General features: G+C 42.9%; 1 long non-coding RNA gene across 1 annotated transcript; it reads right to left on the bottom strand.

Moving 5' to 3' along the window:
- Positions 1 to 24,968: 24,968 nt before the first annotated feature.
- LOC117346903 lies at positions 24,969 to 69,868 on the bottom strand. The gene is made up of 2 exons (XR_004536679.1): positions 69,607 to 69,868; positions 24,969 to 25,117 (listed from the first exon to the last, which is right to left on the bottom strand). It is a non-coding gene; the product is annotated as an uncharacterized LOC117346903 (long non-coding RNA).
- Positions 69,869 to 72,089: the final 2,221 nt, after the last annotated feature.

Below are 72,089 nucleotides of genomic sequence, written 5' to 3'. Positions count from 1 at the left end.
TAAATTATGTTTTTTTTGTACTCTAATAGCCTCTTTCACTTCACCTTTTAACCACACTGGTTCTCGTTTCCTCTTCTTTCCACCTTTGCCGATACATAGATTACATCTGGTCTGGGCTTCCATGATGATAATTTTAAATAACATCCACTCCTGGTTTATAGTCCTAACCTTTGCAACTGATCCTTTTAGCTTCTTTTTAACCATTTTCCTCATTATATCATAGTCGCCCTATCGAAAATTAAATGCCTCTACAGTAGATTTCTTTTGCAATAACACTCCTGGTTTCAGTTCAAATATGATCATGTTATGATCACTGTTTTCCAGCGGACCCAACACAGTTAATTCCTGTACCATCCATGCCTTGCATTCCACTAAGGACCAAATCTAAAATAGCTTCCCCTCTTGTCAGTTCCCGGACCAGTTGCTCCAAGAAGCAGTCATTTATGACGTCTATGAATTATACCTCCCTAGCACTCCTCGATGTAACATTTAACCAGTCAATGTCAGGGTAATTGAAATCACCCATTATTATACCATTGCCCAGTTCTTCAGTTTTCCTAATCTCTGAAAACATTTCTTCATCTGTCTGCTCATTTTGTCCTGGGGGATGGTAGTATAACCCTACTAGATGTTGGTCTTGAGCTATGTTTAAAGGTAAATAATAAAGGAGGTATAGTGTATTCAGGTACTAATAGACAAACTCAGCAATGGAGACCTACTGATCCGAGGCTGTTGGGGAGGAACTCTCTTATTAGGGCTCAGAGTCATATCGAGCTCATGGAGGCCTGCCATGCCTCCACTCTGTGCCAGGGTTTCCAGCGAGCAATCTTCAGAAACCAACTACATTCTCGGTCTCCTCAAAAAAAATGTCCATGGGACTGACAGCATTCGACTCCATACGCTGCGAGGCTCCTGCAGCACTTTTTCCCCACTGCTTCAGCATAAGGAAAATTAATTCTGCAGCAAATCAAGATGATACACTAAGGGGCTAACTCTATAAACGGCGTTCTGATTTTAGGTGGCAGTAGGCGCCCTACCGCTGTCTAACCAGCCAATCAGGACACATGTTTTTTTTTTTAAAAACCACACTCCGCGGTAGGCTGCCTATATTGTAGGCATTTTCGCAGGCTTAGGGAGGCATGTAAGGCTGGCTAAACTCATCCAAGGCTAGGTATGGGTGTGGTTTCACCCAGAAGTGGCCTTAGGTGAGCTTAAGTGGCCCTAGGCTGGCCTACATTTCAAATAGACACGGCCGCTGAACTGATTGCAGCAAAGGAATCTCCCTGCTGTGATCAGTTTAGTGGACACAACAGGGAACCTGTCCGTTCCCCCCGTGAAAATGACCAGCAGGAGGGATGCCCACTCCCTCCTGCCAGAACCCCTGAAGAACCCCCCACCACCACCACCACATGTTCACGGCAGAAGGAGTGCCGAATTCCTCCTGCTGCTACCACCCTGATACATCCTCCTGAGGAGGGATGCCCAATCCCTCCTGCCGCCACCCCCTGAAATATCCCCTGGAGGAGGGATGTCCAATCCTTCCTGCTGCCACCTCCTGAAACTTCCCCTGGAGGAAGGATGCCCAATTCCTCCTACCGCCACCCCCTGAAACTTCCCCTGGCAGGAGGGATGCACAGTCCCTCCTACCAGGGACGTCTGGGGGTGGGTGAGGGTTTCCAGAAGGAGGGAATGGGCATCCCTCCTGCCGGGGGATGTATCGGGGTAGTGGTGGAAGGAGGAATTGGGCACATTACCGCAGACATTCAGGAAGAAGGAGTGGGCATCCCTCCTGTTGGTCATCTTCGCGGGGGGGACAGATGGGTTCCCTGCCGTGGCTGCTAAACCAATCACGGTAGGGAGATTCCCTTGCCGTGATCAGCTCAGCAACAACTCGATTCTCTAACCTGCGCGTGTGACATGGAATTCAGCAGGTAGCAAGTAGCTGGCAATCCGCATTGGAACATTAGCAATGCCGTGGTTACAGAGGAAGGGGGTTTTTATCCACCCAAAACGGAGCCCTGTTGAAATGAAAATTGAGCATGATTTCAAGTTGCATTTATCAAGATAAGTACTGTGCTTCCTTTTTTTTGATTTTGGTTCCAGCTTTGCCGTCAAGAATAGTTTCCAGGCATTTGACTTTGGACACTTATATATAAGTGATTTAAGAACTGACTTTGTGGCTTTATTTATAGTCTCCACCTTCACTGGCACATATTTCACATACTTTCACTACAAGAGAGTTCCGAGGATGTATCACAAACATTACCCGTTTCGAATTTAACTTGTGTCAACTCTATTTATAGGTTGGTTCCCCATATTAGAGTTTTGATAACTGAGGACTCTCTTTTACTTATTATTACCTTTGATATTAGTTTTTGCCACTTGTCTCTTCTTAACTCTCTTATACTGTATATACTTTTGACTCAATCGCAGCTAAAGGCATAGTGAGTTTTGAGCATATGGGCTTCTGTTAAGTAGTTGGAGGTATTGCCTGTCAGAATCTTAAAGGCAGTGCTGCCTAATTTGATCATGATCCTTGCAGTTATGAACAGCTAAAGCAGCTTCATATACAGTAGTAGGGTTGCAGTGTACTGCTTCATTTTTGAAACACAGTAGTCTCTCAGTTAACCGGCACCTATGGGGATTGATAGATACCAGTTAAATGTCGTTTCTGGTTATTTGAGAGTAACTATTAAAAATAGGCTTAACTAATACTACACCCCATACTATGCCATACCATAAACCACAGGTGTCAAAGTTGGTCCTCAAGGGCCACAATCCAGATGGGTTTTCAGGATTTCCCCAATGAATATGCATGAGATCTATTAGCATACAATGAAAGCAGTGCATGCAAATAGATCTCATGCATATTCATTGGGGAAATCCTGAAAACCCGACTGGATTGCAGCCCTCGAGGACCAACTTTGACACCCCTGCGAAAACTGTTCCAGACAAACTACTGGACATGTGGTAGGCAAAGTGTGGGCAAGTTTACACTTACATTTCCACCAGAAATTGATTTTATTTTCAGTTTTATTTAAAGTATTACAGTATTTCTTTGATTTTTTTTCTGGTTGCTTGAAAGTTCTGGTTAATTGAGTTCCGGTTAACAGTTTACTGTAGCTGTAGAAGTGATAGCAACATTTAAGTTTCACCAGCTCAAACCTGTATGTGTATATCTAACCTGTTACACTGGTATTCTCTAAAGCAGGGGTGTCCAATGTCGGTCCTCGAGGGCCGCAGTCCAGTCGGATTTTCAGGATTTCCCCAATGAATATACATGAGGTCTATTTGCATGCACTGCTTTCATTGTAAGCTAATAGATCTCATGCATATTCATTGGGGAAATCCTGAAAACCCGACTGGATTGCGCCCCTCGAGGACCGACATTGGACACCCCTGCTCTAAAGGAAAGTAAGCACCTACTTTTATTTATAGAATATACGCTAAGAGTGTCTATGTTTAGGCACACTGAAATGATTGTGCTCCACAGGGGTAAAAACCATGACTGAATTTTGTAACACAAAATTCAGTCATGGTTTTTACACATGAATTGGCTCTTGCAAAGATCCATTGATAATATCAAGCTGGTCACAATATTTTTCTTAAATCTCAAATATGGTGCAGCATGCAGTTTAGTTGGGTTTGTAAAACGTGAAGAGACTACAAAGTCAAAGAATTACTTTTAAGTCTTTCAAATAGAAATGTAGCCCAACTTTTCCTTTTAGTATGCTGCTCAATCATAGTCTATGCTGAGAAGTTATCTGTTCCATTTTGGAAAGACAGGTAGAATTGTCACTTAGAGCTTGGAGCCATTAAAATTGTTTTTAAAAGTATCATCTCTTCGATTCCATAACACTAGCACTCTAGATAATTTCCCATTGCATTCTCAATAGAGGAAGTCTGGCTAAAATTGCACTATCTGACCTTTGGATTAATAGCCCTGCCTTTTGCCTGTCATACTAATAGAGAGTTTGGGGAATAGTAAGAACTCATTTGGTAGCGATAGAATTTCTGCCTTTGCCTTTCTTCTCTGGACACTAATGGCTTTTTGTCAGAACCCTTCACAGAATGTGTGACATGCAGCCATTCCATTTTAGTTGTCCATTAAGTTCTAGCATTATGACAAGAACAAAGAAGCTGAGTTCAAGAAAGTAGATTACATTGCAGCACATCCTCTGCTTATAAGGTGTAATCCAGAACTGTCAGTGATGTTTCTCAGTGAGAAAAGTATCAATTACCAATTAAAATGTAGCAATTAAATTCTTATGCCCCCTTTGTACTGATGCCTTGCATCTTATACCTGTCTTCAAACCATTTACTTTCAAGCAATAAACCTAGGGCATAATATCCATGTGAGCAGACCTGTAAAGTCCACTACTGGTCTGACCATTTATAAAGGATTTTCATGGGGTCTGTGTATACGTATTCCTAGGGTTATAGTTTGGATAGAGCTGGAGCTGGATTCTATATTGGTCACCCTACTTTGGGTGCAAATCTGCCTGCAAATTAATTAGTTAATGAGCCATTAACAATCATTAATTGGTAGTCATTTGGGTTTACTTGCGGATCTGCCCTGTGCTCTGTTCTATAAAATATGGCCCAGATTCTCTAACCGGTGCCAATATCAATGGCTGCCTTAAAAGTGGCCGCCAATTGCGTATCAGTCATATGACAAAGCTGGTTAACGAATTGTGCCTATGGCACATAAGAACATAAGAATTGCCATCTCCGGATCAGTCCATCAGGTCCGGTGATCCCTGGCATAGTTTTAGTCCCCATATCACTGTATGCTTCTCAAGGGAGATGTGTATCTAATTCACCCTTACCTGTATCACTCTATGCCACTCTTAAGGAGATGTGCATCTAGTTTACCCTTAAATCCAAGAACAGTGGATTCTGCAATTACTTCCTCTGGGAGAACATTCCAGGTGTCCATCACTCGCTGCATGAAACAGAACTTCCTGATATTCATCCTGGACCTGTCCCCCCTCAGCTTCAGTCTATGTCCTCTTGTCCGTGTCACACTGGACGTTATAAATAACTACTTTCCCTGCCCATTTTGTTGAATCCTTTTAGTATTTTGAAAGTCTCGATCAGATCTCCTCGCAGTCTCCTCTTCTCAAGGGAGAACAACCCCAGTCTTCTAAGTCGTTCCTCGTAGTCCAGGTTCTCCATACCTTTCACTAGCTTCGTTGCTCGTCTCTGCACTCTCTCTAGCAGTTTTATATCCTTCTTTAGGTATGGAGACCAATGCTGGACGCAGTATTCCAGGTGCGGTCTGACCATGGCTCTGTAGAACAGTATTATAACTTTCTCTGATCTACTTGTAATTCCCTTCTTTATCATGCCTAGCATTCTATTTGCTTTCTTCGCTGCTGCCGCAAATTGCACCGACGGTTTTAGGGTCCTATCTATCAGTACACCCAGGTCCTTTTTCTGTTCGGTCTTTCCCAGAGTTACATCTGACATACTATACCTGTGATCTTTATTTTTTCTGCCTAAATGCATCACTTTGCATTTTTCCACATTAAAAATTCATCTGCCATTTATCTGCCCACTTCTCCAATTGATTCAAGTCGCTCTGGAGTTCCTCGCTGTCCTTCTGCGATCTGATTGCCCGGCATAGCTTTGTGTCATCTGCAAACTTGATGATTTCACTGGATGTTCCTGCTTCCAGGTCATTTATGAAAATATTAAATAAGATGGGTCCAAGTACTGAGCCCTGGGGTACACCGCTAGTCACTTTTTCCCATTCTGAGAACTTCCCATTTATGCCCATTCCCATTTATGCCCACTCTCTGTTTTCTGTTCTCTAGCCATTTGCCTATCCATCTTAGTATCTCTCCCTCTATTCTACGACAATTGGTAGGATCTTCCTACCAATTGTCATACCCAATTGTCGTATATCTACCAATTGTCCTACCCTTTCAGAAATGTCAAAATTAAAAATCTAAATACAGTAGTCCATAGCTTGCCATCCGCTGATCACAGCAGGGGAGTCCTGCTGGCTCAGTTGATTGAGGATTTCCCTGTCATGATCAGCTGAATCAGCAGGGAGGTCCCTGATGCCTCTTTCCCTCCCTGCAATCCCTCCCCAGCCCCACTCCAAAAGAGCCCCTTCCCGCTGAGCCCAACACCCCTCCACACATATCCTGACATCCCCACACACCCCTCCACCTCCCCCTGTACCTTTCATCTTGGAATGTGCTGGAGGTACCTAAAGTCCTGATTGGCTCAGGGCATTAGACCCCTCCCAGTACATCGCAGGGCCATAGGCCCCTTCCAAGGCCCCCAACACCCCTCCATACCCACATACCCATCCACACCCTGCTCTACCTTTGTATGAAAAATCAGCAGGAGAGATGCTCACTCCCTCCTGCCGATAGAGCTGCCTCTTCAACATGGTGGCCCTTTCCCCTCCCAGTGCATCCCAAGGGACTATTACAAAAAAATTCCTGATTTTCTGAAAAATAGCTTGCAGGTGGAAAATTATATTTTGCGCCACATATGTAATGTCTGCACTGGTTTTACAAAGATTGATCATTAACATGACAGCCAAAATCCTTTGACAGTTCATCATTATTTATAACTAGAACATAACTTTCTCTTGTATCCATCATATCCTATTTTTACAATGCTTTCTTTAATCTCAAAATAAATTCATTGCATTGCTACTATTTGGGTTCCTGCCAGGTGCTTGTGACCTGTATTGGCCACTGTTGGAAACATGATACTGGACTAGATGGACCATTGGTCTGACCCATTATGGCTATTCTTATGTCCTAATGTAACAAGTATTTGAAAAAGAAAACACTAAAGACCCAAAGCAGAAAGTTACTGTGGGCCTAACTCCAAAATTGTATCCTATCTATGAGGCGAAAAAAAACATAAGAATATAAGAATAGCCTTATTGGGTCAGACCAATGGTCCATCAAGCCCAGTAGCCTGTTCTCACGGTGGCCAATCCAGGTCACTAGTACCTGGCCAAAACCCAAGGAGTAGCAATATTCCATGCTACTGATTCAGGGCAAATTTGCTGAAATACTTTCAGGGATATGAAATTTATAGACTCAAAGCCAGAAAAAGCTATGAATATTCACCAAAAGACTGGCCTTGTGAATAATAAACCAGTGAAGGGTGATCGAAACAAAATTATAAGAAAGCTCAGAGATTTGAAACTCTGAAGGGAAGGTTTTGAGGCCTCCCTTGGGGAAAGAGTTTACCTTCCAGTCATAGTCCTCTTATGAAAAATGTTTAATCACTCCTCCAAAGGTGTTATATGAAAAACCACTTCAAAATACTTCAAAAAATGTCCAAACAAGGTACTGGTTTAAAACTTGCAATTGTCACTGCACTTGTGGCAAGTTCTAACAGGTTTACTTAACTTATAAGCAGGTTTAGGGGGGGTCCCAACGCGGCCCCGTTTCGATACCCTGCTTCAGGGGACCCGATTGCTGATTCTCTAAACAGGTTCCATTACTTTCATGCTGGTAAAATTTGCTGTGGTGACATGCAGCTGGCATGTTTCAAGATTTGGAAGGCACTTTGTTCCAGCAGCAGTTTTCTTCAGCTGCTTGTCACCACAGCAAATTTTACCAGCATGAAAGTAATGGAACCTGGAGTATCTCCTTGCCAGTCAGGTTTTCAGGATATCCACAATGAATATGCATGAAATTGAATTGCATGCATTATTTCCTTTACGTACAAATCTTTCTCATGCATATTCAGTGTGTATATCCTGAAAACCTGAATATCAAGGGGATGCTCCAGGACTGACCTGGGAAACACTACTTTAGACTACATTTTAATGAGATGCAAATTATGCAAAACATTTTCTGCCTGATATTCAGCCAGCAGCAGGCAGCGCTTTGACTGCCCACCGCTGGCCATTTCCAATGACCAGCACTGAATGTCCAGGTTTTTCAGTGGCTGGTTTAAGGTGATATTCAGACTAAACCAGCCATGGCTTAACAAGAAAAAAAAAGTCTTTCTTACGTTCCAAATATCCCTTAAGCCTTTAAAATGCTCCCAACATTACCAGGATTGTGTGTTTTTTGGTTTTTTTTTTTTTTTTTTTTTGCTAAATACTGCTGAAAAGCCCTGTTAGCCAATGAGACCTGAGTTATGTGGTTGGTGGCCTTTTCTGGCTGATTAACTCATGCTGAATATCAGCCAGTTTGTTATAATGTGAACCCAATAATGCGGCTTATGTTGTAATTTTCAAGCTGCATTATTCCAGGAAAAATATTTCTTCTGCCCAATGCTCCCAGGTGCCATCTTAAAGGAGCCAGTGCTTCAGGGTTTTTTTTTCCCCCTCCCCTCAGCAAAGACACAACGTCCACCCGTGAGGATACCCCAGTCAGCAGTGGTCATTAGCCAGCGGTAACACAGTACAGCAGGTTAGTGGCTCCCATAGTAAAGCAATAATGCAACTAAAGATCAGCCTTGCAAGCTGCATTATTCTGCCCGAAGGAGTCTATTTTAAAGGGGCCAGAGCTGTACAAAATAGAAGGTATGTTCCAGGGTCCCCCTTCCTCTTAGCAAAGATACTTCCCCCTCCCCCCAGGATATTCTTAACCCCCTTAGAACCCTTCCTTCAGAAGACACAGAAGTGGACAAGTGATTAAATCCCATGCCTGCCCCCCCCCCCCTTGTTGTTTCCCCAGTTCCCACTCATTTCCCAATAGGCTTCCCTGGGCCTATATTTGATAACGGTTATCCAGGAGTCATAGGACAGAAGCAATTTCCAATCACCTATCAGCACTATGTTCAAAAGAGTACCAAAATCCCTAGTGGTGGTCTTTGACACGGTTCCTCATAGGAGGCCCTTGAACAAACTTGGCGGGCTGAAATTAGGAACCAAATTGTCGTACTGGATCAGAAACTGGTTGACGGACAGACGCCAGAGGGTGGTGGTTAATGGAATCTGCTGAGTAAGGGAAGGTGAGTAGTGGAGTCCCTCAAGGATTCCTACCCCCCCCCCCCCCCAGAACTCTCTTCTACTTGTGGAATACCAGCTCCTTTAGGAGAGGAGCCCCCAAGAGAGAATAACATTATTTGTAAGTTTGATCTCAAGATGCATTATTCTTGTATCACAGGAGTCACTAACTTCCAGCACTGGTTAGTGAGTTTTGTTCTAATGTAAGCTGTGGAAAAATACCATATTTTACTGCAGCTTAGCAACCCCACCTATAACACATCTTTCAGAGCTTTCTTTTAATTGAATTGTCTGATATTCGGCTAACATGGTGGCACTTCGATGTTTTCAAATTTGTTTAATAAATTAGCTCAGACGGCAATCAACCGATTTAGATATTAAAGAAAGAGGCAATGCTATTTCAATAACTCCACAATATATGGTCTATTTACCATATACCTTCACACCTCAATCATTCCAATATTTTTTGAAGGCATTTGATCCTCAGCAAGGCCACCTCCCCACTCAGTATACACTCATAGTGGGCGGCTTTATATCTCAAATCGTCAATGGATCCTTTGTACTTCTATGAATTTATACACTTTCCGTTTTCTTATTTTCTTAAGTAGTTTAAACATATTAGTTAAACATAATTTTACTTAGCTTTAGGTTATTTAACTTCTGATCTTAGTTCACAGAAAGGGGGAGATAATTTGTTAAAGCATACATAATTGAGCATTAGAAATAATAAAGTAGAAATTCTAACTTCAATCAATGGTCAGGGCTAGTTACAGACTCTTTCAACAACTATTACAAAAAAGAAAAAAAAAATGCTACTGTTAAGGATGATTCATTAGGGGGGGGGGTGATGCGGAACTCTCTTTTGTCTACTCAAATTGTTCCCATTATAAGGATATATTGGCCAATCTTAACAGCTTGTTGGTTTACAGATAAGAAATTAAATAGTGACTGATCATCAAGACGGGAATTTAAAGGAAAAGCTCTGTCCAGCTGAATTAAAGCAGAGTCTATATGGTGGGAGAACTTTATAATTGGACACTTCAAATGAGCAGATGTGAGATTTGATAGCCAGCAGCAGAGTTAGGCAATGCACACATTAAGGTAAGAGGCTCTTGTGAAAACCTTATTTGCCAATATGAATTTGAACTTTATGAGTAAGCCAAACGCCAAATGAAATCTTTTTTTTGCATCTTTGCAGTTTTCCCCGTCCTTGATAAAGTTTAAGCGAAACGCGTCGGCAAGGGGATAAACCGCATATTAAGCTAAGTTATTAAATTCTATTCATGCTGCATATTTAAAGCAAATAATTATGATAAGACTTACATGTTAAATCGGGATTAATGAGGATCTCCACCACCACGAAGTTATACTACTCGGGTGGTAATCTGAAAATCCCTAAATGAACTCATATCAATGTATATTATAGTTGCTATGCACAACGCTATCTGAAGTTGGTGAATGGTAATATCAAAAACATTTCTAAGCATTAGATATTATAAAGAAGATGGCACAGATTTGTGACATCACACTACTTGCAAATATTGTTAAAAATCCTCAAGATAGAAAGGGGAAGGGATAAGAATTTATGAAATATATCAATGATTGTTTGTAAGTGATGTATTTATTGTTAATATGAATGAATATATTTAACACTTAATGTATTTTTGAAAATGAATAAAGAATTAATTTAAAAAAAAAAAAGACTGAGTGCTGCTTTTCCTATGTGGTTTACTTGCTTCATTCTCCATGTGCTCAACGGCTTGTTGGAAAACCTACCAGACCATTAAGAACTTATTCAACTAAGCATGAATGTTGTTTAAATAAGGGGAAACTGGAGTTACAATACACTATAACTGATCAGGTGCAAGAAAGCATATGCAGAAGTGTCTATAGTAAAGCTCTGTTTGGATCAAAATGGATTTTTCCTTTGAAATATGATCGAACCACATGACCTTAATAGTTACGTGGACTGGAATGTATTCTTTTCATAAAATGGCTTTTTAATATGCATGAACTTTTTATTGAGATCTTTTGAAATAATTCAGTTTGAGCAGCAAAATGATAGATTGGATGTTGCTTATTTAAAAGTCCTAATCTCCCCTGGAGAATGAAAGCAATTTCCCATCTCTCTCCAAGTGCCTTTGGGAAAGGGACATAGTTTCTCTCCTACCACAACTCTGACAAATTCTAAAGTTTGTCAAGAGAGCATTTTCACATTATCAAATAATATCCCTCCCAGTGGAACTGGACCATGGTAATGAGCTCCACCTCCAACAAAAAGATTTCATTCATAGAAGCTCTGAAACATAAGTTCTCATTTTATAAGTTTCATGGATAATATCCATATATAAATTATTCATCTGCAACAAAAGAGTAAAAATTCTGGGCCCGATATTCATCCAGTGGCAGGCGGCACTTTGACTGTTCTTCTGGCAACCAGCATTGAATATCCAATTTAATTTTTGACTATGACAAATTAACTGGTTAAGCCATTTAGCACTTAGGGGCAAATTCTATAAATGGCGTCCTGATTGTAGGAAGCGGTAGGCATCCTACCGCTGTCTAGCCAGCCAATCGGAACGCGCATTTTTAAAAAAAAATCTTCTTGTTGGGTCGCCTACATTGTAGGCATTTTCGTTAGCCTAGGGAGTCGCATAGGGCCACCTAAGCTCACCTAAGGCTAGGCGTGGGAATGGTTTCACCTGGAAGTGGCCTTAGGCAAGCTTAGGCAGCCCTAGAGCCATGATAGCTGCCTGAAATGTTGGGATACTTACTCCCTCTGGCCGGCAGGTCCGCCTCCACTGAATGTCGGGCCTTCCCCATGGGAGTGGCCTAAGGGATCTGACCAATTGGAATGTTAGGCCACTCCCAGTGCATCCCAGAATTCACTGCAAGAGAGGCCTGATTCTGGTTGGTCCAAGTGCCTGGGCCAATCAGAACCTTAGGTCCCTCCCCAGTGTATTCCATAATGCACCGGGAAGGAGAAGGCCCGCCATTCAGTGGAGGTGAGCCTGCTGGCTAGAGGGAGTAGGCAGCCCTCTTGCTGGCCAACTCAATAAGGTACTTGGGGGGGTCCGGGTGGCCTTAGGGGGACTTAGCTCCTGAACTGGGTGGGGAGAAAGGAAGGGAATCCCGGCCCATGGGGGTCCCCTGGGGCAGCTGATTTTAAAATGAAGGGAGGGATGCTGAATGGGAATGCATTAGTTGGTGGGGAGATTGGAAGAAGAGTTAAGGAGGAGAGGAAGTGGGGGGGACCCCTCCTTAATTTCTGCTCTGGGCCCCAGCATATCTAACACGGCCCTGCACATTGGCAATCAACACACACTGATACACTCAGAAGCACTGACTGTGAGACACTTAGGAAGTCACAGACATACCCTCTCCCCCTCCCCCATATACATACTGTTACCCGATAGTCTGCGGGCTTTATGGCGGACACTCCATCGGGCAGCACAAACTAGGACTGGTGCACTTCCTGACTGTGGATAGCTCTACAAATAGATTCTGACAAATAGGCAACCGCCAAACACTGCTTTTAAAGTTCAGCCCCAGGACATAGCATTCACTCCAAAAGAGTCCTTCAATTCAGCTTCATATAGTGCATTTTATTCCACAAAGCAAACAAGATCATATAGCACTATAGCAAGGCAAAAAAAACATCAGCAATATCAAGAAGTCAAAAATAAAGCAAAAACACAGCACATAAAAAAGCTTTAGTGTGACTGGATGTCACAAAGCATGAACTTTCCTTGGAATACTCCTGTACAGTTCCCTTCAGTTGGCTGGATGCCACGCCCGGTTCCCAGCTTTAGCTCAGGCTTTCTTTACCTGAGCTTTCTTCCAAAACCAAAAATAAACTCAATTCATAAATGTACAATAAAGTTCATTTCACTCTCTCCATCTCCAGCCAAGTTGGGCCTCCAGCTCCTGGAAGCTGAGCAGGAAGAACTGTTGAATCCGAAAACAATTGCTTATATAAGCATCCACAAAGTCCGGCCCTTTGTTGTACAGTGAATTCTCCCCCATACAATTCCCATCTCAACTATGAGCAATAGCAAAGCAAACAGAAAGAAAAAACTTTATATTTCTAAAAAAACAGGTTCAAAGAGTTTCCCTTTGAGCACAGCTCTGAGGCTCTTCAACAACTGGTATAGTCTCTACAAACTCTGCTTCTTTAAGAAAAAACAAAACTCAAAAATAGTCCCTCCTGACTTCAGGCTTGGATAAATGCAATATAGTTTTTTTAAGTTTCAGCCCACTCTCTTTAAGCTTTAAAGTCACTTTAGCATTCAGGCAGTACCTTTTCCCAAAGGCAAAAATACACATTAGCACCTTCAAGGTTCAACTCACGCCCATGGCCTCACTCAGCCTACTTTCCACAGGCAGCTGTTCTGGGACCTCCATTAGCTCCTCCTGGAGACTCTGCCTTGTTGAAGTGGTCAGGTTCTTCAACCTCAACCTTGTCCAGCTTTAGGTTCACTCTATGGTGGATCTTCCTGCTTTGCCTCCTCTAGTGTGTGAGTCACCTGCTTTTGCCTGAGCCCCGCCCAAATCTACGTGGAACAGGTATGGAATTTTGCTCTCTATGGCTCCCCCTCTGGTCATCCTGCAAGTCCCTATAGGCTTTAATTACATGTAATTGTTTCTGCTTTCTGGCCAAGATTTGAGTTTCTGCTTGGCAGGAGCTTTAAAGTTTATAGTTTCCTGCCAGGACTCCTGCTCTGGGGCAACTGTGTCAAGATAGGCAGCCAAATCTCTCATTGCCGTACAATGAGAGATTGAAGAAACTGAGCCTCTTCTCCTTTGGAAAGAGGAGACTGAGAGGGGACTTGATCGAAACATTCAAAATACTGAAGGGAATAGACTTAGTAGATAAAGACAGACTGTTCACCCTATCCAAGGTAGGGAGAATGAGAGGGCACTCTCTGAAGTTGAAAGGGGATAGATTCCACACAAACATAAGGAAATTCTTCTTCACCCAGAGAGTGGTGGAAAACTGGAACGCTCTTCCAGAATCTGTTATAGGGGAAAACACACTTCAGGGTTTCAAAACAAAGTTGGACAAGCTCCTGCTAAACTGGAATGTACGCAGGTGAAGCTGGACTCATTTAGAGCACTGGTCTTTGGCCTGAGGGCCACCGCATGAGCAGACTACTGGGCAGGATAGACCACTGGTCTGACCCAGCAGCGGCAATTCTTATGTTCTTATCTGTCAGTAAGGCTGAACTGTAATTTCTGTCAGTTTTTCTCATCCTGGGAACTGTTCTCTTTTGGCCAGATTTGTCACAATACAGATGGAGGGGCATAATCGAAAGGGATGTCTAAGTCCGTTTGCGTCCACCTCGCAAGTCGTCCAAAGTTAAAAACAGCCTAGGACACATTTTGGAAAAATACGTCCAAAATTTTTTTTATTTCAAAAATCGTCTAATTATACGTCCTGCCGATCTGATCGTCCAAGCCACTAAATCATTCATCTTTATACCACATTTCCATCCAACTTTTCATCCAAGTCAAAAACGCCTAAAAGAAGCCCTGTTGGATGTGGGAGGGATCTGCTAAGTGCTGGACTGAACACCCAGACATGTCACCTAAATAGTGGGGTACCTTACAGGGCACTGCTGTGAACTTCCCAAAAAGGGTGCCATGGCTGCTCCTCACTACGGCTCCCTTATAGGTCACAGTGAGCTCCCCCCTAACCACCTCCAGAATACCCTAGACCCACTTATCTACCACCCCAATAGCCCTTATGGCTGCAGGAGCCACTTATATGCCAGTAAAAAAGGGTTGTGGAGGTGTATTGGGCAGTGCACATGTTTCAATATCAATGCAGTGATTACAGGGGCTTATGGGCATGAGTCCTCCTCTCTATGGGTCCCTAACCCACCCCCAAGATGACTTAAGCTGCCTCTGTGCTGGACAACTAGGCTTTCCTATGCCAGGCGGCCAGGTGATGATGGTCTGGAGGCTGAATTTTAAAGGTGTGATTAATATTTTTATGGGGGTGGGGGGGTCGGTGATCACTGGGGTAGTGTGTGTGGGTCTGTTTTATGTGTTTTCAGTGCTTATCTGGTGACTTTAGGTGTTTTTTTGTGATTTAGACCATGTTTTACATGTTTTACATGGTCTAAGTCACAACGTCCAAGTTCTGTCGATCGTGGGCTGTATAACTTTCGGTTATACATGCTGTACCACTAAATCTAAGCCGGCCCACGTCCCGCCCAACTCCCCCCCTCGACACTCCTCCCGAAACACCCCATTTAGCTTTGATCGTTCAGCGGCACTATGAAGGCCTAGGTCGTCTAGAAATACATCCAAAACCCGGTTTTATTATCAGCACTTGGACGTATTTGGGAAATGTTCATCCAAGTGCCAACTTAGGATGGTTTTTGGACGTTTTTCTCTTTTGATTATAGCCCCATAGTCAGTGTTTCTGCTAAAAACTTATGTTACTGTAGGTCAAAACTTCTGTTGTGGAAACCTTGAGTGGTTACTTTTCATGGAGACACCTCCACGTTTTTCATTAAATGACCAAGGCTTGAGTTTGAATAAGGTAGAGATTCCCCAAGAGGCATATGCATACACAGAGCCATTCACTTAAGAGGGAAGAAATCTTCTTTAGCTACAGAGGGGAAGTTATCCCCTGTCCAGCAAAATTAATTCATCCAGAAATCCTCTGAGCCTTGTCCACTGAACCATCTGTTCAACCACGTTAGAGGAGCAATAATCCAACACAGAATACTAAAAAAAATAATTACTAGATAATATTACAGGAGATTGAAACCAATATTGAAAAGCACTTTAACACCCTGGAAAAAAGATACAAGTCATCAATTAACTGGCAAATCCTATACTCTCATACAGCTTTGGAATTGTAGTGTGGCTGCATTAAGATATGGAAAAGCTAGATAAACACACAAGAAAATTCTTCCATCCCCAGAAGGAAATTTAGAGGGTTCTGTGTATGCCAAAACTGTTCATTTCAAAAGTCAAAGGATGTATTTATTTATTTATTTTTAAACTTTATAGACCGCTTATGTCTAAGCGGTTTCCATACAAAACATACATAATATTCAGTCATACGACACATTATACATGTTATCATCAATACAGCAAATTTCAACTACATTTACATAAAATATATTCAAAATATATTCAACATAAATTCAAGATATGGCTATGGATCTTATAGTAATAGAGTATGAACATCATATAAGAAGCTTTACAATATGTAAATAGCTGCTTTTAAGCACACAGATCACCTACACAATCAGCAATTATAGAAGGCTGCTATTTATATGTGATGATCTACACCACATGCAGATTTCTAGGGGCAGCGTTAGGGCATGGAGAAGGAGTAGTTTGAGCAGGTCTAAAATTGGTATGTATTCCCCATTTTACAAGGAAATACAAATAGATATGAAAAAAAATCTGGAGAGGCAAGCGTTAAGTGCCTTCTTGAAGTGGAAAGTACATATAAAGTCTAAAACCTTACCAGACACACGCAGCACTGTACATTAAAAATGCATCAACCCCTCTCTTCTACTATTTGATCCCTCCCCAGACACCCATGAGAATATCCATCCCTCATACACCATTCTCCCAATATCTAGGTATTGATCCCCTAGACATCCAATCCCCCCACCGTAGACCCCTTCTTTGAGAATAAAAATCCAGAATGCCCCCATCGTTCATTCGCCCCCAACTCTTAGCAAGTTCCCTGGTAGTCTAGTGGGAGCAGGAGCGATCCCCAGTCTCTCCTGCTCATGTTGACTCCAGGGTTCAAAATAATATAATTTTGGCTTTGCAACCTATATGTCTCAATTCTCCTCTCCATGTATAAAAGCTAACATCACTGACCTCCAGGCACACTTTAACAAATCCACAGACAAAGCATCAACAGATCCAAATATGTAAAACAAGTTGAAAGAATAAAGGAAAACATCCAGAATCAATCTCTATCCTTCATCATAGACAAGCATCCAGATGGAGTGATCTAGAGGTCTCAAACTCAAACCCTTTGCAGGGCCACATTTTGCATTTGTAGGTACTTGGAGGGCCTCAGAAAAAAATAGTTAATGTCTTATTAAAGAAATGACAATTTTGAATGAGGTAAAACTCTTTATAGTTTATAAATCTTTCCTTTTGGCTAAGTCTTAATAATAATATTGTCATATATAGCTAAAGAGACATGATCAAGAAACTGTTTTATTTTACTTTTGTGATTATGATAAACATACCGAGGGCCTCAAAACAGTACCTGGTGGACCACATGTGGCCCCCGGGCCACCTGTTTGAGACCACTGGTCTAGTGGTTACAGCACCTGTCTCAGCACCCTGAAGTTGCAACTCCTTGTGGCTCTGGGCAAGTCACTTAACGCTTCATTGCTCCAAGTACAAAATAAGTACCTGTCTAAAATATGTAAACTGCTTTTATTGTAACCACACAGTAAAAAAGGTATATCAAGTTCCATCCTATCCTCTATAAGTAAGAATCCCTAATAGATTTAGGGAAGAAAGCAACAAAATTTGTAAAGTAAAAAAGAATAATCAGCAATCAAGGAGAAATAATGGCAGCTATACAGTCCTGGCTACATCAGGGGAAGTTGTTGATCTGACACAGCCAGGACTACTGGCGAAACAAGAGTCTTGTTGGGAGATTTGTGAAAACTTGAGCTGAAGAATTTAAATGGCTGTAAAAAATATGACGCTGAGAAGCATGGGCGTTGCAGCACTGATCTTCAGGGAATTCTTGAAGAACTCAATGGACAGCTAAGTTTTGGGGTTTTTTTATTTTTGATAGTGTGCACACTAGTGCTGCCCAATTCAGGGAAAAATATTTCAATTTGATTCAATTCGCCCTGTTGAATCGATTTTTCGTTTCAATTCGATTTCAATGACACAGCTTTTTAAGTTTAAACATTTTATGTAACCAAGGCAACGTCATGTCAGAAATAGGAACATCCAATCTATAGCATTGCTTTAAAATTAGTTAGAAACATGGGGTGGTGCCAGCAGTGAAGAGGGACGGAGAAAAGGAGAGATGCCAGTTCCGATTGATTCCCTACATGACGTGCCTCTCACTGCAAGAGGCATGTCCTGTAGGCAAGTCAGCTGGTGCCTCTCCTCCTCCCTAGTGTGAGGAGACACACAGTTTGCGATACACTGCCCTAATCCCTTGAATTGCTAAATGTTGTGGCTTGATATGAATTCAAGTGTCAGCAGACTGCCTTCAGCTGTTGGGTCCCTTCGCTATCTCCCCTCTGCTATCTCTGGGTTGCTCATCTCTCCCTCTCCCCATTTTGCCCTCCTCCCCCAATCCATCTCTCCCTCTCCACAAAGGCCATCTCCCCTCTCCATCATCTCGCCCCAAGTCCATCTATCCCTCTCCCCTCTCCATCATCTCCCCCAAGACCATCTCCTCCTTCTTTCTCCCCCCTCCCCCCCGATCTACCTTTATTTTGTTGTAAAATTTGTTGCTGGTGGCGGTTGTGAATCTAGCAATCCACAGAGCTCTCCTGCCGCCGCTCCTAGTGTCTTCTCTCCACTGCAGCCCACCCTCAGTGACAACTTCCTGTTTCCACAGGGGGGGCCGCAATGGAGAGAAGATGCCCGGACTAGAGACAGGGTAATTCTGTGAATTGCATTCACTACTGCCGCTTAGCAACAACTTTTACATCAAATTAAAAGTAGATGCGGGGGGGGGGGGATTAGATAAAGGCTGTTGGGGGAGGGGAAAGGGTGACAGGATTGATTCCAGGAAGGAGTGCACTGAAAGAGCTAACTAGTAAAAAATAATAAAGAGAAAATGAAGGGGGATAGGCGGTGAGGGCATTTTGAGTAGAGAGTTTAGTGTGGTAAAGAGACGACGAAGGTTAGAGCTGAGAGAGTTAGTTACATGGGCATAGTATTCTTGTTTGGCATGCGAGAGGGCAGCCTGGAAGGATGTTAGCAGGAATCTGAAGAGTAAGAAGTCAGCAAGTGTGTAGGATTTAAGCCAAAGACGTTCAGCAGATTAAGAACGTAAGCATTGCCGCTGCTGGGTCAGACCGGTGGTCCATCTTGCCCAGCAGTCCGCTCACACGGCGGCCCTCTGGTCAAAGACCAGCGCCCTAACTGAGATAGTCCTACCAGCGTACGTCCTTGTTCATTATGAACTTGTGTAACTTTGTCTTGAATCCCTGGAGGGTGTTTTCCCCTATGACAGACATGAGTATAGGTTGCAGATGTTGGGGTTAGCCAGGGCTGGGGTTTGACATGCCTTACAGGACATGAGATAATAATAATAATAATAACAGCTTATATACCGCAATACCGTGAAGTTCTATGTGGTTTACAAAAGATTAAGCAAAGGTACAAATTGACTGACTTCAAGAGGGGAAGAGGAAAGAGAAGTAATTAGACAGGAAATTCATTGTTGAGGAGAAAAGTGATCAAAAGGACAGTAGATCGCTATTGAGAGGAAAGAGATAAGTGGATCAGTTGTCAAGATGTTTTAGGAACAGGTGAGTTTTTAGACGTTTCCTAAATTCCTCATAAGTAGAGGGCGAAAGTAATTGTTCTAGATCTTTACCCCATGATGCTGCTTGGTGTGAGAGAAGGTATGAGGATATCTAGAGCAGAGAAGGGTGTTATAGGAGAAGACAACTTTATTGACAGACTTGTATGCATGCATAAATTGCTTATAAAATTGCCCATGGACAGAATGCTTGAACGGGTGATGATTTTAGTGCAGTCCCTGACCTGTTCTCTGTCAGGCCAGAGAAAGCACATTGCTTCCGTCTACCCCGCATCCTTCTGTAGAGGGAGCAGACGTTTTCTGAGCGCGCCATCGCTGGACTTCAACAAGGGCAGGGGGAACACGAGCTTCTATAATTTTAGGGCCAAATGTACTAAACATTTTTCCTAGAAACAAAATTGGGAGAAACCTCTCGTAAATAATTCCATTTCTTTTACCGTCTCTGTAAAGCTGGCTTCCAATTATCCTTAGAATGTTATGTAACAATTTATTTGCGTAATGAATTGCCCTCCGATTTGCAGTCTTCAGATGGCAATGGGATTGAAACTAAACTACAGGGGAATATTATACAAGCAAGCTTAATTCAACTACTCTGACTCCATTACTTCTTCTGTGGTATTCTGCGAGATTACTGCTTAGGGGAGGGCTTCAATGGCTGGGAGGGTGTAGATGGGCTGGAGTAAGACTTAACAGAGATTTCAGCAGTTGGAACCCAAGCACAGTACCGGGTAAAGCTTTGGATTCTTGCCCAGAAATAGCTAAGAAGAAAAAATTAATTTAAAAAAAAAAAAAATTTTTTAATTGAATCAGGTTGGGCAGACTGGATGGACCATTCGGGTCTTTATCTGACGTCATCTACTATGTTACTATGCTTGCTCCATAAGACCAGTATTGCTGTCGTAATCCTTTAACAAGTATTGTAACAGTCAAATTTATATAGGCGAATAACCCTCGGTGCAATAATGATGCAATCCAGTAAGCACAGCAACAACCTGTGACAAATTGTCCCTAAAGCAGCCTGACATATGCACTTTTTAACACAAGGACCAGAACTGTTTTACTTCCCTTTGTTCTGCTTTTAGCAGCTGACTCGGACTCGCACCAACTTAATCAGCTTCACATCCAAACTGGGAAATCCAAATCACATATCAGATTTTTTTTTTTTTTTTTCTTAAAACTGGCACCAAGGTAACACCTTTCATATGGCCAATTAACAGGGCTATGAAACTGGTAAATATATAGTTCTATATTGAACATCTGTGTCAGTTATCCTATGGGAATTTTTAATGAAGAACCAAACTGTATATTTATGTTGCTTGTACATTGCTAGGCCTTTAAATAAAAAAACTCCCAAAATAAATAGCATCCATTAAACTGATCATACTGTTGTAACTCAAATTGTGTTTATTATGCTAATGGAACATGAAATTAAGAAAAAGACCTTTATGCCAGTGGAATTAATTAATGAGCTTTATGAAGGCATTGGGATGTAATTTATTTCTAGATAAGTAAGTCTAATTTGCAGTTCCATGGGTCTCTGCGATGCTGATTGTAATAGTTATTCCTGCAGATGTGCTGTTCACAGCATGTCTTTCCATTAGAACTGAACACCTCGTTATATAAACTGTACCTAATTAAACATAATACAGTGGTGACTTGTTAAACTGGCCTTTTTAAGTTAGCAGCTGCCTAAAGCTAATAACGGTACACAAGATTATATGATCTACTAAATAATGCTGATATTAAAGACATATTGTCAAGTAGACTGATCATAACTGATTTACCAGTACGTAACATTTTCATACCTGATACTAACAGGTTAAAGGTTATTATCAGCCCGTAAAACCCAAACGAACAAGAGTTTATTTGGAATGCCAGCTTAAAAAAGGCACAAAGTAAAACATTTTAAGAACCAATGGTTATGATGCATGAGGCTGGGGTGAACTAAACGTTTTTCCGTTAGATGAGAAAACGGGAGAAGCCACCCAGCATATCTGACCATTCACAACAGTGCTTTCTGTATATAATGTTTACTGGTATAAGTCTAAAGCTGCCTGGATCCAACTTTCACTTCCTTTCAGTAAAGTTCCCCTTGTCCTTATTAAATTTTAACTGTATTGTCAGACACACACACCCCCGTTTTTAGATTATTATGTAAACCGCTTGGGATGGTTAAGCAGTATATCGAGCTTATATAAACTTGAAACTCATCTTTTCTCTGGGAAAATGAAATATGAAATCTGATTGGTCATTGTGGGTAAGTTCTCACACACACATCCCAACTGCTAGTACACAAACCCAGGACCTTATCATAACAGCACTAATTTCTTAAACTCAAACAGCAACAACCTTATGCACTATAAATATTATACCAGGTCCTAAAATACTAATGCAGCACCTATACAGAAACCACATACTAGCAAAATACCACACCCTGGTCACACACACAAGACACAGACAGACCCTCAACAAACATGAAACATCAAGAAGTCAGACTCAGCATAAACAACAATACTAGAAAAACAGAAAACAAAATACTGTACAATATATCAGAGATGTGCATTTCCAATTACTGGCATATTCTAATTAATAAATTCAGAATGAAATATTTTTTTTCTACCTTTGTTGTCTGAGTAGCAGGCTCTAGACTTTTCCTCCAGGAACTTGTCCAAACCTTTTTTAAACCCGTTGCAGTCTTAGCGAGATGGCGCCTGGGGCGGACCGCCCCCCCCCCTCCTTACTACGCCACTGAATAATACTCCTTATTGTGCGTCACTTACTCTGTATGAAATATTTATTTATAAATCATACAAATGAGTCAAAAACTGATAAAGGAAAAAGCCTTTAAGACTGCTCAGGGTAATTTCAACCCTTGGTTCATATTTCTCTATCATAAGCATAAAAAACTTTCTCCACAATTTTTTATCATTTTAACCTTCTATAGTATATATTTACATACTAACAGGTTAAAGGTTATTATCAGCCTGTAAAACCCAAACGAACAAGAGTTTATTTGGAATGCCAGCTTAAAAAAGGCACAAAGTAAAACATTTTAAGAACCAATGGTTATGATGCATGAGACTGGGGTGAACTAAACATTTTTCCGTTGTCTGTTAAACAATGCCAAAATTGTGGCACTTAACTTCTGCCTCTCTCTGAGTCTCTCTGATGGTGGTCAACATTTTGCAGCTGTTCTTCATGTTGCTGCTTCAGGGAGGTTTCTTTTTTTTTTTTTGTAAATCTTTATTCATTTTAAAGCCAAAAATAAGTGTAACTTTATACAGTCATCTTACATTTTAACAGCACTTAAATTCAATCAAAATTATATTCTAAGACAAATACATATATCATCCCCCCCTTCAACCTGTCCAAAAATTTGCATTCAAAATTAAAAAAATATCTTCCCGCCCACCCTGGACGTGTATTATCAATGGGGAAAATCAACAATCACTCCTTACAGAATTTTGTCAATGGCTCCCAAATATCCATAAACTTCCTATAATGTCCCTGTTGTATGGCCACCATAGGTTGCATTTTTTTTTTTAAGTTCAAAACAAGTTTTATTAGGTTTCAAAGTAAACAATACAGAATGACAAAAGATGAGTGTACAGGAGAATAGGTTGCATTTTAAAAGTGTGACCTAGAGATTCCTACCAAAAAGTATAATTTAACCGATCCCAGTTTTCCCAGTTCCTCAAAATAAGCTGTATGGCAACCCCTGTCATTATAAAGAGAAGTTTGTTATTCCGAGCAGATATTTGGCTTTTAGCCCTCATTAACGTACCAAATAGGATGGTATCGTACGTCAATGCCACTTGATCCCAGATTGGATAAAGCCCGACTTCGTGCAGGAAGAGGCGGTTGGAGTGAACCGCGAGTGATTTCCTGCACTCGCGGTGCTCCGGCTGCTCTCTCCTGCCTCTCCCGCCGCCCTCTCCTTGTCGGCAGTTCTCAGTCCAAAAATACCGCAAATGACCGGGACCGCGAACCGCCAACCACGAACAACCAGGGGAACACTGTATTGCAAATCAATCTCACGCATACTGATCGTGGATATCCTGAAAACCTGACGAGAAAAGGGGGTACTCCAGGACCAGTTTGGGAAACACTGCATTACTCCATACACTGTTCCAGTGGTTCAGTCGTCAGGGCACACCCGGCCAGTCAAACTTTCAGAATATCTACAATGACGATGCATGAGATACATCTGAATGCCAAGTTAGCAGTGTATGCAAATCTATCTCATGCATAGTCATTGTGGATATCCTGAACACCCAACTAACTGGGTGTGTCCCAAGGAATTGGATTGAGAAGCACTGCATTATCCAGTTGATCCCAGCCCTCATGGATAGAGGAAATAACATTCTTGGGTGTAGGTGCCACAGGTGATCACAGCTCTCACTCATAGCATTTGGAGACTGCCCCTATCTGAAGCCGCCACTTATTTTTTTGACCCTTATTAATGGCACCGGCATTTATTTCACGTACAAATCAATTTCTGCAGCACAGCTTGGAGTCTCTCTCCTGCTCGGAAATAAAGTTCATGAATTGAAATTTTACTTTGGTAATAATGCATTTTTTAAGGAGATAGTATCCGCTGTATGAAAAGTAAACATCTGATTAGTGTGAAAAGTCCAGTCATTATAAATATGATATAGTTTATTGATTTCTTCTCTGTATCATGTATCTCTTTTTATTAGATGATAACACTGCACACCAGCCTCGTGCTAATTTTTGTTTTGCAGTTATTTGGCTTTGGGAAGCAAACATACTGTACACCAGATTTTACAAACCACAGGAAAACTGGCACGTTATCTAAATATGCTGTTTGCTAAAATGAGATACTTTTATTTACACACGTTTCATAAATGCTTATGATATTGTTTCAATAAATTTCCTGGCATTGAAAACAAACTGTATTTTGAAAGAAGATGATTGAAATTTGATGGGTTAGCCTATCTCAATGGTCATGGAGGCAGTAGAAGGCATTTAATTAAAAGTGATATTTTGCCTCAAGACACATGTCAGAATTATGTTGATCTGTATAACTTTGAAAGATGATCTTGAAGAAGAACCAAAGAGAGAAAATATAAGTTTTATTTGTTCTTAAACTATATTAATTTTTTGTACATTTATGTGTTTCTAAAAGAGGAATTACTCATTCTAGTCCATTTATGAAGCTGCATTAGCATTTTTTAACGCTAGCCATGGTGGTAAAAGTTCCAATGCCCTTTCCATTGCAAATGCAATCAGTGTCTCACTTCCAGCTCACCACACAATTGTTTCCCACGTACTCACCTTTATAGGACCCCCAGGGACCCCTGAAGAAGACTTTTTGTCGAAACACAGACCGTGTTGGGTCCTGTATCCCTAGCGGACTAGGTCCTTTAAGGCTCTTATGTGGATGATTTACTTTTACGTGGATGGAATTATTTTATGTGGATGATTTCAGTGTACCTTTGGAACTTTGACACTTTCAAATAAAGTCCATTTAGGAACATCGTCACTCCACAGAGTTTTCTTTTTGGTTTTCTCTGGATTTTTTTTTTTGTTTTCTCTGGATTTTCTTCTTTGTGGATATTTTGGGGTCAATTCCTTTTGTTTTTTGCCTCAAGACACATGTCAGAATTATGTTGATCTGTATAACTTTGAAAGATGATCTTGAAAAAGAACCAAAGAGAGAAAATATAAGTTTTATTTGTTCTTAAACTATATTAATTTTTTGTACATTTATGTGTTTCTAAAAGAGGAATTACTCATTCTAGTCCATTTATGAAGCCGCATTAGCATTTTTTAACGCTAGCCGCGGTGGTAAAAGTTCCAATGCTCATAGGAATTCCATGAGCGTCAGAGCTTTTACTACTGCGGCCGGTGATAAAAAAAAAAATGCTAATGCGGCTTCATAAATGGGGGGGGGGGTTAAATTGCTATACTATCAGCTATTTGGGGCTTAATATACAATATGGTCTACAGCAGGGCTGCCCAAGTCCGGTCCTCGAGATCTACTGACAGGCCAGGTTTTCTGGATATCCACAATAAACATGCATGAAAGAGATTTGCCTGCACTGCCTTCTTGGTATGCAAATCTCTCTCATGCATGTTTATTGTGGATATCCAGAAAACCTGGCCTGCCAGTAGATCTCGAGGACTAGACTTGGGCAGCCCTGACTTAGGCTATAAGTGGTATATAAATACTAAAAATAAATAAATAAGGGAAAGTATGTGCAAATCTCATGTAATTTATTCATTGCACAATTTAGGCAATAAGTGTCATTTTATTACTAGTTGCCTGCATAAGGTACTTAGGACCAAATTCTATAAATGGCGCCAGTAAAATGAGCGCTGTGTTATTCTATAAATGGCACTTTGACTTGAGTGCTGTTTATAGAATAGTAACCAGGGCAGAAGCAATCTCCAGTCACTCCTGCCCCGGCCATCTCTGCCATCAAAATGGCTGCTGCGACCTTCTGGTGCTGGTGAAGATCGTCACAGCCATTTTGAGAGCGGAGCCGGCACATACAGGAGTGACTCCTGCTGCAGTTAGGCCACTAGACCACCAAGGTTTAAGGTAGGCCTGGATGAAGCTCAAAGGTGGGTCTGGGAGGAGGGCTCTGTCTGGTTGAGGTGGGGGAGAGGAGGGAGGCTCTGTCCAATTGCAGGGGAAGGGAGTAGTTGCTGTTCAGTGAACATAAGAACATAAGAATTGCCGCTGCTGGATCAGACCAGTGGTCCATCATGCCCAGCAGTCCGCTCACGCGGCGGCCCTCTGGTCAAAGACCAGCACCCTAACTGAGACTAACCCTACCAGCACCCGTTCTTGTTCAGCAGCTAGGTGGGGCTAGGTAAGTTTTGGCTTTGGTTGTGGCCGAAAGCAAGTGGTGAATTTCGGCTGCAGATTCTGGTTTCGGTTTGCCTCTATTTTACACTGAGCTCATAAACCAATTTGCATAATTATTCAACTCATTACCTATTTTGCATAGATTTTGTACTTATTTCACTATAGCTAAATGCGCATTAAAAAGTCAGTGACTCATGTAATCAACATAATGGATATTAAAAATACTGTTCGCACACATTAAGACCATGATGAACATCAGTATACTTTAGAACAGGGGTAGGGAACTCCGGTCCTCGAGAGCCATATTCCAGTCGGGTTTTCAGGATTTCCCCAATGAATATGCATTAAAAACAGTGCATGCAAATAGATCTCATGCATATTCTTTGGGGAAATCCTGACAACCCAACTGGAATACGGCTCTCGAGGACCGGAGTTCCCTACCTCTGCTTTAGAATATCGACATCTTAGTAAGATAGGAGAAATGACTGTGTTGCCTCAGTTTGGAGAGTATTAGAAAGGAGAGTGGTTTTTTGATTTGAAGTTGGGTTTCAAGTACTAGAAGCGAGTCAAGTAAAGTATTTCAATGTTTATGCTAGCCTCATAGATAGGGTAGACTTTTCTGTACTGCTTCCTATAAAAAAACACTCCTGCTGTGAACTTACCAGCTGGCTTCAGCTGTCTGATCATTGTCGCAGACTTTTGATTAATTACGTGACAGCATGAAACTAATGCCTTTCTGAGTAATCTCAGTGCCCTAGTGACCTGTCTGACTTCAGTCTATTCACATACAAACAAGCAAGGTGATTTTATAAATTACGCGCCAACCATTATGTGCCAATTGCATGCATAATTCATTAGAATAATGGCCCATAACTTGTATGCTTGTAAATACCAAAATTCCATCTAAGCATATTCTATAAATATACCGGTATGCATACACGTCTTTGGCAGGAACATAAGAACATAAGCATTGCCTCTGCTGGGTCAGACCAGGGGTCCATCGTGCCCGGCAGTCCGCTCCCGCGGCGGCCCCCCAGGTCCATGACCTGAAAGTGTTCCCTACCTAACCTAAAATATCCATACCCTATTCGCTCAATGTCCTGTAAGGTAAACCTCTATCTGTACCCTGTAATCCCCTTCGCTTCCAGGAAGTCATCCAGTCCCTTTTTGAACCCCAGAATTGTACTCTGTCTTATCACCTCTCCGGGAAGCGCGTTCCAGGTGTCCACCACCCTCTGAGTGAAGAAAAACTTCCTTGCATTCGTTATGAATCTGTCTCCTCTCAGTTTTTCTGAATGACCTCTTGTTTTAGTTGTCCCTGCTAGTCTAAAGAATCTGTCCCTCTCCACTTTCTCTATGCCTTTCATGATTTTATAAGTCTCTATCATGTCCCCTCTCAGTCTCCGCTTCTCCAGGGTAAAGAGCCCCAGCCTGTCTAACCGTCCGGCATATGAAAGGTTCTTCATCCCCTTTATCATCCTCGTTGCCCTCCTCTGGACCCTCTCGAGTATTGCCATGTCCTTCTTGAGGTATGGCGACCAGTATTGGACGCAGTATTCCAGATGTGGGCGCACCATTGCTCGATACAGTGGCAGGATAACTTCCTTCGTTCTGGTAGTGATACCTTTTTTGATAATGCCCAACATTCTGTTCACTTTTTTTGAGGCCGCTGCACATTGCGCCGCCGGCTTCATTGTGTTATCCTCCAATACCCCCAGATCTTTTTCTTGGCTGCCTTCCCCGAGTACCCTCCCTCCCATCGTGTAGCTGTACATGGAGTTCCCCTTCCCTATGTGCAAGACCTTACATTTCTCCACATTGAAGCTCATCTGCCATTTTTTTGCCCACTCACTCAGTTTGTTCAGGTCGCTCTGCAGTTCTTTGCATTCCTCAACAGTTCTGACCCTGCTGGAGAGTTTTGTGTCATCCCAGAACTTGATAACTTCGCACTTTGTCCCCGTTTCTAGATCATTAATAAATATATTGAACAGCAGTGGTCCCAGCACTGACCCTTGCGGAACACCACTTGTGACTCCTATCCAGTCAGAGTAGTGCCCCTTTACTCCTACCCTCTGTTTCCTGGCCGCCAGCCAATTTTTGATCCATCTGTGCACGTCCCCTTCCACCCCGTGACTCCACAGTTTCTTCAGTAAGCGTTCATGGGGCACCTTGTCGAAGGCTTTTTGGAAATCTAGATCAGTGGTTCCCAACCCTGTCCTGGAGGAACACCAGGCCAATTGGGTTTTCAAGCTAGCCCTAATGAATATGCATGAAGCAAATTTGCATGCCTATCACTTCCATCATATGCAAATCTCTCTCATGCATATTCATTAGGGCTAGCCTGAAAACCCGATTGGCCTGGTGTTCCTCCAGGACAGGGTTGGGAATCACTGATCTAGATATATAATGTCTACTGGGTCACCTTGGTCCAATTGCTTACTTATCCCCTCAAAGAACTGCAGTAGATTTGTCTGGCATGATCGGCCTTTACAGAAACCATGCTGGGTCAATCTCATCAGATTATTTTTTTCTATATGCTCATTGATACCTTCCCTGATCAGTGATTCGGCCATCTTCCCCGGAACAGAGGTTAAGCTCACCGGTCTGTAGTTTCCCAGGTCGCCTCTCGATCCTTTTTTGAAGATCGGTGTAACATTCGCTATCTTCCAGTCCTCCGGGATTACCCCTGTTCTCAAGGACAGGTTGCAAATATGCTGCAGTAGCTCTGCTGTTTCATCTCTGAGCTCTTTCAGTATTCTCGGGTGGATCCCATCTGGGCCCGGAGCTTTGTCCGTTCTTAATCTATCTATCTGCCTGAGAACGTCTTCGAGGCTTACCTCCATGCATGATAATTTCCCCTCTTGATCTCCCCTGAAGATTTTTTCCGGTTCTGGCACACTGGTTGTGTCCTCTATTGTAAAGACCGACGAGAAGAACTTGTTTAGCCTACCAGCCACTTCTTTTTCCTCTTTCACCACTCCCTTCCGATCACCCTCATCCAGGGGCCCCACCTCCTCCCTCGCTGGCTGTTTCCCTTTCACATATCGGAAAAATGGTTTGAAATTTCTTGCTTCCTTTGCCAGTCTCTCCTCATACTCTTTCTTGGCTTTCCTGACTACTCGGTAACATTCTTTTTGATGCTTCCTGTGCTCTCTCCAGTTTCCTTCAGTTTTATCTTTTTTCCACTTCCGAAATGATTTTTTCTTGTCTCCTATCACTTTCTTTACTTCACTGGTTATCCATGCAGGGTCCCTCGTCTGATTCTTCTTGGAACCTTTCCTAAATCTTGGTATATATAGGTTTTGCGCCTTGTTTACTGTGTCCTTGAATAGGGACCAGGCTTGCTCCACAGTCCGAGTTTCCTTGGAGCTGTTTCTGAGCTTCTTTCTCACCATTTGTCTCATGGCATCATAGTTCCCTTTCTTGAAGTTAAATGTTGTTGTCTTGGTTCTCTTTCCCATAGGTAGTCCTACTTGCACTTTGAACTGAATCATGTTGTGGTCACTGGTTCCTAGTGGTCCCATGACCTCCACATCTTTTGCGGGTCCTTTCAGCCCATTGAGGATCAGATCCAGAATCGCTGATCCTCTCGTTGGTGCCTCGACAAGTTGTTCCATGAAGCAGTCCTGGACTGCTTCCAGGAACTCCATTTCCCTTGCACATTTTGAATTTCCAAGACACCAGTCTATACCAGGATAGTTGAAATCTCCCATAATTATGGTGTTTGGGTTCTTGCATTCCCTTCTCAGCTCGGCTACCATTTCTGTATCCTCAGCTTCAGTTTGCCCAGGTGGACGGTAGAGCAGTCCCATCTTTATCTCGGATCCGTTGCTTCCTGGTACTTTGATCCACAATGACTCCAGTTGGGCATTTATCGCTGCTGTGTCCACAGAGGTTGAGTGAATGGTATCCCTTATGTATAGTGCTATTCCTCCCCCTTTCTGGTAAGTCCTGTCTTTTCGGTAGAGTTTGTATCCTGGCAGTACTATGTCCCATTTGTTTTCCTCGTTCCACCATGTTTCCGTGATCCCTATGATGTCTAGTCTCTCATTATTGGCCATGACTTCTAGTTCCCCCATTTTGTTCTTTAGGCTCCTTGCATTAGTATACATGCAGTTCAACTCCTGGCATTTTCCCTTCCTTTCTATTTTCCCTTGCATTCCATTCTTCATTCTGTCCCCTTCCTGACCTGCCAACTCCTGAGTATTGTCTCTTTTGTCCTCTCTTTGTGGTAGATTCCTATTGCCTTCCCCTTGTGGCGTGTTCCTATTGTCCTTCTCTTGTTCCTTCTCATCATCCAGTCCCATTTTGACTTCCCCTTTCAGCATGCTCATCCTTTCCCCCTCTCGCTTCATCTGACTCCCTTGTTTATTCATAGTCTGTTGCTTGCCACTTGTGTCTTCCCCGTAATCTTTCCCCTCAGTACCCTCACTGGATACTGTTTCCCGAACCGTCGATACCAGGTCGACTGTCGGCTTTCCCCTTCTACTTAGTTTAAAACTTGCTCTATCGCTCTTCTGACGTTATTTGCTAGTTGTCTAGTTCCCGCCTTGCTCAGGTGTAGACTAGAGAATGACACGGTGACGGTTTACCCGCGGCCACCGCATTTAAGCTACACTGTAGACCATCCTTCTTGAAAAGCTTGTTCTTTCCCCAGAACGTTATCCAGTTCCTCACGAAGAGAAATCCCTCTTCCTCACACCATCTTCTCATCCATGCGGAAGGAGAACACATAGGCAGCATCTAACACATGTAAGTTATAACATACTAGAAAGTTGATTAGATTATGCAGTTTGGTTTATCTAGTATATTAGATTTGGTAGATCACAAAGTATTCTTGGAACTGTTGGACTGTTTAGGAATTGTGGGAAAGGTAATAGCCTAGTTTAAAGGGTATTTAACAAGGATCTATAGGGTGAAAAGGTATACCTCTATTTTGATTTCAAATATTTTTATTGAGTTTCCATACCAAATAGAGAAACAAATATTGGAACAGAATCATCAATCTCTATTTTGGATAGTTGGCAGATGACAAGCGGAATTCCTCAAGGTTCTCCATTGTCTCCAATTTTTTTTTTTTAATTAGAGTTTCAATTTTCATATCCAGATAATCATACAAATTAACAGATACAAAGGAAAAAGAATACAATGTAACAAAAATTCAAATAATATAAATATTAATTTGTTCTGTTATTTCAGTCTCCTATTTATGGAGAAGGAGCTACAAAATAATCGGATATCTTTTAATTCTTCAAATATTAATAGGAAAACAGATGTGCTCTTGAGCGCAACCTAGTTTTAATAATTGAGCTACTCTTGAATGTCTGCCGGGGTACTAGCAGTGACTACTTCCTTGCCTAAAATAAATCTAGATAATTGTGAGGATTCGAAAAAGGTATATCTTACCCCTTTATAACCAACCACACATATACAAGGAAATCTGAGTGCCAAAAGTAGCATCCAGTTTTAACACTTGGGATCACAAAAGAAGAAATTGTTTCCTCTTTTGGGGGGGGGGGGAGTTATCTTAGCTACATCTGGGTAAATTCTAATTTTTTGACCCATAAACAATTTGTCTTTACTCTTGAAGAACATCTTTAACAACCAATCCCTATCTGAGTCTACGGCTAATTGAACAAACAATGTAGCTACAGAAATCTGTTCTGAATCTGATTTTTCTAATATATTAGTCAAGTCCAAAATATCAAATGTCGGTGCTTGTTCTGGTTGTTCTTCAGCTGGCTTCTTTTTTCCAAGGGGAAGATAATAAATCTTCAATATTGGTGGGTAAGATGTTTGTGGAACATTTAAAACTTCTGAAAGATACCTCTTAAACATCTCCAATGGTGAAGCAGTTGGTAATTTAGGAAAATTTATTAACCTTAAATTGGATCGCCTTGTGATGTTCTCAAGGATTTCAAGTTTAAAATTCATATTACCATTTTCTTTTATTAGGAGGTGATTTTGAATTTCCCTTGGTCAAGAGATTCCGATTCCAATTTTCCAACTCTATGCTGTAATTTAGATGTTTCTGTAAGTACCCCAAAATATTGAACTGTTAAATTTTGAATCTGAGTTTCCAGCGAGGATTGCATTTCAGATATAGCATCCCAAATTGAGTTCAGATCAATAACTGGAAGGGTTTTTTTTAAAGGAGTAATTTCAAATTTTGGCCTCAAAAAAGTGGGCTGGTCAGAAGTGGGCTAAGGGGGGGGAGTGAACCCAGGAGGAGCCTAAGCAAGATGGAGATTGAGTGAACTTGGCTGAACGCAGTCGTTCCCTTTACCTGCTTTTCTGATGGTTAAGCGTAACTCGAAGACCCGGGTTTTCTCTCTAGAACCCGGGTCAGAAGTGTCTTTGCCAGGACCAATGGATGTGTTTGTCGAGCGGCAACCTAGAGGTGTACTGGATGAGAAGTCCTTGGCAGGAAGCCGGAATCTGTCGGAGAACTCCCAAGCCTCCCTTGAGGCTGCTAGTCTCTCGCTGGAGGAGCGGAGAACATCGGCGCAACCCTCCCCCAGCCGATGTTGTCAGACATGGCAAGCAAAGGAAATGAAGCAGCAACATTCAAGAGCTGCGAAGAGAGTGAAGAACTTGCAGTTCTGCGAGTATTAGCTGCATCAGCTCTACAATCACTGCAGCATGGATCCTTGGAGTCATTACAGGGATGGCAGAAACCTCTGAACCCTCTAGTTCATCGTGTTTCCAAATGTTTTTTTATTACATCTATTAGGTTATACCTTGGAAAGAGCTAACTTCCGAGCATTTATCTATGCTGATGATATTATAGTACTCTTGCTTATTCCAATAACTTTAGAGGAAGCATCGAAAGATGGATGATGGATTTTCAATTGAAATTGAATACAGAAGGGGCTGTTTCTGTTCCCGGAAGGAGTGGTAATCTAACTAAAAGGCACCCCTGCGGCCACCACCCGATCTGAATTGGCATCGGGAGGAGCAGTCCTCTTACCTGACTTAAGCACAAATGATCCGTGGTTTCAGAGAGCTGTTTCTGTTCCCAGAAGGAGTGGTAATCTAACTAACAGGCACCCCTGCAGCCACCACCCAATATGAATCAGCGTCGGGAGGAGAGGTCCTCTTACCTGACATAAACACCAGTGAGCTGTGGACACGTGCCCGAGGCTGTGGCTAAAGGGATGTGGTCAAAGGGACATGACACACCCCTTATGAGCCTTTTCGGAGACCTGAGGATCGAGAAGCAGGATGATATTACTTTGAGAAATGGGTAAGAGAAAAGCGAAGATTATTTCATCGTCAGTGCCAGCAATGAGTCTGATGGACCGTCATCTTTATCCCATCTCTCTAGAATCATCTGAGGCTAAAATAAATTTATTACTTCAATCTGCTTCACTCTCATTGGGTGAACCTTCACCACCTATCCAACCTGCTTTGAACTCTTTAGTGAGATCTGATTCAACTCCCAAAGAAGGATTAGAATTTGGAAACATATAAGACTTAGGAAATATTTTATAGAATATCATTTTTGACTATTAGTACAATTCCTGTTCTTATCTCCTGTAGACTACTGTAATGTCATCTACCTAGACTGCCCAAAATTATAAACATTGCAAAATACAGCAGTTCTGTTAATCTTTTCTTTATCAAATTTACCATATTTGATGCTAGAATTCATTTTAAATTTTACTCTCAACTATTGAAGATTTGTCATTGGGAAGTGTCAGTATATATGCTGTCTCTGTTTAACTGGAATAAACCCACTAAATATGATTTGAGAGTAAACTCTCATTTTGGGTTTTGAATAGTAAGAGAGAAAAAATATATTTTAAAATAGTAACACAGTAGATGACAGCAGATAAAGACCTGAATGGTCCAACCAGTCTGCCCAACCTTACCCACTCTTTAAATTACTGATTCAATTAAATTTTTTATTTTTTTTTTTGGTCTTCTTAACTATTTCTGGGCAAGAATCCAAACCTCTGCCCGGTACTGTGCTTAGGTTCCATCTAATGAAGTCTGAAGCAGTAAAATTGTGGCAAGAACTGCAGGTTATATTAAAAATATTTTTAACTATAGAGTGTTTAGAAGAGAATTAAAAACTTATCTTTTAAGAAATATATATTGAGAAATTGAAACTGAGAGCGGACACACGGAGGCAGAGTGAACTACAAGCAATAAACGGTTGGCTCAGGAGATGGTGTGAGGAGGAGGGTTTCCTTTTTGTTCGGAACTGGACAACTTTCTTGGGAAAGAATAAACTCTACAGGAGAGACGGACTGCACCTGAGCACGACTGGGACGAGGATGCTGGCACGCAACGTCCAGAGCGTCATAGACTTGGCTTTAAACTGAGGAAGAGGGGAAAGCCGACAGTCAATCTGACACATCGGACAAATGTATCAAATAAGGATACTGAGTAAGGACATTGTAAAAGAGGGCACAGGACTGAGTGGAAATTTTTGGAAAAAGGACCTAAGGAAGCAATACAAGGGCCCAGGGCCAGGGGCATTTAGCAAGGACATTGTAAAAAAGGGATCGGGACTGAGTGGGAATTTTTGGGAAAAGGACCTAAGGACGCAATGCAGAGGACCAGGGCCAAGGATATTAAACAAGAGCACTGTAAAAGAGGGCTCAGGACTGATTTGGAATTTTTGGAAAAAGGACCTAAGGATAGATCGCAGGAGTCTAGGGCACAAATGTCATTGGTAAGCAGGACTAAAAGAGAACAACGGATCCCAGAGGGACAACCAAAAATGGGGAAACAGGCTGAGGACAAAACAGATACACCACAGGAGGAGGATGACCGAGACGAGGCTTGGGGACTAGCAACTTACGAGGAGGACGCCAGGAGTGACAAACCACGAGGAAAACCAGCAAGAAAGGCGAACAACCGGGACTTACATTGCTTGTACACTAACGCTAGGAGCCTAGGGGCTAAAATGGGAGAGCTGGAAGTATTAGCCAGCAAAAAGGGCCTAGACATAATTGGAGTCACAGAAACGTGGTGGACTGATGACAATAAATGGAATGTGGCCTTACCAGGGTTCAAACTCTACAGGAGAGATAGGTCACACAAAAAGAGTGGAGGAATAGCGCTATATATAAAAGATTCCATACCTTCAACCAGGATGGAAACAACAGTAAGGGCGGATGACTTGGAATCATTATGGGTTAAGCTACCAGGAGGAGCAGGAACAGACATAAAATTGGGTCTGTACTATCGCCCACCTGGACAATCGGAAGAAATCGACCAGGACCTGGAGGCCGAACTGAGGCAATTATGCAAAAAGCAGAAGTGTGGTGGAGATAGGGGACTTCAACTACCGGGAATAGACTGGAGCATCGGGCACTCAAACTGTACGAGGGAGACCAAATTCCTGGAGGTCACGAGGGACTGTTTCATGGAACAGCTGGTCACGGAACCAACACGGGGAGATGCCACTCTTGACCTAATCTTCAATGGACTAGGGGGACCCGCTAAGGAGGTGGCAGAACTAGCCCCACTAGGAAACAGCGATCACAACACGATCCAGTACAGGCTAGAAATTGGACCATCAAAGGTGAAAAGAACCACAACGACGGCACTCAACTTCAAAAAAGGGAATTATGATGCCATGAGGAAAATGGTGGGAAAGAAACTCAACGATACCGCAAGGAAGATAGAGTCCATAGAAAAAGCCTGGACCCTACTCAAGGGCATGGTGCACGAAGCACAGAACCTGTGCATCCCCTAGTTCAGGAAAGGGTGCAAGAAAAACAGAACAAAAAACCCAGTGTGGATAATAAATGCAGTGAAAAAGGCGATAAGCGATAAGAAGGCATCATTCAAAAAATGGAAAAAGGACCAGACAGAAGACAACCAAAAGGACCATAAAAGACACCAAAAGGAGTGTCACCGAGTGGTTAGGAAAGCAAAAAGAGAATATGAAGAAAGACTGGCAAGGGAGGCAACAAACTTCAAATCATTCTTCAGGTACGTCAAGGGGAAGCAACCAGCTAGGGAGGAAGTAGGACCCTTGGATGATGGGGACAGAAAGGGAGTGGTAAAAGAGGAAAAGGAGATAGCGGACAGGTTAAATGAGTTCTTCACGTCAGTCTTCACAAGGGAGGACACAACCAACATTCCGGAACCCGAGGAGATCGGAAAAGGAGATCAGGATGAAAATCTGGTCCAACTAGAGGTGAGCAAGGTGGATGTCCTCAGGCAGATAGACAGGCTAAAGTGCGACAAATCGCCAGGTCCGGACGGCATTCACCCAAGGGTACTCAAGGAACTAAGGAACGAAATAGCTGAGCCACTTCGATAAATATGCAACCTATCCCTAAAAACTGGAGAGATTCCGGAGGACTGGAAAATAGCAAATGTCACGCCCATCTTCAAGAAAGGCTCAAGGGGAGACCCAGGAAACTACAGGCCGGTGAGCTTGACCTCGGTCCCGGGAAAAATGATGGAAGCGCTGATTAAAGACAGCATCTGGGAACACATCGAAAACAATGGGCAGCTAAAGTCGAGCCAACATGGCTTCTGCAAGGGCAGGTCATGCCTCACGAACTTATTATACTTCTTTGAGGGGGTAAACAGCCAGGTGGATAGAGGGGACTCCATAGACATCATTTACCTTGACTTCCAAAAAGCCTTCGACAAGGTACCACACGAAAGACTGCTAAGGGAGCTATGGAATCACGGGGTGCAAGGGGAGGTCCACCGATGGATCAAAAACTGGTTGGCGGACAGGAAACAGAGGGTTGGAGTAAAGGGCCATTACTCAGATTGGCAATGGGTCACGAGTGGAGTTCCACAGGGGTCGGTGCTGGGACCGCTCCTGTTCAATATATTTATTAATGACCTGGAGGCGGGAACAAAATGTGAGGTTATTAAATTTGCAGATGACACTAAACTATACAGCAGGGTCAAAACCATGGAGGACTGCGAAGACCTCCAAAAAGATCTGACAACGCTGGAAGAGTGGGCCAAAAAGTGGCAAATGAGCTTCAACATAGGGAAATGCAAGGTCATGCATGTTGGGAAAAAGAACCCGATGTTCACTTACAAATTGGGGGGATAACCGCCATGGGTGAGCATCCTTGAAAGAGATCTGGGAGTGATGGTGGACACAACATTGAAGGCGTCGGCGCAGTGCGCCACAGCCTCAAGGAGAGCAAACAAAATGTTGGGTATCATTAAGAAAGGTATCATGACTAGGACAAAGGAAGTCATCCTGCCACTGTATCGTGCAATGGTGCGCCCGCACCTGGAGTACTGTGTCCAGTACTGGTCGCCGTACCTCAAGAAAGACATGGCGGTACTTGAGAGAGTCCAGAGAAGAGCAACTAAGCTAATAAAGGGTATGGGGGACCTCTCATATACTGACAGACTGAAAAAGCTGAGGCTTTTCTCCCTGGAAAAGTGACGACTCAGGGGAGACATGATAGAAACCTTCAAGATCATGAAGGGCATAGAAAAAGTGGACAGGGACAGATTTTTCAAACTAAGGGGACCCACAAGTACTAGGGGGCACTCAGAGAAATTGAAAGGGGAAAGGTTTAGAACAAACGCCAGGAAGTTCTTTTTCACCCAGAGGGTGGTGGATACATGGAACGCGCTACCGGAGGATGTGATAATCAGGAGCACGCTACAGGGCTTCAAAGAAGGTCTGGACAGGTACCTGGAGGACAAAGGGATTGAGGGGTACAGATAGGAGTAGAGGTAAGGTTATAGGGACAGGATTAGAGGTAAATTATAAAATTAGTCAGAGACCACTGTTCAGGCAGTGGGTCTGATGGGCCGCCGCGGGAGCGGACCGCTGGGCGAGATGGACCTCTGGTCTGCCTCAGCGGAGGCAACTTCTTATGTTCTTATGTTCTTAAAATATTGTTATTCTGGAAAATGACTCCATATCTTGTTTGTAAGCCATTATGAACTATATAATGGTATTGGTGGTATATAAATAAAGATTGCATTGTATGTTAGAAACAGAAGCTGTAACCTGAGCAACAGCTATGGTGACACGATGTTTCCCAGCCATAGTGTGGATGCAGAAGTACTTGCACCTTTTCCTAAGTTTGAATGCCAGCAGGTAAGATATTCCAAAATGGAGTTTTTCTTCCAGTTAGCAGATCTTCACTCAGCACCTCTTCAGGAGCATATTTCTATTCTTCTCCACTCATTATACTGATTACCCATCATTTGGCTATCACATTTGAAGTAATTCATTGTGGGATTAGTGTTGATACTCCTACATGTATATATTAGATTGAGATCAATTGGTTATATAAACTGAATATTCCTTTAATATGCCAGATGAGTCTTAGGCATGAACCTTCACAGTCATCTGTCCATCCCAGTGGAAACTCTTACCTAACAAGCTGAGAATGGAGGCAATATTTTCCACTCTTACAAAAAGTCATATGATACTTTTCAGCAAGTTTTTCATCATCTATCTTAAATCCAGTGGCGTAGTGGCACCCCTCCCCGGCCCTCTTCCCCACCCCCTACCGCAGGAGCACCCCTTCCTTTTCCCCGTACCTTTTTAACTTTTTTGGCATGAGGAACATGCCCGCGTCGGCTCACCCTTTGACGGCACTGTAGGGATATGTAGATCAACTGTTGAATCATTAGATCATAAGATCTACTGATTAGATCATTATATCATTAGATATGTAGATCAACTGTAAATACTGTAAATACAACAAAGGGAATCCAAGTATTACTGCTAGTAATCACCCTTTCATATACAGGAGGCCTGCTCTTATGTGGAATGGTAAACCCTAGAAGTAGTACTGCAAGACTTCCACTAGAGGTCATGGTGCTACTTTAGACACTGGAGCTGGGTGAAGCAGCAGTGGGGACCACTCCTGCCCTCTGCCCTTAGACTACCAGAATTACCCCCAGGTACAACTCAAAAGTTGGGTGGAGGGTCCAGTGCTGCCCGGGGGAGGGGGGTGAGAGAGAGGGGAATGTTTGTCACTGCAGGGAAGGACTTGCCATTAGGCAGAGGAGTTTCAAGGGGGATTAGAGGATCTATTACTTAGGGGAATGGATTGGGCCCCACCCCCATCCCGGTTCTGATTGAAGAGTCTGAAGTTTGAACCAGGGGGAAGAATTTCAACAGCTCTGTGATTGTACAAGATACACATGTAAGTTGGCAAAATGGGTGCCTTACACACACATATGTGCCACAGTGTACAGATATAGGTTATTTTGCAACCTACATGTGTAAGTGGTGGCACTTATCTGTAAGATCTGATGCTTTCTCCTTGTATTTCCCTCATGTTTCTAAAATTCATCCTCCCTCTGTACATATAAGTAGAATGTGCTTGACATATACATGTGGTGCCTCATCTACATGTGTTGTTCTGGGAGCAGAGATATGAAAATTTTAAGTGGCGCCAACTTGTACACGTGCTCTCTTGCCTTTCTAAAAATATGGCTAATATCTACATGCTGTTACCTCCACATGTACTTTAGGGATAGACAAACTATATAAAACATGCCAGGAAGTTGTGACTTCTAGGGAGACACTTGAGATAGTATTTACCTTGGTGCTAGATAGGGATATAGTATTTTCCAATGAGGTAATATTTGATGGTCAATAGATCAGGGTATTGCCAGATATTTTGAATGCTGCACAATTAAATAGGAAGGGATTTCTCAGACTGTGCCTGCTGATTATTTCAACTCAATAAGAGTTGTTTCTATAATTTCCCTTAATGCATTCTTAACTGCCAGAACAATAATTTTCTCTTTTATGAGCCAGACCAACTGGAGGATTTTCTTAGAGATAAGATGCCCGGCGCGCCTCCTTTCCCACACAAAGTACACAGGTCGATCATCAAAAGCACTTATGCATTCAGTATTCGGTGCTAACCACATCAAAGTGCTTTTTTAAAAAATTTCCTGCCTGTGAACATGTACATTTTTTGAATGGACAAGTCAATGTACAATCAAAACGTATCAGCTTAGCAAAAGGAAGGGCCAAGGGAGTAACAGGGAGGGAAACAAAATTTTACTATATAGGGCCTGATTCTATACATGAAGCCTAAAAAATTGGCAGCAACTAGTGCGGTGCTAAATCTGATTGCACGGTCTGTATATGGCTATTTGAGGGAGGATAGGGTGAAGAGGGCTTCAATGGCTGGGAGGGTGTAGATGGGCTGGAGTAGGTTTTGACGGAGATTTCAGCAGTTGGAACCCAAACACAGTAGCGGGTAGAGCTTTGGATTCTTGCCCAGAAATAGCTAAAAAGAAAAAAATTAAGAAATTTAAATTGAATCAGGTTGGGCAGACTGGATGGACCACTCGGGTCTTTATCTGCCATCATCTACTATGTTACTATGGTAACTCAGTGGCGTATGCTAGGGCTATTATGTTATAACCTGCATGTGTAACTGCCTAGCATGCCTTTGCCAGGTCTACATCCTCACTGAAGTGCGTTCCGCAATTTGAAAATGCAATTTATAGAATACTAGCTAAGGGCAGTTATGCACATACCGCCAATTACTGCCAATTAACAGCATTTGCAGCCAATAATTGGTTAAGACCAATTATTATCTAATTATTAAATTCAGTTATGCACATAACTGACCCTATTCTGTAAGCTGCATGTACAAATTTGCATGTTAGTTGAAAATATGGGCATACAATTTTATAGAATTAGGGGGATAATGAGGGTGGAGGTAGTGGATATGAAAACTATCTGAATTCAAGAAAGCTTGGGACAAGTACATCGGATCTCTAAGGTAAACGAAGGGATAGTAGATAGCGTGGATGGGCAGAATGGATAGACCATATGGTTTTTATCTGCCTTCATCTACTATGTTACTATGTTATGTTACTATGATTCTATGAAAGTTATGTGCAACTTATAGAATCATGCTTAGCTCATGCGTCATAACTTTTGTAGGCGCACTCATCTAAGCCAAGGAAAACCTGGCCTAAAACGCCTGCACTTACGTTGCACGCATGTCAGCACATAAGCTATAAACTTGCACGTAACTTATAAGAACACCCTGCCCCTAACCACCCCCCCCCCCCACCCCATTTTAGATTTGCGCACTGGACATGAGGCGTAACACTTTGCGCTATGTACCCAACAAGTTATGTGCATAACTTTTAATTAATGCCAATTAGCATCAATTATGAGGTAATAATTATGGATTATAGGTGCCAATTAGGCCTATTAATCAAGTTGTGTTTATACATCGGCTGCATGCACAACTTTAGATGTCATTTACACAGTGGCGTGACAAGGTAGGTTGGTGTCTGGGGTGGTGGCATCCAGAATCTCCATGCCGTGCACCAACATACCCACACACGCATACACACTTTTCCCAGCTGCTTGGGCACCCCCTCATTCTTCCACACTGCTTAGGCACTCCCCCCCCCCCAACTCTTCCCTGCCACTTGAGTGCCTCCGCCCCTGTGTATCTCGCAAAATGTTCCCCGGCATGAGCAGAATCTTCCACCCACTGCTTGCACTGGCGTCAGCTCCCTTCTGATGTCACATCCTGGCCCCACAACCAGGAACTGACGTCAGAAGGGAGCCAATACCATTGCGAAGAGCAAGTAGAAGATGCTGCTCGAGCATCAGAACATAAGAATTGCCACTGCTGGCTTCCCCCCTAGCCTCCCGGTCTTAGTTTCAGCTAATTACCGTAGCCTGCAGAGAGGATTGCCAGTGCTGTAACATTCCTTGCAGGTTGCCATCGGCCTCCGCAGCAAGTTCCCTCTGCCGCAGTCCCGCCCCTCCTCTGATGTCAGGGGCAGGATTGCAGCAGAGGGAGCATGATGCTGAGGACAACGGCAGCCTGCAAGGCACTGGCAATACTCTCTGCAGGCTGCGGTAATTATCTGAAGGTAAGAGCTGGAGGGCAGGGGGGAAGCCGGAGGACGCTGCAAAGAGCAGGCAGCACTGGTACAGACCACGGGCCACAAAATAGTACTTGGTGGGCTGCATGTGGCCCCTGGGCCACGAGTTTGAGACCACTGATTTAGGAGTACACCTACTAATTATTTCTAGAGCGCTACCAGACGTACCCAGCGCTGTACAGAGTCACAAAGGAGACAGTCCCTGTTTGGAAGAGCTTACAATCTAAACAGACAAGACTGACAAACAGGATGCCAGGAAGGGTATACAGTTAGAGGGGGTGGTTAATCTGCCAGCTAGGGTGGTGAGCAGTGGGCGGAGGGAATATCATGCAAACATACCTAACTTAAAACAAATACGTTACCTAACGAGAACTACAGAGATCATCTGCGCACGGATAGGGCTGCTGAGTATTGGATAAATCTTCCACTTATCTTTCTAGTGACTGCGTTTTTGAATGGTCCCATCATTTTGGACTTTATATGTGCTGGATGAAGCTCTGTGATAGCTAATAAATCTGAGGGGTTTTATTAATGAGCTTTGAACTAGATGTCCATTTGCTATGTTTCTTATGTTTGTTCCCTCATTTCTGTTTTGATCTACAGATCCACTTGTGTATTTGTGGACTTGAATCTCATAACTACCCCCCCACCCCTTTTACAAAACCATAGTGCCAGTCTGCAATAACAGCTCCGATGCTCATAGAATTCCTAAGAACATCGGAGCTGTTCCTGCCGCTAAAAAACACTTTATAGTTTTGTAAAAGAGGGGGGGGGGGTGACCATGTTTTTATTCATTTTGTTTTTATGCTCCATCCCATATCGTGATAACACGTCTTTGTTATCCACTCCATTGTATCAGAATACTTAACTAATAAAGAAAAGGGTTTAAAAAAAAAATGATCAGTAATCTGGGATTTTTTTTTTTTTTTATCTACCACTATCTCTTCTGTTATAAGTGTTTGTCTTCTTTCCGAGAAAACAGGAACAGCAGATAACCAAATCCAATCTTTAAATAAGTCTTCATTTGTTGTTTACATTTTAAATTATTTACACTTAATTATATAATATTTAAGCCTTCCCAAATTAGAGTTAATGTAGTTAGCTAAATTACATTGGAAGCACTATTTTCATACGGCAACCTGATTATTTATTCCATGGCTGTCCTACTTCTTTGTCCCCAGGGCACTGTGACTGTGTTGCAACTCTGGCACACACTCTGGGAGTGTCAGTATAAGAATATGTGGTACGCTATTATTTTTAGTTAGCAAATTACTTATTCTCTTCACTTGAAGGTTATTAGCCCTGTGCTGTTTTAAAACTGTACTGCTTCACCCCCTTTCTTGCTAATGTTCTGTTTTAAAAATTGCTTCTTGGGCTGTGTATACCTTTAAGCATACTAGAATAGGTTTAACATCTGCAATGCCCTATATCACGGCCTAAGACCAATAAGATCCGCAGCGCCTTCAACTTACACAAAATCACATCGATAAAACTCATTACAAAATCTCACAATTGCAACCATATAACCCCTCTACCAATAACACACCGACCCACGTTTAAAATCCTGCTCTTAGCTTTCGAGATCAAGCAATCCCCATACTCCTCTCTACCTCCAACGATTACTTAAACCATATGCTCCACTCCGTACACTGTGCTCCACCCAGCAGACCGTTTTTATAGTGCCCAAAACACACAAATAACATCATACCACCACACACCAAATCATTTTCTCAGTTACTACACTGTCCCTCTGGAACGCTTTACCGTCATATTTACGCATAAAATCATCCCTTAACAAATGTAAAACTGAATTTAAAATATTCCTAATCCCTATATAATATAATGCATATGATTATGCTTATCCCTATATAATGCATATGATTAAAACCCCTTAACGTTTCAACCCCTTAGGGCTTCTTTTTATATATATATATATATGGTACTGCGGATCTGTGACATCATTCCCTGTCTTTCCTTCCCCCTCCCACTTTCTTATCAAATATGCTCACTGCTGACAAAGATTTGAAGAGTTGGGTGGATGGAGAAGCGGAGAGGTGCTGGCACTCCCACCAAAACCCCCTGCCCCCCTCACGACGCTCCTGCGAGCCTATTCTTCTGCGCCTAAATATGAGCCTTGCAATATTTCCATGTGCTTGTAGTATTTCTGAGACTCTTATTTAGGCACTGAAGAATAAACTCCAATGTGAGCTGACACTGCCATTTTTGGCTGGACACGCACACAAGAGCCGCACATCCTGCAAAACCTTTATGTGCATGTGGCAGGTATGTTCCTCCCCCTCCCCCCCACCCATGTTTCCATTTAATAATACAATTTAACTACATATAAAATTTAAATATGGTTTGTTTCAAGAATCGCAACACTATCTGTGTGTGTGTTGCTGTTATGTTGTAGCCATTTGCGAGCGGCTTTGAGAATTGGCCCCCCTGTGTTTGCTCCAGTCAGTGGGTAGGAGCCTTCGTGCCCGTTAAATCCCATTTGAATATCAACCCTAAGATGAATGAGAATGAGAATGAAATGCTTAATTTAACATTTCTCAATTTTTATTTTTTTTTTATACTGGCGTCTTCGGTTCCGTTGTCCTATGAGGTGGTAATCTGTGGGACATTGTTTTCAACTAAACCTCCATTAGAAAGGTATGAAAGCAGACTCTTTATCATTATGACTGGAATAGCCATGCAAATGGTTACCAAGAACTGGAAAAATTGGGATAGACCTAATTTTTCCTTTTGGTGGGAAACTTTATGTTTATGTTATAAATATGAAAAAATGAATTCAGAAATATTGTGTCATAATAAACTATTGAAATTAACATTGATGAATTTTGTTAACTCTGTTTAATTGAATTATGCCTTTATTTTTTATTTTTTTTCTGATTTGCACTTCCAGGAAGGGTAGGAGGGAGGGAGGGGGGTAGTATATTTAGCAATATTCATTGATCAAATACAAGTGATCAAATACAAGTTTAGGATATTAATTGTATGTATAATTTAAAGCACTTTGTCTTTGTTCTCAAATTAGGGTGGGAGGGAGAGGGGGAAAATATTTTGTAGTATTCTTTGATCGATTGTAAGTGCTCTCTTTGATGTTAATTGTATGTATCATTTAATGCACTGTTCTCGACTTGAAAATTAATTTAAAAAATTTTTTTTTTAAAAACCACATTTCTCAATTTTCCCACGGAAGCCTTAGTTCCTCCAGGTGATATCTACAGAAGTAGTACAGAAACATCCGCCTCCAGATCCAATATACTCTTCACTAGGAGGTTTTAACTTCCATCTGCCAGCCATGGTAAACAAGGGAGAGATGTTTGGGTGAAAATTTAGAATTTCCTGAGGAAAGTCTTCTATGACTAAATTGTTCGCAGACAGATGCTGTGGCAATATATTCCTTAGAAACAAAGTTTAAACCCTCAAAAGATTCTTTCATTTAGAATAGCAAAATTTCTGTTCTTCCAGATATTTCCAAAGTGTCCCATGGAAGATGACAGATGTTTGTCTTCAAGAGACAGAATCTCATTTCTTTGGGAATAATCTTTGTAGTGCTGTTCCCTTGTTTGTGTGCAGAGAAATGCTAGGATACAATAATATACATTTTTATGATTTCAGTGCAGCTGCAAAATTTTTTAGATGACAGCTTAGTTTCTTTATAGTTTTCCTATAAATGTTCTAAGGCAGTGGTTCCCAACCCTGTCCTGGAGGACCACCAGGCCAATCAGGTTTTCAGGATAGCCCTAATGAATATGCATGGAGCAGATTTGCATGCCTCTCACTTCCATTATATGCAAATCTCTCTCATGCATATTCATTAGGGCTAGCCTGAAAACCCAAATGGCCTGGTGGTCCTCCAGGACAGGATTGGGAACCACTGTTCTAAGGCATGGGGTTTTCTGATGTGGATGTATAATGGGCCACTGAAAAGTTCTCAGCCCAGCCAAGAAGAAAATGATGATTGAAAATTTACAAGTTATTCCACACTTTTCATCACCTGTCGCAGAGCCTGCCTTTAGGGGTTAGCGGTAGTCAGCCAGAGATTAAAGTGAGCCTAGGACGGGTGGGAAGAGTTTGCCTGAATGTGAGCACAGAAGCCATTGCTGTTGGGGAGGGATAGATAGGAAACCCCTGTTTCATTTGTTTTTTTCTTTGCATCTAGTTAGCCCCCTTTCTTCTGTCAGATCTGAGGACATGGACGCCGAGGATCTTGGTACCCAACACAAGAAAGCTGCAACATTTCCAGAGACTTTCTTAGACTGGTAACATTGTGTGCACACCTACTTACTACAGTAGGCCTCATTTATGCACATGACACGCCTCAGACTTGAGTATTCGAAGTAGCGGTAAGCGTGTCAAACTGATTGCAGATTATAGAAATTAATCAGGCCATTGAACTGTTGTCAATTCAGAGGGGTAACCTGTAACATCCTTTTGCTTCTATAATTTACGCTATTGTATTAACATTCTTGCATTATCTAATTGTACCAATTGATACCTATTTGAAGAGCTTACCCGCTCTTCTCCTATTGTTATCTTATAATTTCTTTTCCTGTCAAATCCTTTGGTTGTGTGGAGTTATTTGGGAACCCTGCTAGGTACCGTGATGCTTGCACTAAATTAAATCTAGAGGTAGTTATACCACTTCACCAACCTGTTTTTATCCAATAGGACCTAGTTAGTAATGCATGTTAAGTTTCAAGTTTCAAGTTTATTAGGTTTTAATATACTGACCATCAAATAGATATCTGGCCGGTTTACATTACAATAAAAAATATAGATGAGAAAGAGGAGTTATTATATTCAATATTTAGAAGTACAAACAGTGTATGTTAAAACATAAACAAGACAAACTTGATTGTGAGGGAAGAGGTTTGTGGAAGGGTAAAGTTACATTGTTAAGAGAAAAGGGAGAAAGAGGGAATGGGAAAAAAAAACATTTGGGTAGGGAAAAAGTCTTTTAGGAATAATTTTTGAAGGTTAAATAATTGAAAATAACAGAGAAAGAGTTAGCGCACAGTAGTAGGTCTAGTTGATATCTTTTAACGTTATATTTATAATTTTTCAACAATAGATGTCAAGAATGACCTGAAATAAAATATAAATCAAATGTTAATTGCAGGACTACTAGCTAAAGTGGAGAAGTGGCCTAATAGAACAGTGGACTTGATGTGTACTGTTCAAATCCCGCTACTACTTTTCATGATTTTGGGCAAGTCACTTACACCCACACCCCCCTTTTAAAAAACCGCAAAAGTAGTTTTTAGCGCAGGCCGGCCTGCTGAATGCTCTGTGCTGCTCCTTACACTCATAGAGTTCCTATGAGCATCGGGAGCATTCAGTGCTAAAAACCACTTCCGCGGTTTTGTAAAAAGTGTGTGTTGGGGGGGGGGATTCATTCTCAATCTACTCACATACAAAATTAGCTTGTGAGCTCTCCGGGGACAGGGAAATACTTAGGTTACCTGAGGAAAATGTGTGAGCCAGAGCCAAACCCAAATGCTAAATAAATAGCACATGTTAATACTTACTACTACTACTACTATTAATCATTTCTATAGCGCTACCAGACATATTCAGCGCTGTACAGAGTCATAAATGAGACAGTCCCTGTTCGAAGGAGTTTGCAATCTATATTTCTGAGCATAGTTGAAATAATGTTTTCCAGTGCTATCTAATTCAGTCAAGCAACCTCAAAGTTATGAGAAACTTGCAGGCTTCCGTTTTTCCCTTTGTTTTAGGAATACTTGGTTACCTAATTGAATGCTGCTTTGGATAGTTCATTGGTCAGCAGCAATGTTGACCTGGTGGATCCTTTTAAGCTTCACTTTCTCTGAAAAATAAGTTTCATTTGTTAACTTTACCAAAACACTCAGATAGCCCTGTTTGGCCAGCTAACTGGTTTCATGCAAAAAGCTGGATCCAAAACAAACCACTTCTCTAACCAAGCAAATGTGCTCATAAATCCCTCTGAAACTACAGGACATCCCTGACTTCTCTTACTAGTGGTTCACCTCAGTCTGGGTGGAGGAGGGTTCCTGGAACATAATACTGATCCAGCTTTAGGGAAATATAAAAAATAAAGGATTGTGCTATATTTCCGTTAAGAAGGGGTGCTGTTTCATTGCCCATATATTATGAATTTTTGGAAATCAATTTGGGACCAAATTAATAATTTATTAGATAACCCAGAGGCATTATCTTATGATACTGTGATATTTGGTATGGAAATGAGAGCAAAATGTCAGATTTCTGCTAACAACAATAAATTACTACTAATAATGACTGGGGTTGCCATTCAGCAAATTACATATAATTGGAAGGATTGGAGGAGATTAAATTATAACTTTTGGTGGAATTCTTTATGCCATATCTATAAAATGGAAAGATTTATTGCTTTACAAAGGGAATACTTTAAGAAGTTTCAGGATGTGTGGAAACCATTAACAAAATATTGTAAGGATTAAGTAAAATTATTTCCCTTTTAATTATCAGTTCAGGATATAGGGAGGGGGGTATTTTTATTATTACATATATTATATAATAATAGAAGATATGGATGGGAGGGATGGGAAAGGGGAAGGGATAAAAATTTATATAATGTACCAATGATTGTTTATAAGTGATATATTTATTGTTACTGTGAATGAATATATTTTACACTTAATGTAATTTTGAAAATGAATAAAAAATATTAAAAAAAAAAGAAGGGGTGCTGAAAAGTTCTCTACCCACTGACTTCCTAAATTCTGAGTGTTATTTTGCACTGTAGCTGAAAAGAGTACTCCTTTTTCGAAGGTGCACCGTTTTAGCGCGCACTATAGCGCACACTAGCCGAAAAACGACTGCCTGGCGTTAGGGCCCTAACACACCTTCGTAAAAGAAGTCCTATGTTTTGATATTGTTTCAGATCACTGATTGAACCATATCCGCATCATTCTCTTGGTTAGGGTGAGAACTTTTCAGCACCCCCCATGTACAACCCATTCGCTGATAACGGTGGCTGCATGTCACACTTGTTATTTCTCTTTTATCTTCTCTCTCCAACACTCTTTCAGGCAATATAAAATGATCATTTTGTTGAGGACACCTCCAGAGTTTAACATATCATCACCTGTCTTCTGCCAGCAAAGGTGCATAACTATTACTTTATCCTGTCAGCCTTTACTTTATTCCCCACAGAGCTTCAATGTATCATCACCAAGAGCCAGTTACATTAAGGTGATTATAATTATGTTTATGATTATATCTTGTCTGTTAAGTATCTGTATTTCAGATTCCTCCTTTAAATGTTAATGGAAAAATAAACTGAAGGCCACTACAAAGTATATACGGTACTTATATATCTTTTCTGCTGCCTCATACCATGCAGAAGCTATATCAAATAATATGTTAGGGACAAAAACAGCTTTTAAGCTGAGGTTCCACAGGTTAAATAGATCCTAAGGTAAATTTTCCTGCTGCAAAATAATACAGATTAGTAAACAGCTCTCTTAGGGCCCCATAATGCCAGACTTTTTATGCCTAAATTTTAGTGCCCTTTACGGAATGCCCTTAGTGTGTGATATCATATGTTAACTGTTTACCGCTCTGCGTTATCTGCTGTGTTAGCACAACCTTAGGAGATTGTTAACCTGCAATGCTGTTAACCTGCATTAACCCCCTCTTTTACGAACACATAGCGTGGGTTTTAGCGCCGCCGGTGGCAGTAACTGCTCCGATGCTCATAGAACAGTTACCACCACTGCCGGCGCCAAAACCCGCACCATGCGTTCGTAAAAGAGGGGGGTAAGAGCTTTGTCGCTATGCTAAAAGCCTACTTCTTCGAGGCTGATTTCAACTCCTAACTCACGCTCACCATACGATACCTATATCCATCCTATCATTCTCTCTGCAAGAAACTCCCCAATCCCTCGATGTCCTGTCTGTCCAAATTAGATTGTAAGCTCTTCTGAGCAGGGACCGTGTGCTACATGTTAAATCTACAGCGCTGCATATGCCTGTCAGCGCTATAGAAATGATAAATAGTAACAGTGGTAATGGTAGTAGTAGTGTGGTCTTTATCTGCCTTTGGTTTTCTCTGTTTGTCTATTAAAGTTTAATGGTGGCTATGCTGCTGAATATTGACCCCACAATATTTTTGTAAAGAGTATTATAAAAGAGAGTGAGCCTGTGAGTGACAGTGTGCTTTCTGAAGGTTACCTATGGTGATATACAATTAGCCACTATCCCACTCAGCACCAGTTCAAGTAATAAACAGAATATATCAGGAGTCAGAAACATTTAGAATGGCTCTACTTCCTGGATGTGAATGCCCTTCTAATACATACCTCATGTTCAATTTCTTAATTTCACAGTAGATTGAACCCTTTTAATCACTTCTTATTGTACTTCAGCGCCTAACCTTAATATTTGTGAAGCTGACCATTGCAGCGTCACTTCATTTATGCAGAAGTTATATTTTTGGCACTTATTTGACACTTTATTGCTTTATTCATTACTAAATGATGGCCTCCACTTGTCTCAGACTGTTTTCAGGCATCTTTCTCCCACCATCCCTGCGAGGCCAATCCTGTTGTGTGTAAAGTTCAAGGATACCTATGTTAGCTCTGAGTAGGAATAGAACATTTTCGAGAGAGAGAGAGATCTAAGCAAAACCTAGACTGATGGAGGTGGAAGCAGAAATGCATCGCTGGGAAAGCTACCAAGTTCAATTTCAGAATGAATGTGCAGCTTACTACCGCCAGAAGCAGCAATTAAAGAGAGATGGGAGGAAGAACTCTCTAATGATGAGCGACAGCCAAAATCTGCTATGTCCACTTACAAAGAACATTCAATAAGACGAGTAAAGATGGAGTCGAAGCAGTGAGAGAGAACTTAATGAAAAACAGCTTCAGAAGAGGACAAATATACAAGTACTTGGAGAATTTCAGCAGATCATGGGCAGGGACAGATTCAGATTTCACCCAAATTATCCTAGCTTCCCGCATCAGCAAAGTCCTGGAGTGTGGAATTTAGAGGGTCATTTACCACAGGGCACATTTTACGCAATGGCACCTACAGTAAATAAAGGGGCCTTTTTTTTTTTTTTTTTACTAAAGCTTAGCGCACACTAATAAACATTAGCATGCACTAAGTGACACGAGGTCCATAGGTCTAAAATAGGATGTGCAGACTTTAGTGTGCACTAATGTCCGTTAACACGCTCTAAGTTTTAATAAAAGGGCCCCAAAGTACATTAGCAGCATTAACAACTGTTAATAAATGTCCCTCTAAGTTTGACTTCACATGCAAAAAAAACCATACACTTGCAGATCATTAAAAACAGAATTTCACTGAAGTGCTGATTTTAGAAGGACAACTTCTGCTGCCACACTGAGTAAAGCATTTAGTTCCCCCACCCCTCTCTCCTTTTACTATGCTGTATTAAACGTTTGCAGTTACAACACATTAATGGGCATTGGTGTACCAAGGGGGGGGGCAGGGACGGTCCACCCCAGGTGCAAACCATGAGGAGGTGCTCCTGGCATTGGAGTCATGGTCCAAGAACTTCCCCTTTCCAGCAGTGCCAATGTTGGGCCTTCCTTTCTGCCGTGTCCTGCCTTCACGAAAGCAGGAAGTGGGCAGGACCCGACAAGGCAGCGAGTTGACAAAACCTGGCTGTTTGAAGCCTACTCTGCCGGAACCTTCCTTCTGCTGTGCCACTGATGATGTCACTGATGATGCAGCAGAGAGAAGTCCTGGAGGAGTAGACCACAAACAGCCTGTTCACAGCAGCTGCCTCTAGCGCAATCAGAGGCAGATGTCAGAGGGAAGGCTTCTGGGTCAGCACGTGCAGCATGCAGGAACTGCCACCTGGGCCCTGCAAAGAAGCAAGTAAGGCAGGAAGGAGGCGGCCCACCTGAAGGCTCTGTCTGGTAACACACTCGCGGGAGGGGGGGTGCAAGTACTTGGGAGAAGGGAGAAGTACAGAAGGGAGAAGTACAGAAGGGAGAAGTACAGAAGGGAGGGAGCAAACAAGCTTAATGGAACAAGCAAGGGAGAAAGGGGGCATGAACTTGGGACAAAACAGGGAGTGCGTTGGGACATGGGAGGGGCACAAACTTGGGCAAAGGCTAGAAGGAAGGAGAGAGGGAGGGGAGCACAGAAGGGAGGGAGGATGTGCATTTAGCCACTGCTGCTGCTTTAGGAGGCAGGTTCTGAGATATGTCAAATATCACAGTGGGAGAGAGGGGGTCGATCGGGAAGTGCTGCACAGGGGGGTGGGAGGAAGGGATGGAAAACTGCTGCACATGGGGGGAGAGTGGAAGAATTGTTGGACGGGGTGGAGGAGAGGAAGTGAGATGCAACAAAGAGGTAAAAAGGGGGTAAGAGACATACATGGAGAAGAGAGGAGAAATGTTGGACATAGGGTGGAGGGCAGGGAGAGATGGTGCATGGGAAGAGAGAAAGAAATATTGCACATGATCATGGAGGAGAGGAAGGGAGAGATGCTGCATGGAGCGGAATAGAGAGGTTTGACCCAAGGCACAAGGCAGGAAAAGAGAGAGATAGATGATAGACAGTGAAAAAGAAACAGAAATGTTGGATATGGCAATGGAAGGAAAGGTAAAGAGATGGAAGATGGTTAGTGAGCATGGAGAACGATGAAAGCGTCAGATGGGCAGGAGACCCTGGTGAGCAAGGTAACAGAAGATAAACAGAAACCAGAGCCTGGGACCAGCATGATTTGAATAATAAAGTAAGCAGACAATAAAAGGTAGAAAAAAATAATTGTATTTTCTATTTTGTGATTACAATATGTCAGATTTGAAATGTATATCCTGTCAGAACTGGTATTAGCAAGCGTGAGCTAGGACCTAACAGAGAGGAAAAGTCTTTTTTGTTTATTTTGTTTACACCACAGAGTTGGAGAGGTTGTAACCCTATGTAATGTTATATTGTAACACAGTGAATGTTAAACTAACCCATTCTGAGCTCTCTGGGGAGGACGGACTACAAAAATAAATAAAATTACTAAAAATATATTTTTTTATATTGGGGGTGGTTGTTAAAAACTGATTGGTCCCGAGTGTCGCATATCCTAGGTACGCCGCTGGCTGTTGGTACATGTTATAAACCTTCAGTTGAATAAGTTGGAATAAACGTTACCAACCAGCCTTGCTCTCAGTCACACTTGGTTTGGGGTTTTCCTCGGAGGGAAATTACTCCCACTAAAACCCTTCTTCCTCATGTGGAGGCACCAAACTCTGACTATTCAGGAACTGACAGAACCTGATTGATGCAGTTGCCTGGGTCATGCTTTGTTTTTCTTCAGAGGGTGACAGAACCTGCCTGAGGGAGACTCCAACCAGGTTGGCACTGGACCCAGGAATGCCCACAAGGGGGTGCTACATCCTGAAAGTATTTTCTTGATAAAAGTTCCAGTCATTTGTGGTTTTCTGGCAGCATGGCACCCAGCAGACCTTTATGGTTTCTCCACAATACAAAAGAATATTAATTCATAAGATTTAGCAGGTTAGGGAGTGAAAGGTCTATTTTCAAAAATCCTCTTATAGAGCATTTAGACACAAACTGATATATGGCCTCACTTATCGTTTCTTCCAGTTAATTGAAAACAGGTTCCAAATACAATTCTCTCTGCTGCCTGACATTGCTTTATTCAAAAGTAAACTAAAATGCTTCAAAATTTTGATATTATTTCCAGCCAGCACAGATATTAAACTTAATTTCCTAAACAGTGAAAGCTAATTATGCATTCAATTACAGTTTCTTAATAAAGATTAAAACTCTGAAGTCTATTGCAAACCCATATTTAATTCAGCTGCCATTTTATGCAAACCATGAAAGTATAAGAGGTAACAATGGATATAAATTATAATGTATGCCAGGGAGTGAATGCTATTTGTCCAAGCACGTTACTATAAAGAATTAAATCTCCCTATCAGTTCCCTAATCTAGTTAAAATTGGTATTCTTTATTTGGTCTTTCAATGTAGTCCAATCTCCTACTTTGAAAAACAAATTCTAGGGAATAAAGAAAAGAGATTAATTTATCATTAAGACTCTGCTTAATTGAAGTCAATTCCGAACAAACTTGAATTCAATTTCTGCTCATTAAATTGAATGCGCTCTGCTTTCCTCTCCGCATTGCTTTGAGCAAGCAGCTGAGAACAAGGGACTAACATCAAAATTATTAAATTGAGGAGATTTTATTTGGTCTTCACATGCCAGAGCTGCTTTGATGAGGAGCTTTTCTTGGCACTGAAAGGGAAGAAGAGCAGCTGGAGGAAAAATCAAATGAAACTAAGCCTTGGAAAATTGAAGAAAACACAAGCTTAATAATATTTAATAATTAAATTTCCACAAACAATAGCAGCAAATGAAGTAATCTGCGAAGTCTGTGAACTCATTTGCATAATTGATGCCGGTCCCCTGTAAATGAATAATGAAGATAATAAAAGATGTTGCTAAAAATGGGCACAATAACAGCAAATTTCATCAAGCCGGGCACTCTGATTAATCTGCTCTTGCAAATCAGTGCTGAGAGGGGAGCGTGTGATTAACCACACTGAGGGCTGCGGTAGTAGGCACACTGCCCTCTTCCTGGGTCTCTAGGCTGCCTCCCACCTCCTCCCTTTCTGTAGCCTGACCCCCCTCCTCAGCTCAAAAAGATGACCTCCCCTCCCCCATCACTCCCATCTACTTCCTCTTTTGGGTTGTTTCCCCTCCTCCTGCCCTGCTTCCTCTGTGTTAGATAGCAGCAGCTGCTACAGGCACAGTCTGGGGCTGAGTTCAGACAAATTCCCCTTAAGAAAAGAATGGAACTTCAGGACCAATTGGTTTCGCCGTTAACCAGTTCAGCACTGCCCTGGGTCATTCTTCGATCCTGCCAGCAGCCCAGTAACTCTGACACACGTCTTAGAGCTAAGAATAGCTCTTCTGGGTCAGAGCAATGGTCCATCTGGCCCAGTATCCTAATTCCAGCAGTTGCCAATCCAGGTCACAAGTACCTAGCAGAATCCCCCAAAATAGCAAGATTTCATGCTATCTATTCCAGGTCAAACAAAGGCTCACCCCCCCCCCCTCCCATGTCTAAGGTGACCATATGTCCCGTTTTAGGACTGACCATCCAGTTGTCCCAACCCATCACTTCGGGACATTGAAATGTCCCGTTTTCAGGGACAGCGTCCCGAAGCTGTGCGCGGGGACACCAGGACGGGCAATCACTTTCCCTCCCTGCCGCGCCGATTCAAACCCTAGTCCACCACCACTGCATCTTGCCCTCTTCCCGACGTCAATTTTGACGTCGGAGAGGAAGTTCCAGGCCAGCCAATCGCTGCCTGGCTGGCACTGGGGGCATTATGGACATGGGAAGGAGGCACTGGGGGCACTAAGGATACAGGACAGAGGCACTGGGGGCACTAAGGACATGGGAAGGAAGCACGGGGGGCACTAAGAACACAGGACAGAGGCACTGGGGGCACTAAGGACACAGGAAGGAGGCACTGGGGGCACTAAGGACATGGGAAGGAGGCACTGGGGGCACTAAGAACACAGGACAGAGGCACTGGGGGCACTAAGGACACAGGAAGCAGGCACTGGGGGCACTAAGGACATGGGAAGGAGGCACTGGGGGCACTAAGGACACAGGAAGGAGACACTGGGGGCACTAAGGACATGGGAAGGAGGCACTGGGGGCACTAAGAACACAGGACAGAGGCACTGGGGGCACTAAGGACACAGGAAGGAGGCACTGGGGGCACTAAGGACATAGGAAGAAAGGGACAATTGTTGGGCCTGAGTGCAGAAAGAGAGAAATGAAAGAAAGGATACACAGACAGAAGGAAACGTAACCAGAGACTCATGAAATCACCAGACAGCAAAGGTAGGAAAAATGATTTTATTTTCAATGTAGTGATCAAAACGTGTCAGTTTTGAGAATTTATATCTGATGTCTATATTTTGCACTATATTTTCTCTGCTTAATAGTGTGCTTTGTAGTTTTTTTTTATTTTATGGTTACCATTATGAATTAATAAGATATGTGTACATGAAAAATGAATGGAAGAAATTGGGGGTGGGGCTAGGGCAGGATTGGGGTGGGGCTAGGGTGGGGTTGAGGACAGGACTGACAATTAATAGATATCCCCTTTTGATGAAAAAAATAAATGGTCACGTTACCCATGTCTGTCTCAGACTATGAACTTTTCGTCCAGGAACTTGTCCAAACCTTTTTTTATAAATTCAGATACACTAACCACTATAACCACATCCTTTGGTAACAAGTTCAAAAGTTTAACAATTTGTTGACTGAAAAAATATTTCCTATTTGTTTTTAAAGAGTATTACCATGTAACTTCATTGAGTGTCCCTTAGTCTTTGTTATTTTTCAAAAAGTAATAAATTAATTCACTTTTCCTGTTTTATACCATTCAGGATCTTGTAGACATCAATCATATCACCCCCCCCCCCCCCCCCCCTCAGCCTTCTCTTTTCCAAGCTGAAGAGCCCTAACCTCTTCAATCTTTCCTCTGCAGCACCAGTACAGCTCAATTGATTTGGACAGACAAAGGAAGGAACAGCATAGTACTCTACGGAGAAATACGGTGATTGAAAGGTTTCTGTCATGCAACTATGATTGTATCCTTTTTGTGTGGATGTACCATAAAGAATTTTTTGAAATAAAAATCAAGATTGAAAAAAACAGAATGGTGAAAATTATTATTCTGTTCAGAGTAGGGTTGTCAGATTTTACATTCATAAAATCCGGACCCCCTAGGCCCGCCCATCCCCGTCCCGTTAGGCCCCAGTCGTGCCCTAATCCTACCCTAGCCCCGCCCCAGCTGCTTGCTCTGGTCAGGCAAGAGGGCATCTGTGCATGCACAGATGCCCTCTTCCTCAACACAATTTCGGGGGAAGCTTTTCAAAACCCAGACAAAGTGCCGGGTTTTGAAAAGTTGTCCGGCTCCCCGGACATGCCGTCAAAAGGAGGACATGTCCGGGAAATCCGGATATCTAGTAATCCTAGCTCAGAACACAGTTGTGTTAGTCCACTTGGAAATAGAGAAATAAAGGTCCAAACAGTGGCGTAGTAAGGGAGGGCAGGGAAGTGCACCGCCCCCGACACTGACGCCAGAGCCTCTCCTCCTCTCCGCCCCTGTGTACCTCTTGAAATGTTCACAGGCGCGAGCAGATGTTCCACCTGCTGCTTGCGCCGGCCTCTGCTCCCTTCTGACATCACTTCCTGGTCGCGGGACCAAGATATGATGGCAGAAGGGAGCCGAGGCCAGTATGAGCATCAAGTGGACGATGATGCTTACAGTGGCAAACATTTCAAGAGGTGGGAGGTGGGGGCGCCCAAGCGGTGGGGAAAAGTGGGGGGGAGGTGCACCAGTGGCGATGCTGGGCATCACCGAACAAGGCAAAAACCTCCCTCATTATGCCACTGGGTCAAAAACAAGTGAAGATGATCAAACTGAGATAAACAAAAAGAGGTTCATATTAAAAATGATTTAATCCAAGCTTAAATCACTTGTGCCTGCCTATTTGCTGATATTCAGGGATACTTAACCAGTGCCTTTGGATATCATGACTGTCCCAGTGCAGGAACAGTCTGCGGGGTGCAGTGTGGCCAGAGCCAGTACTTAACCAGTTAGCGATGATATGCAGACTGTTAATGCTAACGCTAATGCTAATGGTGTCTTATATACCTTACTAGTATTTTAGCCCGTTACATTTGTTACAGTAACGGGTGCTAGAATAGCCCCACCATAACCTTGACCCTGACCCCACCCATGGCCCTCCATCTTGCCTCCTGGACCCCCATTAATTACCCTAGGCGGCAGCAGCGGTCCTGACGTACCAACCCCTCCTCCCTCAGTGCCCCATAGCAGCAGCGGTCCTACCATTTCCTTCTCTCCCTTTCCCCCTTTCACACCCTCTACCATCTCTCTCTGACCCTGTTGTACCACTTTTGCCATCTTTCCCTTTCCTGTCCCCTCCGTCGTTCCCCAAGGCCATCTCTCTCTCTCCTGCTCCCTCCATCCTCCCTAGTCTATCTCTCCCTGTCCCCTTGTAGCCCCTCTGTCCTTCTCATCCATCTCCCAAATCTGACATCTCTCCCTCCCTTACACCATCCCTGAGTTTCTCTCTCCTTTCCTCATTTGACTCCAACATCTCTCCCTTCTCCCACTCCCCCCCCCCCCCCCGAATCCGGCATCTCCTGCCTCTGCGGAGCTCTCCCTTTCTCTTTACTTTTCGGATCACCTCTAAACGGCTACTCTATTTAATCTACATAACATCCTTGCTTGAAAGCTGCACCTCTTGCCCTTCAGGGCCTCGCTCAGCCTTTAGTCTACAAATTATTACAGCTAATACTATAACTCTCAAGCCAAATGGAAGTACCAGAGCACATACCTGAACAGTCACAACCCCGTTTCACCTTCCGTGGCTCTCACACTCCAATTTTTTGATCTACCATTCCTACTCTAGTCCTCCTTTTACCATCTTCCCCTTTCCTGTCCCCTCCGTCGAGGGAGCGAGATTTTGCTTCCGGCCCTCTCTGCCGCTCCCCTTCCCAGCATATAATGCTATTACTCTCACACGCTCGGGCCACCTCAGCGGACGCTTCCCTGCTCGGCGATGACTTTTATACCCACAGGCTGGGTAGCTGTACATCCCCGTTGAAGCATAAGGCTTACTTGGTTATTTAGCGAAGTTTATTTTTAAGTTCAAAGCCGCCGCCGCGGCTCCTCTCTCGATCCCCGCTTGCATCGGAAACCTTCTCCAACGCAGGTGCAGCTCGAGAGAGGAGTCGCCGCGGCGGCTTTGAACTTAAAAATAAACGTCGGCCATGAAGTGGAAGGGAGCTGGAGCCGGCAAGACCGCACATCACCTGTGAGAGAGGGACCGCTGTATGCGCGCATGCACACTCCTGCCGACCATAGACATACGGATCAGGGAACACGCAGGTAGGAGTGCGCATACGCGCTTAGCATTTTATTATAGTAGATACATAGTAACATAGTAAATGACAGCAGATAAAACCCAAATGGTCCATCCAGTCTGTCCAACCGTACATGCTCTATAAATTAATAATTGAATTTAAATGGTCCTTTTTCTTAGATATTTTTAGGCCAGAAACCCAGTACCCTGCCCGGTAGTGTGCTTAGGTTCTATCTACTGGAGTCTCAATCAAAGCTCACTTCAGCCCAACTAAACCATCCCAGCCATCGAAGCCTTCCCCCCAGCCCATCCTCAAATGAATGGCCATATAGGGGGACACAGACTGTACAAGTCTGCCCAGTACTGACCTTAGTTCCTTCAATATACAGTGGAACCTTGGTTTACGAGCATAATTCATTCCAGAAGCATGCTCGTAAACCAAATTGCTCGTATATCAAAGCGAGTTTCCCCATAGGAATGAATGGAAACTCGCTTGATTCGTCCCCCCTCCCCTCCCCCGAGGCCACCAGTGCTGCTTCACCGTACCCCCAACCCTTGAGGCCACCGGCGCTGCTCCACACACCCCTGAGAACCGGCATCGCCCCCCCTACCCTGTGATCCGGTATCACCCCTGCTCGCGTCGCACTCCCCCCCCCCCCCCGGCAATCCGGCATCTCCCGCCTAGTGCCCAAACACCATCCCTTACCCCTATTTGGCACTGGCACCTGCATCAACGCACAGGCACCTGCACCAACCCACAGGACATGCCGGTGCTGGTGCTGGTGCCCGAAGTTCCTCCCTCCTGGCTGGGCTGGGCCTTGAGCATCTGCACATGCTCAAGGCCTTCTGGTTTTCATTCTAAAGGCGGACATGTTTAAGGAAATCCAGACATCTGGTAACCCTATGTTAAGTGTGGGTGTGTATGCCTTTGAGTAAACCACAGACCCATGGCTGCATGCATAGTGAGGAATCCTCCCTGTGATGTTTCAAGGCAGAGTACAGACGTGGTTTGCCATTGCCTTCTCCCACGCAGTGTGTGGCTCCATTATGTCACTGCTGCCCAACATAGGGCCTACAGTATCTGGTCCCCTATCCAGGTACTAGTCAGGTCTGGCCCTGCTTAGCTTCCAATAACAAGAGCGGGACTACCCAAGGCAGCCAGGTCATAGGCATAGGTGTTAAGTACACAGGCTAAAACAGAGCCTTCTCTCACCTACTTTAGGGCTACCAATGCAACTGCAAAGAGATGGCACTTTGGCTCACCCATCTACCTCTGCTTTTCAGTCTCCAGAACCTTCCCCCAAGGTTTTCTGAGCTCCAAAGGAGGATTCTCCCTCACCTTCCATCCCTGACTATAAGAGCTTAAATCTTAAATCAGGCTCTGGGACATAAGTATGGGGGTGAAGGAGTCTGGTTATCCTAAAACAGTGATATCCAGCACCTGTATTTAAGTCAACAATTGCAGGGAGCTGGGCAGGGCAGGATTAATTCGTCGAGGTCCCCTAGGCACACAAGTATACTGGGCCCCCCACACACGCCCCTCCCCACCATGCCCCACCCCCATTTATTTACCCATTTTCTTATTTCCTTATTTATTTCCACTTTATTTCTTTTTTTTCTTTTATTTAAAAATTCAAAATAAACAACAAAGATTACTGCCAGTGTACAGTTTTTCTTCTATGCAATCTCCAAACATCTCTGCACAAATCTCCCCTTCCTTCCTAGAGGAAGAGATCTTCAGCTGGCAGGGCTTTGGGAAGTCCACCAATTTATATTTTGCATTTTGGTAGGAGGCAAGGGACATAACAGGAAGAAAATTTAGTGCCCGTCATTTTATTGGACTAATACATTTCTCAGTTAGCTTTCAGAGGTTAAAACCTCTTTCTTCAGGTCAGTAAACTATACTGTTGTTACAGCATCCCTGACCTGACCTGAGGAAAGGAGTTATAGTCTCTGAATTAGTAAAAAAAAAAAAAAAAAAAAGTGTTAAAATTAGTCTAATAAACAGGATCACCTTATTTCCATTTTCTATGAATAAATGATTATCAACACAGCTACAATAATACTTTATCCTAAAGCAAAAATAATTAAATTAATAAAACAAATAGAAATTTTTTTTCTACCTTTGTTGTCTAATTTCTGCTTTCCTCATCTTCTCATCATTCTCTTCCTTCCATCCACTGTCTGCCCTCTCTCTGCTTCTTCCATATGGCATCTGCTCTCTTTCTATGCCTCTTTCAGAAATTGTCTGCCTCTCCCTTCCATCTCTCCCTCCCCCTTGGTGTGGCATCTGTCTTCTTCCCTTCCCTCCTCCAATGGTCTGGTATCTCTCTCCTCTCCTTCCCTTCCCTCTACCACACCCCCATGGTCTGGCATTTCACTCTCTCCTCTCCCTTCTCCCCACTTCCATCAGCATCTGCCCCCTTTCTCTCCCTCTACCACCCTTCTATGCTCTTCTCTCTCTCCCTCCAAACTAACCAATGCTGTGAAGCAAGGTCCTGCGAAGACTTCAGCTGCCGGCTCTGCTCAGGGAAGAAGTAAGTGATGTCGGAGAGGGGGGTGGAATGGCAGATGCGGGGAGTTGCTGCAAGATCTCGCGATGACTGCATCTGCCTGTCCACCCCCTCCAACGTCACTTACTTCTTCTCTGAGCAGAGCCAGCAGATGCAGTCATCGTAGGACCTTATAGCAACTCTCCGCGTCTGCCGGTCCAAACCCCCCCCCCCCAACATCACTTACTCCGGCCACATTGCCGTCGATGCCGGGGGTGGGGGTGTTGATCTCCCAGGGGGGCCCAGAGCTGCCGATCTTTTCCAGGGGGCCCGTGTTGCCGAAGAAAAATAAATCAGAATCCTCTGTTTCTTCAGCGGGCCATCCTGACAACTTCTGGCTCTAGCCATGTGCCTACTGCTCCTACCCATTAATTTGGCCCTGTATCTGGGAAGGAATTCTGGTGTATGCCCCCCAGCTGAACATAAGAGGTGCCATACTGAAACACACCAAAGGTTCATCAAGTCCAGTATCTTGTTTTCAACAGTGGCCAATCCAAGTCACAAGTACCTGGCAAGATCACAAAAGAGTAAAACAAGTTTTATTCTGCTTATTTTAGGAATAAGCAGTGGATTTTCCCCAAGCCCATCTTAATAATGGATTATGGACTTTTCTTGTAGGAACTGGCTGTTGGACAGACACCAGAGGGTGGTGGTTAATGGAAGTTGCTCGGAGGAAGGAAAGGTGAGTAGTGGAGTCCCTCGGGGTTCGGTGCTAGGGCCAATCCTGTTCAATATGTTTGTGAGTGACATTGCTGAAGGGTTAGAAGGAAAAGTGTGCCTTTTTGCAGATGATACCAAGATTTGTAACAGAATAGACACCGAAAAGGGAGTGGAAAATATGAAAAAGGATCTACAAAAGTTAGAGGAATGGTCTAATGCCTGGCAACTAAAATTCAATGCAAAGAAATGCAGAGTAATGCATTTGGGGATTAATAATCAGAAGGAACCGTATATGCTGGGAGGTGAGAAGCTGATATGCACGGACGGGGAGAGGGACCTTGAGGTGATAGTGTCCGAAGATCTAAAGGTGAAAAAACAGTGTGACAAGGCAGTGGCTGCTGCCAGAAGGATGCTGGGCTGTATAAAGAGAGGTGTAGCCAGTAGAAGGAAGAAGGTGTTGATGTCCCTGTATAGGTCATTGGTAAGGCCCCACTTGGAGTATTGTGTTCAGTTTCGGAGACCGTATCTGGCGAAGGACGTAAGAAGACTTGAAGCGGTCCAGAGGAGGCTGATGAAAATGATAGGAGGCTTGCGCCAAAAGACGTATGAGGAGAGACTGGAAGCCCTGAATATGTATATCCTAGAGGAAAGTAGGGACAGTGGAGATATGATTCAGACATTCAAATACTTGAAGGGTATTAACGTAGAACAAAATCTTTTCCAGAGGACATAATTTGAGGTTGAATGGTGGTATATTCAAGAGCAATGTTAGGAAATTCTACTTTACGGAGAGGGTGGTGGATGCCTGGAATGTGTTCCCGAGAGAGATGGTGGAGAGGAAAACGGTGACTGAATTCAAAGAAACGTGGGATGAACACAGAGGATCTAGAGTCAGAAAATAATATTAAATATTGAACTAAGGCCAGTACTGGGCAGACTTGCACAGTCTGTGTCTGTTTATGGCCGTTTGGTGGAGGATGGGCTGGGGAGGGCTTCAATGGCTGTGAGGGTGTAGATGGGCTGGAGTAGGTTTTAATGGAGATTTCGGCAGTTGGAAACCAAGCACAGTACCGGGTAGAGCTTTGGATTCTTGCCCAGAAATAGCTAAGAAGAAAAAATTAAAATTGAATCAGGTTGGGCAGACTGGATGGACCATTCGGGTCTTTATCTGCCGTCATCTACTATGTTATGTTACTATGAAATTATCCAAACCTTTTTCAAACCCTGATAAGCTAACTCTTGAGAACCATGGCTGCAATTGCGGGGGATATAAAAACAGAGCCAAATATATGACCATGATGCCAGATCTCAGCCTCTATTCTGTCTGAGCTAGAAAGCCAAAAGATGCAGAAGGAAATAGCCAGGCAACAAAAAAATAAAGCCAGTTGCCTTGTAGCAACTCTAAAACTGAAACCAATTTAGTATACTGCACTGTGACCAAACATTGCGCCTCAGAAACAGATCAAACCCAATGAGTTCTTCAGTTTCATTCATTAATTTTAATGATATTACAATATTATTACAGTGTTCAAAATGCACCTATGACCTGCTTGAAGTAAACGCATTGAAGGTAATTATTATTTATTAGCATTAATAACTTTAAAAATACCATAGCTAACAGAGCATGTGTATCACATCTCCTCTTGAACTGCATGTTCATGAATTTATGGAGCTATAGCCATTAGTGAGAAACATTTGGTGTTTGTTTCTCTGTAGTATCACTGGTTGAAAGTAGAATAAGCTTTCAAGGGCACCTTATATTCAAGAAGCTATTATTTCAGTGGAAAATAAAAGTGCTTATAAAATCTGTACTCTATTATGTGGATTATCATTTACACACACACACACCCCTTACAAAGCCACACCAGTGTTATTAGCGTCTGTAACAGCTCGGATGCTCATAGGAATTCTATGAGCAGTGGAGTTGTTACCGTGGCAGCTGCCGCTAAAAACACTAGCGCGGCTTTGTAAAGGACAGGGGTTAATTTCTACATTACTCCAAATGGTAATTTCTGTACAGTAATAGGTAGGTACAATGTTCTCTTTGCTTCCCCCTCCAATCCCCTACCTGCCCTCACCACAACTCAACTTATAATATTACCGCATTTTTCATTCTATTAGACACACCCGACCATAAGACGCACTCCCCTGTAGAGAAGGAAAAACCAAGGAAGAAAAATTCTGCCCACCGCCCTGCCCTGTACCCTGTCCCCCATCTGGTGATCTAGTGGTAGGTCGGGACAGGATACAAGGCAGGTCTAGTGGTAGGCAGCCCCCCGGTACCTTTTTTTCTTACGTCCGTTGGTCCAGCGCTATGTTGGCAGGAGCTTTCTGCGCTCCTGCCTCTCCCTCGCTGGACGGCAATCCTCTCTTCTGACAGTGGCGAACAAGGCAGGCATGAGTTTTTCGTATTCCTGTCTTGTCCCATGTCACGACCTGAATGGCGAGTCGCAAGAACTGATGGCAGCCATTCAGAGTGGCGCAGGACCAGGCAGGAATGCGAAAAGCTCTGCCAGAAGGGAGGATGGCCGTCCAGCAAGGGAGAGGCAGGAGCTGGGCCAACAGACGTATAAAAAAGGTACCAGGGTGGGGGGGGGGTATTCGCTCCATAAAATGCACCCTTATTTCCACACACTTTTTTGGGGGGAAAAAGTATGTCTTATAGAGCAAAAAATACAGTAAATACCTGAGCTGGTGGGGATCCCTAAGCCCCACCAGCTGCAGACATCCTCAAAGGCATCCTGAATTCCCTCCGGTGCAGTTTGGCAGTTGCCTGCAGCTTTAGCGAGCCGCCCAACACTGGCAACTGGCACATGCTGTTTTCTCACACGTGCCAGTATCAGGTGCGCTCACTAAAGCTGTCGCCGACTGCTGAGCTGCAGTTGAAGGAGTTCAGGGCACCTTTCAGGAGGTCTTCCTCTAGCTGTGCCTGAGGATTCTCGCCAGCTGCAATAAGAGTACATCGCTGCTGAAAGGTAAACTTAAAGACCAGAAATGAGCGCGTAATGATTCAAAAGAAGGATTTTTATACCTAATTCTGTATACTGTGGGAAGCAAATGTTATTCAAGAAGAAATGGAGAATCAGGGTCAGAAAGTTTTGCATTATAAAGCAGGGGGGGTCGATATTCAAAGTGATTTAACCTGCCAGAAATGGCTCCTGGTTGGTTAAATCACTTGTTCAGGGCTAATTGGTCATATTCAGGAACGCTTAACTAGATAGTGCCACTGAAAATCTGTGCAACACTGTTCTATAAACCACCTCTGGAGTTAGGTGCAGTTGGGTCTAGGACAGGGGTGTCAAAGTCCCTCCTTCAGGGATGCAATCCAGTCGGGTTTTCAGGATTTACCCAATGAATATGCAGGAGATCTATTTGCATGCACTGCTTTCATTGTATGCTAATAGATCTCATGCATATTCATTGGGGAAATCCTGAAAACCCAACTGGATTGCGGCCCTCGAGGAGGGACTTTGACAGCCCTGGTCTAGGATGATTCAGCACGGAAAATGAAGCACGGCTGTTTCATCATGGCAAGTTTGTCTCGGACAATTCAGTGCGGCCATACGATACTGCGATCATTTCTCTAGGCCTGTATCTCTCTCTCCCTGCTGCAAGAGTAGAAAAGCCCCCTCCCCACATGAAAGAGCGGAGAGATGTTTTTTCACACACATAAGAAACAAGCCGCCTTCTTGGACAAAGCGGAGAAAAGTCTCACTCAGAAAGTTGAGGAGTGTGTGGTGCAGTGGTTGGATCTACAGCCTCAGCACCCTGGGGTTGTGGGTTCAAACCCCGTGCTGCTCCTTGTGACCCTGGGCAAGTCACTTAATCCTCCATAGCCCCAGGTACGTTAGATAGATTGTGAGCCCACCGGGACAGAGAGGGAAAATGCTTGAGTACCTGATTGTAAAAACCGCTTAGATAACCTTGATAGGCGGTATATAAAATCCTAATAAACTTGTAACAGTAGACAGGGAGGAGACAGGCTGATGAGTTGAAATGGGTTATTATATTTGATTTTAAAGGCAATGACATGTCCCACAATGTAATGGTGGTGGTGAAAGTTTTGAGGTGAAACGTCCCAAGATGAACTGGCCATGTTAAACTGCCCGAGATAAACTTAACTTAACTATTCGTGCTGAATCATCTCATTCCACGTACAGTTTATAGACTATATGTAGTGCCCATCCATGCAACCAATGTTTAGGCACAGCTTTAATGCCAGTGAAAAACAGGCATAAATGCCTGCACCTAAACTGCACAATTTGGGCCTGATTTTCAAAATGTCCCGATTGTGGGCAGCGGTAGGCATCCTACCGCTTAGAGAATGACACGGTGAGAAAATTCATCACCGTTCCCGTCCCCGCGGATAACCGTGGGAAAGCATTCCGTGCCGTTCTTTAGTATCCATCTCAAACTCAGTCCTTCTATACCAGCGTTCATCAATGCAAGGCTTGAGGGCCAGTGGCTGGGCCAATTCATACTCTGATTCTTCCCTCTCTCCTTAACGAATGACATGGAGATGGTTCCCGCGGTTATCCGCGGGGACGGGAACGGTGATTAATTTTCTCACCGTGTCATTCTCTACTACCGCTGTCTAACGGACCAATCGGGGTGCACTTTTTTTTTAAATTGATGCAACAACAAATGACGTCAACAATGTAGGTATCGCTCATGCATTTGTGGAGCCATCTAGACACGCCCACAGACGCCTAAGGCTGGCTTAGGCATGGCTTACATTGGAAGTGTCCTTAGGCATTCGTAGGCGTGAGCCAGTTGCCTTTGAAGTGAAAGGCTGCTAACTTTTCTTCATTGGGAGTGTCTGACATGATGGAGAGAAAAACCCCCAAATATAAAAAACAAAAATATACATTGTATATTCCAAAACAGATAACTTTTTATTCTTCTAGTAATTAGTATTATAGCAGCATTTGTCAAATCAGAAATAAATCAGTTTGGACATATACAATGGAGAGAAAATACCTCATACCAACAGTGCCAGCATCCTTCTGTAAGCATGGCGTAGTCTCTCTAAAGAGACTGCCAGAGCATGGGGGGTTTTATATAAAAAGTATCTCTTTCTAGTAAGACCTTCCCCTGGCTATTAATGTACCACCCTGATGGATAAACCAAATGCCTATCTAACTCCCTCTCCAAGTCCACACCTCAATTCTTCCCTGGGGGGCCCTGGACAGGCATAGCGTCTAGAACTTTCTTCTTGAAGTTTCCATTCTTCACACGGGTACAGCATCACGTTATCGGTTTTTAGGTTCCCGGATGGAGTGTTTTTGCTGACTTGCATTTTCCTTTCAGCACTGTTCGTTGTCTTTTCCAGCACTGGTTGGTGTCCTTGAGAAACTCTTCACAGCAAGAAATCCACACACTCACATGCCACACATTAGCATCTCAGCATCTGAACTGAAACCAGTTTGCACAAGCCCGTGACTAACAACTTCAGCAAAATATAGGAATAGGTCTCACAACCTGTAAAAGTCTCCCATAGGCTCCTGTCATCCATCTCACCTTAAACACAGGCAATAAAACGCTGGCCTAAATTTATGGCATCTGTACAAAAAAATAGATGCAATTCTGGACACAGCACCTACCAGTGATTGACACGTGATAGGTGCCCATTTTGCAGGCAGGCGCTGTTTCCAAAATCCAGCCCTCTGAGCATATTCTATAACTTTGTTTCTAACTTTTAGGAATATCCATGACCCGCCCACTCCCCTCCGCTGGCCACACCCCCTTTTGAGATCCGTGCAGAAGAATTTTTGCACACCATTTTATAGAATACACTTAGAACGTTGTGCGTGTAAATTTTAATTTGTGCCAATTAAGAGTCAATAATTGCTTGTTAATTCGCAATTATTGGCACCGACTGATAATCATTTAAGCTGTGCGTGCAAATTGGTAATATACACAGATTTGTGTGTGCAACTTGGTCACAGTATATAGAATCTGGAGGATAGTTTACAATATCAAAATATTGTCACGCACTCTTCTATCTGCTTCCTGTACTTGTATGTAAGGGTAGGTAGGTAAACATAAAAAGGTAAATACTTCAAAACAATAGTTAAATAAGACTGCCACTGTGCTGATTGATTGCTAATGGTGCTAGTTAATTAAAAACAGGATGCAGGTCTTCTCCAAAATATAATCACCTTAGTCATGAGAATAGGATGCTACTGTTTCAAATTGTTTCATATCACGTAATTACAAACAGAAAGTCTGTGGGGTTTTATATTTCATCTTAAACCCACTACCTATTCATATCATTTAGTTCCTTCAGTGTTTGCACTTGAATCACAAAAGAATCAATCTGAAGGCTTAATCCGTCTTCTGTACCTTCCTACACACTTCGCTAGTGGAACTGCTCTATGCTATTGTTCTAAAGTAAAAATGTTAAACAATGTTATGCATTCTTGTTGGACATGTGCATTTCTCAACTGCAGCAAGGAACATCTTTTATCTCGATTTAACCTTGGCGGGGGTCATTTGCAAACAATAGATATAAAACTTAGCACTCAGAACTGCAGAGGATGAAAACAGAAAAGCAAGGGAACAAAAAGCTTTGAATACACTACATTAAAAAAACTGACCTATTAAACTCTTATTGCTATTACGGTCCGTGAGTGAATATATTATAATTGTACCCAGTACAAATAAGAATGCATCAATGGTCTGAAGCTTAAGTAGTTGGTGTATGGTACGGTATATTTCTGCCAAATGGTTTGGCAGAAATTCACATCATTCAAAAAAAAAAAAGTAGTACCCACCTAATCCAAGATACGAGACAGGTTGACAAACATTTTGTTTTCCTGCTCAACTCACTAATTGCTGGCAAAAATAATCATTAAAAAAAAATCGCCAGCTCCAAATTGCTTGGCACGCTTCTATGAAATCCATTGTTCTATAACTTTGTGTCATTTCTGGAATGCGTTATGTGATTTCTACATTATGTAAAACGTTGTTAAACATTTCGGTGACAAGTCAATTACGATTCCACCTCATCCCTGCGGTTATTTCTCTTTGTATTTGCATGTTGCTACTATGGTGAGGCTTTTGGCTGTCTCACTAACACTGGATGATGCCGGGTTGTCTTTTAAAAAGGTGGATCGGATTTACAGTAATGGGGATTGATTGGGGATAACTATACAACGTATGTTTGCAGGTAAAACCAAAATGGAAACACATGGGAAAACACAGTTTTGACCTGCTTACCTGCAGATTAGCACCAGTTTCTCCTGCACATTCATGCAGTCTGTCAACCAATAGTCCTTAAAATGGAGTCTGCTTACCAGATCCTGAGGTGTAACTTCCATGCCATTACTCTCATACAGCATTTTATCTGTTCCCCAGGTTCCTTCTATGATTTTCTGCTTCCCTGGCTGTTCTTCCGCTTGGACTTTTACATGTCTGCAGTTCCTGCCCAGTGAGTTTTTCAAAAGTACAGGCAGTCCCCAAGTTAAGACTGAACTCTGAGGACTTTCTTAAGAGATCAGATTCCACAGGTGACCCTTGAAGGGAGGAATGCTGGCCTAGTGCCTCACTCTCAGTCAGCCTGTTTCCAAGAGAGAGGTTGTAGAAGGATCTGCATTAAAAATAGTTTTCATAGCAACCTGGGAACTGCATATGTAATTTGCATAAATTTGCTTGAGGTGAGAGCTCTTGATAAAAAAGGCTTCTTTGGATTGCTTTAGGACCTTTTTGAGACTTGGGGAGTAGCAAGTGGGAGAGAGGCCTAGAAAAACTAAGTCAGGCCAAGCACACCATACTTCACGGGGGGGGGGGGGGGGGTGTTGGGGTTGTTGAATCTTCTCACCCTAACCTAAAAGCCATCCTTTAGAAGAGGCCTCTGGCTGGTTTCAGCAGTTTGAGACTGAACTCTGAGGACTTTTTTTTAGAGATCAGATTCCACAGGGGATCATTGAGGAGAGGAAGATTGGCCTAGTGTCTAATTCTCAGTTAACCTGGTTCCAAGCTCATTTCTTTACTTATAGCAACCTGTGACTTGCTGTCTGCCTCTGGAACAGGACATTAATTTGGTAGGATTTTTTCTACCCTATTTTTTTTTTTTCTTCTAGATGTAAGTTCTGTACCACTGTATGGCTGGGAAACATTGTATCACCAAAGCTGCTGCTCAGGTTACAACCTCTGTGCAGATAGAAAATGTTACTCAGGCAGAAGGAGTAGTAGTTCCATGTATAAGCTGTCTTCAGTTTGAATCCCTCATGAAGGAAGTAAAAAAACTGAGAGAGGAGGTGGCAAGATTGAGAAGCATCCGTGAGAATGAGATGTACATCAATGAAATGGTTCATGGTATCAAAGATTTCCAGTAGTGGCTGTGCTGAAAGAAGTTAGCTGGACTCAGATTACAGAACACTGCAAGATTGGTATTGTGACTACCCCTGTCTTTGAACTGAAGAACTGGTATGCTGTCCTGGAAGTGGAGGAGATGAGAGCAACCCAAGGAGAGGAAGGACCAGAGCTTGAAATTCCAAAAAGTACTGGATCCGTAACCATTAGGAGGCATAAGGTATTCCCTTCTGAAGGGTACAGAAGCGTCCATTTGCAGACCAGACATGATGTCATAAGAGGTATGCTGTCTGCCTGGAGCCAAAATCCAAGATTTTATGGAGAGCTTGCCAAGACTCATCAAGCCTGATGACTACTATCTGATGCTGCTCATCCACATTAGCACTAACGATACTGCCAGGTACCCCTGCAAACGTGTCAAAAGTGACTTTGTGGCTCTGGGAGAGAAGGTGAAGCAGTCAGGTGCGCAGGTGGTATTCTCGTCCATCCTCACTGTTGAGGGTAAAGGCCAGGGCAGAGAAGCTCGCATCCTGGAGATGAATGCTTAGCTATGTGGATGGTGTCGTTGAGAGCATTTTGGCTTCCTAGACCATGGGATGATCTTCCAAGGACTGCTGAGCAGGGATGGTGTGCATCTATCAAAGAAGGGAAGAAGTGTCCTTGTCAGCAGGCTAGCTAATCTACTGAAGGGGGCTTTAAACTAGAAGTGATGGGGCAGGGTGATCAAAGCTCCCGGGTGAGTATAAGCCCTCAGGTAAGTAAATCACTTAATACCTCTACACGGATGGGAAAAGGGGACATGTCTGGAAAGCAGTATATACTAATGCTCGAAGTATGGGAAACAAGATTCTGGATCTAGAAGCTGTGATGGAGGAAGAGGAGTTGGATATAGTGGCTATCACAGAGACGTAGGAAAGAGCAAATGGAAATTGTTCCTACCTATAAGACTCACTAGACCACCAGGAACTGAAAAGGTAGATATGGAAGAGCCTACAAAGGTGTGGTGGGAGTCTTGGTTAGAAGATTCATTTTAGGTGTGGGAGGGAGGGGAGATTGGAGGGTGTGAGAGAACCTGCTTCAAGTTAGGCAGGTCCCAGCTAATATTCAGTTGGGGCCCACTTTGGGTCCCTATTAAATATTATCTGGGCCTTCATGAGCTCAGGCAACAAGCACATGCCAAAATAGCCCTAGATAGTCAGTCAATGATGCTGCTGACTGCAGTGGGTTCAATATTTAACAGAGACATTTCTACCCCCCTCCTCTGGAAGCAATCCTAGTTTGGGCAGATACTCATAGAGGAGACTCAGCTGACATAGATGGTGTGCAAAAGAGTGCATGTTGTAAGCCAGTTGGCGTAGCAAGGGTGAGAGGCACCCAGGGTGGTAGCACCCCTCCCTCCCCGCTCCCCCTGCTGCACGCACGCCCCCTTCCCTTCCCCCATACCTCTAGTTGTTCACCACTGCGA

This window comes from Geotrypetes seraphini, chromosome 12, assembly GCF_902459505.1.
Source record: "Geotrypetes seraphini chromosome 12, aGeoSer1.1, whole genome shotgun sequence".
Taxonomy (NCBI): Eukaryota; Metazoa; Chordata; class Amphibia; order Gymnophiona; family Dermophiidae; genus Geotrypetes; species Geotrypetes seraphini.
Note: the sequence above shows the minus strand (reverse complement) of the source record. Positions and strands in the feature narration are given on the sequence as shown.